The sequence below is a fragment of the Ciconia boyciana genome, chromosome 2 (genome assembly GCF_034638445.1).
Source record: "Ciconia boyciana chromosome 2, ASM3463844v1, whole genome shotgun sequence".
Taxonomy (NCBI): Eukaryota; Metazoa; Chordata; class Aves; order Ciconiiformes; family Ciconiidae; genus Ciconia; species Ciconia boyciana.
Genome location: NC_132935.1, coordinates 46,213,387 through 46,285,475, shown reverse-complemented (window position 1 = coordinate 46,285,475; position 72,089 = coordinate 46,213,387). Strand labels below are relative to the sequence as shown.

Sequence of the window (72,089 nt, the reverse complement as noted above, 5' to 3'; positions counted from 1 at the left end):
GATTTTGTCCAAATTTCTTCGTGTTAACTTTTTTCATTAAAGCATCCTGCAAGGGATCTCTCTCTCTACAGTGCAATTGACAACAAATTGACCACACTGTTTGAAAAGCAATATGCAGGATCACTGATAAAAACTGATGTTTCTCAGGCCTCATATGTCCCTGCCCAACTGAATGGCATGGACTGGAGTTTTCCATGCTCCCAGAGCAAGGGGACAGTTCTCAGAGCTGAGGTGCCTCTGCTTGGTTGAATTTAAACTTTTACATGTGGAGAATAAATGGGTACATGAAGCAATATTTTTTATTGTCTCATTCACCTTCCAATTATCTTCTTTCAGAGTTTAAGAGACTGGCAGAAACATTCCTCTTCCCCTCCTTTTCAAAGGGTTTGCATTTGCCAGAAAAAACAAAATTTGACATTTTACCAATGTAACTGAGGGAGAAAATGGCAAAATTAAAACAAGGCTAGGTTCACTCAGAGGCTACACTGATACTTGAGGGCAAAGAAAAAAGTTATTCAACAGGAACTTGAAGTACATAAAACAATAAGCCTGAGGTCCCTAGCAAAGGCTTCTGGCACTGACAGTGTAAATAGTAAAGATTAATAAATGTGATTAATTAAAATGGACCAGATTTTGCTATAGGACACTCTAAAGTGTTCAGAAACTTTCCACTGTCCCCTTTTACAAACTTTAATTGTAGAAACAGAAACAGCTGCATTATTTCAGTAACCGGAATATGAATATAGTCAAGAAGGATAGTCCACTAATTAAGGCATCTTTTGAGAAACTGGGAGACTGGACATTTAGAGCTCATAGTCCAACTGTTAATGAGAAGAAAGTGATAAAAATGTAGGAGTGATTTAGATCACTAAATCATAGTTTTCTTATAAAAATTGTTGCCTATAGAGACTGTTGCTCACAGTCCTCAGAGAAGATCTGAGGGACTTTTTTTCCTTGTTATGCTTGGTATTATTATTCATAAAAGGATTAAAAGTGGTATACCTACATCTTATTTGTTGAAAGCATAATCTGAAACACCTTCATGTAATATCTCTGTTCCTTTTTTCCTCACCAATAAGGAACAGGTAACTGAACAAGCAAAGCAGCCACTGTAACATTACTGAGTATCTTTTGGGTATACTAAGAGATAACTGATGCCCTGGAGGAGCAGAGGAGAAAGAAATATCGTGTCTGTCTTTAAGCAGAGAGAGAAAGAAGACTTGAAAAATTAAGTCCAGCTGGCCTCATATCAATACTGGGAAAGATACTGAAACAATTTACTAAGCAGTCAATTTATAAGTACTTAGGGATGATAAGAAAAAGCCAATAAGGATTTATCAAGGAAAAAGAATGTCAAGTCATTCTAATTACTTTCCTTGACAAGGTAACTGTCCTTGTGAATAAAAGGATGCAGTAGATATGATGTATATTAATTTTGCATTTTGACCCATCCTCATACAACTTACTTTCTCACAAGCAAATTAAAGAAAAATGACCTAAATGAAAGTACTACAAAGTGGCTGAAAACCAGTGTTTGGGAACAGGTGTGAGTAGTTCACTATTAAAATGGTAGTTGGTAAATCCATTCTGGTCAGTGTTTTGGATGACTGTATAGACTGTCATTGCAAAATTTTGTATGTCCTGAGAGTGAGGGAGATTGTAAGTGCTTTCTAATGCATAGCTGAATTTAAAAATTCTTGTGAAAAATTGGAAGAATGATCTGAAACCACTGAAATGAGATTCAATAAAGATTAGTGGGAAGCGCTGTTTCCAGGGAGGGACAATCACACACACAGATACAATGCAGGGAGTAACTGGCCAGACAGCAGTGCTGCAGAGAAGGAGTCGAGGGTGATAGGGGAGTACAGACCAAGTATGACTCAAGAACATAATGTCTTTTTTGGAACAGCAACATTATTCTGTGGTGAATTAAAAGAAATGCCGTGTGTCAGGTGGAGGTAGGAATTCCGTCCTACTTGGCACTTTGAGCTCTCAACTGGGGAACTCGACCCAGCTTTGGGCACCACTTTTTCAGAGAGATGTAGACAAATTGGCGAGTGTCCAGAAGAGAGCAACAGGAATGATAAGCGGTTTAGAAAACATGACCTATGAGGAAAGATTGAAGGAATTGGGTTTGTTTAGTCTACAACAGAAGAGCCTGAGAGGGACATGATAACAGTCTTCAAGTATGTAGAAGGTTGTTGTAAAGAAGACAGTGATCAATTATACTCCAAGTCTGACAAAGCACAGAAAAAATGATTGCTTTAATTTGAAATAAAGAAGGTTTAGGTTAAATATTGAAAAAAACCCCACAAAAATAAAAATCCCTTTACCATTCTGAGGATAACTAAGCACTTGAAGAAGGTACCTAGGAAGTTTCAAGAGTTTTTAAAGAATTGATGAATAAAATAAATATGGGCCAGAGAAAATGCAGGTATTTTCAAAGTGCAGGGATGAACTAGGTAAAGTACTGGGGCTCCTTTTAAGTCCTATATTCTCTGATTTCTATGAAATATGAAATAATCCGTTCTGCAAAAGAGTTACCTGACCCTGAGCTTCAGCAATGTCAGAATTAATGAGTTTCCTAATTTATGCTAGGGTCATTTACTTTATTTGCATGTCTGAATTCGTCTTCTGGGTTTTTTTTCTGAAACAGAGGGTACAGTGGTTTAAAAGAATTGCAAGTACTTATTTAAAAAAACCAGCTGTATGTGTAGTAAGCCATTACTACCATTGTTATCAAAAGTTTTTATAAAGCTAAGTAAATGAGACATTTAAAGTCTTAAGTTTATCTCTTAAAGCACAGAGGGCATCAGAGACGTAGTGGGTGTATTTATTTCCCAGAGAGCATTAACTTATTTTTCAGTTTCTGATATACTTGTAACTATGGAACTGTCTCTGTAGAACAGCAAATGCAAAAAAATCATTATCACCATCTGATCTTCCCAGCACCTTAGCAAGGAAGATACCAGTGAAGGTGAACTAAACCTAGACTGTGTATTGAGGAGACTGATAGGCAGATATTCCCTTCTGCTGAATCTGCTTTGAGAGTGCTAAGTTCCAGCAAAGAGACGGCAGGACAGGTGAGAAAAGATAGCATCTGAAACCACCACAGGAAGATCTGCCAGGGCTAAACTGCCAAAAGCTTATGGCTGAGTTCTTGCCATAGGCTCAGGCAGTATAAAAACAAGGTGTCTAATTCTCTTCTGTTGCTAGTTTTACACCATTCAGTTATTTGTGATTATAATACTGAGATTAATTTCAACTCAGGTTAGCTAAGGGAAAGGAGATACTTAATTTGTTACAGGGTAATACCAACAGATGGGACTGAAAGGGACGTCCTGGGTCACAGAATCCAGCCCCCTGTTACTGCAAATTATCAGGTCTTATAGTCCATCTATTTAATGAGAGCTGTCTTAAAACTCACAATGAACAGCAGTAAGAAGCTGAGCCAAGTGCATGTCTAGTATCTCCCAACTGGGACTGCTGGTCAAAAGCGGGGAAGGAAGTGATAGACACTTAAATGAATGTTTCTCATTTCTAGGTTGTTGCATTAAACTGATTAAATTATTGGAGGGAGACAAGTTAAAGGGGTCAGGAAAGCATCTCAATACATGACAAATAAGGGGCATGAGAAGGAAAGTTTTGTTTATAGCTAAGAGGTGGCTAACATCATTTGGTATCAGCAATCCATTTATATTTGTGATTGCATGTATGTGCATGAAATTACAATTAGAGTGGGTACAATTTTGGTTAAAAATGCTTTTCACATTTTTCACGTTTGCATAAACTTTCCATCTGATCTGTATAGAGTCCTCTATTATTTACCTTCTCTCATGTTTTACCTGCTTAAAATGCTGTATCACCACTTCCTCTCCCTGCAAGGATTATTAAATCCCCAGTAGATATAGTGTCTATATAGGTTATCACTGACAAAAGAGTCAGTAATGAAAAGTGGTCTCCAGATCAATAAGGCCTCCCTCCTTTCAAGGCCCTCCTAAAGATCTACTTTTTAGCCTACCTGTGAGAAATCAGCCATTTACAAATGATTAGCTGGGCAGAGTCACAATTTGTCCATAACAATAGAGCACAATAATATTGCATCCTCAATTCAGAGCCACGGCCTTAAACTTTGCCAATTTTAACCTGCAAACTCCACAGAAACTGTATTCTTTTAGCTAGTGTATTACAAGAGTATTGCAAAACTGCTAGATATGACATTGCTGGAAGAGCTAGCTTTTCAGTGTTATGTAAATCACTGCACTTACCCACCATGATCCTGAAAGCATCCCTCAGATATCTCACTGGACTAGGTGTCCCAGCTACCTTTCAGCTCTCACCTTTCTGACCCTGCTTGAAACCCCTCACTAACTCGCATATTTTCACTCCTTTCATTGTCTGTTCCTTGGTCGCTACCCTAGGACCACCTTTCTCTATATGTCTTTATCAAGATTCTTCCTTGATGGCCTCCCTTGAGTGTACTTTCTTCTCCCTCCCAGTTTAGCTGGCTAGCCCTTCCCTTCACATGGACTGCAAAACACCTCTCCCTTGTAAAGAGACAGCACCATATCCCATAGCCAGATCTGCTAGACCTCACCAAATGACATGGTAAAGGTATAGGCATCAGTATTACTCATGACATTTTCCTTTTACATGCTGTTTGGCATAATCTCGTTCTCTCCAAGAAGTCATACCCAGAAGGTCTTCAAGTATCCGAGATATTATAGCTATCTTTACACTGATAAATACGTCATGAACAGGGACCGTTCTCTTGTCTCTGTCACATAGGATGTGGTGCTACGTCTCCTCTGAGCATATGGTTTCCCAGTGGATCTAAAATATAACTGTTACTTTAAGTGTATTCTTCTCAGGTATGTTCAGTAAGGTGAGGGCTATGTTTCTGCCCATCAGAAGCAGGGTTTCATAGCGTGAAAGTTGTGTGCTTGTGTTGCATGTCTTGGTGCAAAGATGTGTAGAGATCTTTGAATGCACAAAGCCTGTGCAGATAGTATTAGAGGACAATACAGACTCTAATCTGTTGTGTTCTCACCCTCATTACCTGCTGGGAGTGCTCCCTGCCGCATATACTCTCCCATCAGTCATGCCTGGGCGTTGTTGTTGAAAACTGGTAGTGGGCACAGGCCAAAACTGTGCCAGAAGAGGTACTAATAAATAAGCAAAATGAATGATCATAGTCCAGTAACCAAGTTCACTCCCTGGCCTTGGTTTATTTAGTGGTACAGATATAGTCTATGTTTTGGACATGCTGTACAAAGTATTATCTGTTTTATTTTTGCTGTAATGTACTAAGGCAATGTGTAACATATCAGACACTAACTTTTTAAGATATTTTCAGCCACCAGATTTTTTTTTATGACAATAATAACAATAATTAAGAAATGAGTGCCAAAATGTAGCTCATGTTTTACATGTAATAGCTATTCTCCAAATCGGGCAAATGTCCTGTGCTAGGGAATAAGAACCAAAGGGTGGCAGAGTTCATGGACAGTAACTCTTGTTTTGAGCTGGAGACCTCTCTAGACATGTTTATTATCATTTTGTACTGATTCAACTGCAGGTTTAGCAGCAAAATAAAAAGCTGTCTTGTTTAAAGGAAGAAGTAACTCATTTTATGAACAAGAACCACAAACAGCTGCTTCCATATGTTGCTACTATCAGGACAAATTCTTTGTTAAATGGCATCTTTAAGATTAAACTGTGTGCTGAAAATAAACACAACAAAAGTGTGAGATAATTGAGGAGAACAGTGACCCACTCCAGGCAAAAATACACTTTGTTTCAGCTGGTGATGAATCTGCATGACCCAGACAGAGCGTTCTAACATTGACTATCGCTGCATTCTGCACTATTTTGACATAGAATACAAATGTCTGTGATAAGGGGTAAAAGGCACATTGGCCCATCTGTGCTAGTTTTAAACCTGTTTGTCCAAATTTGGGGTGTTCTAGCCTCTTTTTTTTTTTTTTTAAGTGAATTTTTAACATAGTTTGGACCTACTTCTGCTTTCTGTAGTATCTCTATTAGAAAATGTTTTAAGTGCAACCCTCTGTTAGCCAGATTGAAACACCGTTTGCGAAGGTGTCGTCATGCTCTCTTTGAAGTTGAAGGGAGACACATCTGCCTCGAATGAGAGCAGGATCGAATCACCTAAGCAAATGGTTGACTATTCAGATAGACCCAAGGAAGCTAATTATGGTTTGAGACCTTCTGTAAGGGAGACAAAGCTCTGGCTTCAGTTTTAATGATGAAGCATTTTCCCTTCATAACAGCTAGAGTGCGAATCTCCTGCTGTCATTCTTATGCCCCCAGATTTACTCTTAATCTTATGGATCTTTCTTCTCTAACAAATCCATAGAGAAAAGTGAGATTTGCAGGCCCAGTTAGGGCTGTCTAGTTCTCTCAGTCGGCTCCTAGTAACCTCTGATCACCTGCTCCTTGCTATACTTTCATACTATTGTCTCTTTAGGAGTTTCTATGCCTTGCTTCAAAGGGTTTTGTAACACAGCCTAAGGAGTCATATATGTTTGGCATGTAATGTGCTATCACTTATTGATTGTTAAATGTCTTTTATATGCACATCTTTTACACAGGGAAAAATTTGTTTCAAAATTGCTGCTTAAAAATTAATTGAAGAAAGTGTGGGAAGGCCAGTGGATGATTATGGATACTTGTCCAAAAACATACACATGCCAGTTAAGTAAGTACCACAATTTTTTTTCCAGACCTTTTCAAAAGAGAATTAAATTTGCTTTTGCATTATTGGTTTGCAATATTTTCATGATATACAGAACTTTTTCTTTACTTTAGCAGGCATATATTTACTTTTTGTTATGGATGGATGGGAAATCTTGAAAAGATGAGCCACCTACTGACAGTGCAGAGAGCCTGAAATAATAGCTCTCATGGGTTTGAGTTCCCATTTCAGTATCACACTGATTCCTACTGCGGTGCCCATCTCAGCACAGCGCACTGGACGGTTTCTTCAAGTCCCTCCCAGCCCTGCATTTCTACAGAACCGGGATTTCAGAAACGACTACAGTCACAATATGTCTCTGGGTTATAGGAACCCCCTCCTTGGGTGTGTTAAGGGCACTACCCTGCAGTCATTTAGCCTTAGCCACAGTATTAAATCGTTTTTAAGATGATCACAAGTGGCACATTTATTACTGTGGGTTATATCATCTGCCGTCTTCTGTTTTGCCAGATTTTTGTTCGTAATTGTGTAGGTCTTTCTGTGCGTCGTATCTGTGCAATCACATGCATGTCATTTATACTCTTCCTGTCTGAGTTGAGAACATAGATTTCAGGCTTGTACGTATCCAAGCAAAGTGAGCAAAAGAGAAACCAAATGTTAGTAACTACTGCTTTCTGTGTCTCATACGGAAGATTTATCTTGATATACAGTTTTGTGCTGGTTTAAACAGGGAAGTGACATTTTTAAAAAATCCACTTTGGGGGATGTTATTGAAAGAACTTAAATGCATGTTATGATTAACTTGCCAAAGCTACTAGGAGTAAACACATCCTTAATGTAGACTAGAATGTCTTCACATAAAACTCTTTCCCACATCCCCCTCCCTCCCCTTCACCTCCCAAGTTTCATCCTAGCCTAAGGCAGTAAAATCCACAGGGTGGGGGTTTCCTTAAACACATTGTATATGAGAGTATGTGACTTATCATCTCTGTGCCTCATTTACAGTGAGACTTAGCAGCTGCTTCGCAACCATGTGATACATTGAGCTTTGTATAATAGTTCACTTGAAGGTCTTTGCACAGTTCAGGCATGTCAGCTGAGTACCTTCAAGCAGTGCAGGGACTTGTAATTAGAGTGGCCCGAGGCTGCTCGCCTTTCTGAGGGGCTTTGTCTTCCCTTCGGATCCCAGTGGCATCCTGTTTCCAGAGGCTCGCCATCCAAGCGCTCCAGCACGGGCTCGGCGGGCGGCGGGGGGATCCGAAGTATGTCAGGAACTGAAAACAGGTATGAGAGTTCAAGCCTAGACAAAGGTCTTGTTAGTCATTCGAACACAAAGCATGCAGCACCTTGCCTCTCTGTGGATCCCGCAGCAGGTAAAGAAAGAACCGCCCTGTGCGTTACCTCAGAGGAGTTATGCCCCAGTCCCTTTCCAAAATAAACAATCCACTGTGTTTATCTGTAATGACTTTTGTCACTTTAAGCAAGTTGGCTGATGCAGCCATTCTTGGGAGGATGTCAAAGGAAGAAACATATTGTTTTCTAAGTCTGCCTTTTAAATGACTGTATCACTTCTGCAGCACTCTGAGCGCTTTATACCCTGCCTGCAAGTTCCCATCCATTCTTCCCTGCACAGGTAGAGCAATTTGGAAGGGATAGGCCTGAACTTCCTATTTCTGCCTTTCTATTTCTGTCATGCCCTAAGACAGAGGAAAAAAAATAAAGAAAAAGAACGAACCTCAGATTTTTATACAGAAGAGCACACTTTTGGCCACTCAAATTTGCAAAGGCACATTGAAGCCCAGAGGATTTTAAAGAGCAAATCAACAAGGCATTGCTAAAATAGCTGCTCTGCAAAACAGAGAATTTGGTTTTGCCTCATAAAAGGGTTACTTTTGATGGTTGGGATAGGAGGAAATGTTCCTCACAAGTATAAGCTGGCACATTGTTTTTGTCTGTTACTATCCTGCACTGGCTCTGTAGTAAGTATAAATCAATGTATAAGAAATGACAGGTCTGACTGTAAGGAAGCACGTTTACCTGCTCTTGTACCTCTTGCTCATGGCTCACTGAGGAAGAAATATGTCTAGTGTCCACACTCACTGCTACATGAGGAAATGGGATTTTTTCTGCAGGGGTGCAGAGACTCACCATCGTGTTGCGCTGGCACTCACGAGGCACAACAGTCCCCTTTTCACCACCTCCTACACCCACTGCCTGCTTCTCCTGGCTGTGCTGTCCCATCCCCTTCAGAGGGGTGGGAGTGTGGTGAATGCTTACCAAAGCAACTGAGGGTGGCACACAGGTGACTCCCTTTTCAAACAAATCTGAAGAGCTGTCATTTTTTATGAATGAAGAAAAAGGTGCCCTGTCAGTGCTGTCAGGAGGCACACGGCTCTCCTTCTTCTGCCTCCCTGGAAGAGCAGGACTGAGGACACTACATGCTCATGTCTGCCACAGCATGTAGCCCTTGTGGCTATATTTATCCCTCTAAAAAAAAAGAGGGCCATGGACCACCCTCTGGCCCCAAGCCTGCTGAGGATCAGCTCTCCTTAGAGCAGGAGGCTCTGGTGGGCTATAGCCCTACTAGTAAATGAGATGGTTGCATTAAAGAGAAGTGGATTGGCTGCACCACTGCACTGTGAGGCTGGTCCTTGGCTCTGAGCAGTGCCCGCCAGCAATGTCAGACAATTGCCAGAGATGGTTCAGAGGTCACCATGGCCCCGAGACTGTTCCCAGTAGGCTAGCTGGGCGCAGCCCCCTTCTTCTGGTGGGAGTGTGATGGGGGTGCTCGTCCTTGCCAGTTGGCCTCAGAGCCAGAGACTGGTCCCAGGCACGCTTAATTACCAGTATGCGTAGCTGGAGTTTGCACCCCTGCAACTCAGAGAGCAACCTTGGGTTTCCTCTTGGCCGTGGGGTGTCCCTGTGACCCTAAGACATAATTATCATGTCACTCTTGGTTATTCAGTTCAGAGTATCTGAAATAGTTGAGGGCTATGTCGCAAGCAAAAAGCAGTGTTTTTATAGCACGGATTGAATGGATGTGCTGCATACCCAGAGGTGTGCCACGAGGGCACAGGGAGCACTTCAGGATGCAGTGTCTGCTGGGATAGTGTTGGAGGCATGGGGAAAGTGGAGGGAGCCAAATGTGGTCCCATCTTAGCCACACTGCTCTTTGGAAGTGGTCCCTGCGGGGCGCTATCCCCTTACTTCCTCCATCACATGCGCTATCATCTGCTCCTGCCTTTGGTGCACCAGCTTGCTGCTCTCGTTGCCTCTCCTGACGTTGCCTCTGCCACTGCTGCCCTGGCTCTGCCGCAGCCTCCAGCGAGCCAGGCAGCAGCAGACACACCGACACACTGCAGACACACAGGGCTCCCTTCGGTTTTCCTTGCAGTTGTGCAAGCTCAGCCCACGAGCTAGGCTTGCTGAGCAATACAAACCTGACATCAGGTTTATGTTGCTGGCACTCTGAATAACAGCTGGGTTTGCTTCCAGCCCCAAGCTCCTTGCCGCTGTGGGTGAATTGCTTGCTAGAGTAAAGCTGGCTAATTTAGTACTAATTTTGTCATGGCAGTCTAAACAGACATGAGAAACATTCAGCAAGCTTGCTTGGGCTTTTCTTCTGCCTCTAGAAACAGCACAGTAGAAACAGCCCAAACCACTGGGACTGTTTAGCTAGATCTGGGGTTTGGATACTGTAATTCACTCATGCTAATATTGTTATTTATATCTACCAATAATACCCAGTAATACTGAATAGATTTTGGCCCGGTAGATCCTTTGTGTATTCAAAAATAGGGAAGCCTGATGAAAAGATTTCCCCGCCTGTCCCTCTGGGTTTGTAACTAAAAGTTTTGACTTCAGGCTTTGCATTCTCTCTAGTATTTTGAAATCAGCATCTCCTTTTATTAACCTGACCGTTCTGGAGCTTACCTAATTACCTATGACATAAGAATATTGTCACTTGGCCAGTTTTCCTCTTAGAGATAATATATTATGAAGTTCTACATATGCATCACTGAATTGCTTCATGTTTTTCAGTGCTCTCGGAAATGAGCATTGTATCAAACCCATCACAGAATTAAACTTGCAGGTTCCCAGGCACAGGGCTCATCCAGCAAGCTTGCATCCAGCTCATGTTATTTTAACACTAAACATATCTGTGATTGTGCTCTGGCTGGTGTCAGTGACAAAATCCTATTGATTTAAAGGAAGGTAGGATGGGGCCCAAAATGCTAATTCTGTTGACTTTCTTAATGGGCTTCAGTTTAACCCTACCGCACTGAAGACTGCTTCATTTCCTATGCCCCAACTTTATCTCTTCATCTCAATACTCCAAGTTTACATGACTCCCTTTTTCATCCCATCAACAAAGAATTATGCTGAATTACGGCTTTGTTACTAAAGGGGAATTGTGTGTTTGAGGTATATTTTTCACGAGGCATTTTGGCCAAGTGGATGAGGTATTAATATGAGAAACTATAAACAAGTCTTGGTTTTCTAAACTGCGGATAGAGTGATTGGCTTAATTTGTTTCTATACACTGCCATCTTGAAAACTAAACTGAAGCATCCAAATTAAACAGGAGATGTAAATATTAGCCAGATGTTCCCTGGTGTCAGAACTCTTTTTTGTTTCTTTTTTTCTATTAAATGGGTACACTTTTTTACATCTAACATAATGACCTATGTTTTAGATTTTGGTCCTGGCCTAATGGCTTTTTATCATATGATTATGATATCATCCAATCATGTAAGCGTCATGAGATGCTGTTCAGCTTTGCTGAAGCACATGAGTGTCAAACTGCTTAGTTTAGGCTGAACCATTTGTCTGACTGTCTTAATGTGGGGAGTGAATGTGCTGTTAATTTAGGAAATGCCAGCTGAGGCTGAGGGTTTAGCGAGCCAAGCAAAACAGAGCACTGACCACAGATTGAAACATTACAGAGTTCCTTAATGGTTCTGTCAAAAAGAAATATAACACTTTTTTCCCCCTACAGAAGTTGCAATAGTCTTCTAGTGCAAGTAGCAACCAGTAGGGTTTTAGCATTGATAAACATGGATGGAAAAGACAGGCACTTGACTTAGCTTTTGGTTACTGCTTTTTCCTGAAGATATTTGTTTGAGTTTGATGATAGTGAAGCTTTTGCTTCTATTCCTCATATTTAATATTACTGGGCAAATGACTGCAGCTACTAGTAAATCAGGATTTAGTGGATACAGACGGAAGATTTTCAATATAATTAAAATTGTAACACTGACTTTATGGGTCTAATGCAAATGAGCAAAGCAAAATGACACCTCTTTATTTTTTTCTGTTATCTCAATAGCCTTCCTCAGAAATATGGTCTTTTTAAATTTCCCTCAGTGTAGGTCTGGATTTGTGAGATACTGAGAACGTTTGAAGAGCCTTGAATCTCCTGCTAAGCACTGACAATTAAACTTCCCTGAATTTGGTCCTAGAGCTTGAACAGTTGTGGGTTCTGCTGAGAGGGTTTGCTGCAACAATCCTTACTGTAAGAGCCTTTTGTTCCAGAGCTGCACATCTGTTAGGGCCTTTGTCCTCCCCTGTCTTTGTTTTAGTGTTGTTTTTTGTTTACTGATCTCTTCAAAACATTGCTGAGCTTGGTTGGGACAAGAAACTGTTTTATGATGTCTGCTTAGCACCCTAAGGACTTTGGTGGGTGAAAGAGAGAAAGCTTAATAAATAAAATTATTATTATTATTCTTTATCTATCCAAAGCTTTGTTAGAGGAAAGAGGCTTGCCTGTGAACTCTCCTCTGCAGAAATTCTCATCACTTAGGCCATTTAAAAATAGACTGGACAAAGCACTAGGGAACACACTGCAGAGGGCAAGTCTGCACTGTTAGCGAGAGGGACTAGATGACTTTCCCATATCTATGTTTTTATTGTAGCAAGGTAATATGCTACCACTCTAAGGCAACAAGACAGAATAACTTAATCTCAAATGCACATCTGCACTGAGATTTCCACCACAGTCAAGCAAATAAATACACTGAAAATTTCATCTGGAAATGACCAACCAAGAATCATGCTATTAGTGAATTGCAAGATATCCTTCACAGTAAGGAACACCAGTGTTTGAAAGCAAGGCTTTGAAGGTCCTTCCAACTTATGGGAAAGTGCTTTCCAAATCATCCTTGTGAAAATAATGTAAATGGTCTCTTTTCCCCCTCTCTGACAAAAGGTGTGAATTGCCTCCAGTGACATTGTCTTCCTCCGTCTTGCTGCTATATGAAGCACCCAGCCCTGTAAGACAAAGGAGGTGGAGGCCACTTCCACTCCCAGAAGGCTCTCATCACATTGCAGTATCAGGCTTTATTTTGGTTTATTACTTTATTGTCTGGAGAATGTGAGAAAGATCAGGCTGTGTTTCTCATTGAGGGAAGGATGTATCTGTTGAAACAAGTGCACCAGAATGAATGGATCAAAATCTAGAGAAGCCCTTCATTTCAGTTACTGGAGCCACTTTATATTCTGTAAAGTACGTTTTATAGCAGTTAAAATAAGCAGAGTGAGCCTTTAAAATCTTCATGTTTGTTTGGCCTTATACATTAGGTAAAAGGCCATCAGTGGGTTTGCATTTTGAGACACCCCTAGTACAGCTGACTGAAAATACAGGACTTCACTTCATACCAACAAATTAACCATTCTGAACAATCCCAAATGTGCAAAACACTAGCTGAATTAGTGAGATGTGCAGGTGCTAGAGATGAGTAACTGGTCAGACTTCTCACCACCTCTGTCTCTCCTTTCTCATAATCTCTCTTTATTTCATGTCTAAGATGATGTTTCAAGATCTTAATGTCTGGGCCCACCTCTTTATACACCCAGCAAGATTTGTACTCCTTTACTGGGGACTATTAAGTAGTAGCTCCCAGATCCTCAGTAGCCTTAAGGAAAAGCACCGTCATTCATTGGCTGAGCAGAGGTGTGCTTAATTCATATTTAATCTTTGTTTATGGTATCTCCAGAATGTTTTCTGAGATACCATGTTGCATCTTCTAGACCTGGAGTCCCCAACAACCCAAAATATAGCCTCCAGTCAAAATATGTTTTGTCCTGGTCTTGTTAAAAAATTACACAGGGAAGGAAATACTTTATTTCACCCTGTGTATAGAAACAGAATATTTGTTTTCCATTTCATGTTTTGCAATGTCTATGCAATATAATTCTTTTTGTTAAATATTTTATGGTTCTTTAGTCATTCAGAAACACTTCAAGAATTTCCTTGTGATTAAAGTGTGATGAGACTGTCCCTTTAACAGACTCTCTATTGTATCATTAATTCTACAATGGTAATTTTTAAAATGATAGCACTTCTATTATCCCAGATTTGCAATCACAGCAGCTGTATATCAGTGTTTCACTTAAGTGTTATTAGTCAAGAATTGCTGCTATCACCAAAACCCTGTGATAACAGAAGCTCTGTTACAGTATCACTACTTCCACATTAAAGCATTTACAAGTCAAAGATAAATCACTGGGTGGGGAAAAAAAACCAACCAACCAAACAAAAAACCCCAACACAACAAAAAAAGCAAACCAAAAACCAAACACATGAGGAATGAAGGTCCTGTGAGAAAAATTGCATCGATATCAGACAGACATAACACTGACCCTCATAACAATGACATAACACTTGTGCATATCACCTTGGGTGGCTTCACAGCTGCCCAGAGTGGAAGATGTAAAGCAGTCTCACTTACGTATCTCCCAAGAGCACACTGAAACTGAACTGAGTAATGTCTGGACTATTTTCTGAACCTATCCAAGATAGGAGTTGAAATTCATCCAGGTCCAAAAGGCTGTAACCACTTCAGTCAAGGTTTTTGTGTTCCCCTGGCAGCACCTTTCCCATGCACTCAGAGCAGTTCTGGGGATGAATGCTGCACAGGAGCCAAAGGCCACGGGGAGGACTGCGAGCTCTTAACTCACCTACATCTTCTAGTTTCAACATGCTGGACAAAGGGTATGAATTATCTACAGGCTTTACTCTAGCCATAAGCTGTGTTGCTGCCCGATGCCACAGCCATAACTTGGAGACTGGATTTCAGAGGTTTCTAAGTATTTTGGGGGCAATATCCTGGAATGGCCTTCCAATATCCTGGAATGGCCTTATTCACCAAAAGTGGTGAATAATAGAAAAGACTACAACATTACTAAGAGAAGAGTTTTTCATGTTTAGAGGAAAGACAATTCAGGATTTAAAACTGAAAGCTTGTAAGTAGGTGATTTATTGGTATTCCCAAGGGGATGTGTGATTTCTGTTTGTTGATCATTTGTTTATACCATATTTATACTGGCCAGGAAGGAATTTCCACTTCCTTTTCTCCCTTGATGTATACCTTGGCCTCTAGGTTGTTTATTTGTTTGCATTCCTTTGAAGCATTTAGAAACTGGCCATGGCTAGAGACAGGTGAATGGGTGTGCTAATAGCAGCTTCCAGGTGCTTGCATGGCTTGTGGTCCTCACACAGCATCAAACCCATTTGCCGATTTGGCACCAAAATCCAGTGCCCTCTTCCTCCAGGTTGCACTGGCAGGGAATTTTCCATGCTTATATTTTGCTTTCCTCTGTAGTGGATTTGACCCCACAAATACCCTGCTGTGACAAGGACTATGGACAATGGCAATGCCTTTAGTTGGTCTCCTCATTCTCTTGTCACATTAATCATCATGACTTTTAGTCCCTTTCTGTTGGTCTTAAGTTTGCTATAGAGTTATAAGAACTATTCAGAGTCGATCAAAATATAGAAAGGCCTTTTGTTTGGCTGCAGTTTCTGAAACCACTTTATGATTTAATATGACCATTAAATCTGTACAAGAAATCCCTATCATTTGACAACTTCTCTCTCTTAGAATCTGCATCGTGGTATCCCCAAAGAAAGTATAAACCTCTTCCATTTTTAATAAAGGAGACTTAACCGTGTTTGAAAAAAAATTCTCTGAGAATCTTGACTAGTCAAATAAGGCAGAATTAATGTATTTGTTATTACTACTGCTTTGGCTGTCTTACAAAAATATAACAAACACCACTGACCTTAACAAAGCCAACAGGAGTTCAGTGTGAGATACAGAAAATGATGAAAAATGGAAAATGTTTTGTTACATTTTGCAAAGTAAAATATCATTAGAAGCTTGTCCCCACCATATGATATTGATCATGATGTCCTAATATCCTCTACCTGGAACTGCAATAAACTCTGCCTATCTTCGTGACTGGAGGCTGCAAATTGCTCTTTAGGAAAGGTGGGAGGAGTATAAATACTATCATCATCTCACAGAAAGGGATACATAGGCTCAGAAAGTTTACATTCACATTTGCCAAGTGCACAAAGACCCCTGTAGCAAGGCCACAAAAAGATCTTCAGAGCTCCCAGATGCCGTTTGCCTGCTACAGACACAAAACTACGCTTCCTATGACTTAAGCCAATAATTACATCAAGGATGTATTTATCAGCAAGAGTTAGTCAAGGCTTTTGTGAGTTTATGTCTCTGTAGCTACTCACTAACATTTAGAGAATTTCTGTGGTCAGTTGCCATTAGGATTTCACTGAAAAACACAACAAAGACTTGAGAAATCATCTACATAAGCACATGTAGGCACATTAAAGTAAAACAAAAAAATCCTGTTTCAAGAGAGAAATGGGGAATTTTAATTTACGATAACTGAAGGAATTTGAGATTACTACTGACAGGATTTCCTTCTTTAATAAGATCACAGTAGTATAAATAGATGTGACATATTGCTTCACTGAGAACTATAAAGTCCAGGTCTGTCTTATGCAGTCATTTGCAGCAGTTGTTTGCAGATGGGAAAATGTAGGAGTACAGCGAGGAGCTGCAGACAAATCTTAATGTCTGCACAAGGTTCGAGGCCTTAAGGTTTAGGAAGTCTATTTTTAAACTTAGTTTCTTTGAAAAACTGAGACCTGAGACTAATGCTTGTCATTATGGTATAATGATCTATCTTCTTGCCAGAGTATTTGAGGATTATGTTTCACAGAGAAGTAGAGTTATCTGCCAGAGATTATTCTTCATGTTTGTGATCTGTTTTCTCTCTCTTCCTAGTAAAGCCTACAGCCTTCCATATTTCCTAAGGCATTAAAACCAACTGTGCAAATGTCTTCTCTCCCAGATTTCAACAAACCTGCCTCTGTCCAAGCTGACTGCTCCTGACAGCCTGCTTGGGAAGCTCTGTGTGGCAGGAGCCAGTGTCCTTCTGCTGTTGCTGCTCAAGCATCTCCTTGCTGGGCAGCTTGCTTAAGACTGACCGAATGGTCTTGGGATCAGCAAAGCTCACTGAAAGACTGAAGTATTACAACTAACTTCAAGAGAAAATTACAGGAAAAAAGGAAAAATGCCCCCTATTCAAGGATACTTAACTGGCTACCACTCCCTCAACAGCAACACCACCAAAGGCCTCTTAGTAAAGGAAATGGATCTTCTCTGCTCTTGTTTCATGATCAGCTTCCAGTTTCACCCAGGGCTGGGTAGGGAGGAGGTGTTAGTGCATTTGCATGCATTATATTTACATATGCAATCGTATGCTATGCTATCAGAAGGATGTGTGCCTTCTGGGATAGGTGACAGTCTTTCAAACCCTCTAGAGCAGAGAGCTAAAGAAGCTCTGTGAACGAGAAAAGACCTGTGTGCGTAGCATATGATCTACATATTGGGTGTATGTTACGGCAAAGTGCATGATCTGCCTACTGGCTATGAAAATATTTGGAAAATTTCTCACATAGGGGGGCTTAGGCTGATAGATTGCACCATAATGTGGTAAGTTACAGATGCCTGGGCACTGAACAATTTTGGTTGTGATACTCAGGTGGATACTAGCCCTGAGGTCCCATATCCTTTCCAAGAGGCGATGTATCTCTCAAACCCCAAGGAGTCCTCCACTGTGAATCAAATGCCTCACAGTGATGAAGACCAGTTTTCTGTGGGTTTATTTATAACAAGGAATTCTTGTATCCTATGATTTATCTATCTATTATACAGGCTGACTGAGAAGGATACTTCCTGTATAAGACAAGGAGATCCACCAGTCAATGCTTGTCATTCCCTTACAGCAGAGATGTAGAGAAATGTGCTTTATAGCTGTGACTATAAACCACTTGAGAGGAGGATCTGGAACAGCCAGGAGAAGTAATGTAGCAAAATATAAATGAGAGAAGCAGATTGGTAAAAAGCACAGCTGTTATGTCCTTCCCATCTTGATAGCATTATGGTACCAAATACAAGTTTTCTGTTCTTATTCTATCTCTTGCTTGACAGACAAAGGCTTGCGGCAGTGAAAGGCGAGCTAGGGAGACAGAGGCTATATGTAGATAAGGAGAAGACTTGCGTATGATAGAATCGTTGGAGGTTTGATCTACCCCTTATCTGCTGGGAAATAAAATGAACAGAAGGATGCATGCTAAATTTGAAACAGGGGTCAGACTCCTAATTTACAAGAACTGTTCCAGATTATATGGTCTGTTCAGGCTGAGAGATTACTTTGGATGGAAAGAACCAGATAAACACTCTTGCTATTTCTTTAAATACTCTTACTGCGTTGGTTTCAAAACTCAGAAACAAAACTGAAAATGTGTGTAAAATATCCCTCAAAATACCTTGACAAGCTAAGTGAAGTGGATCTAGCAGTGATATAAAGTAATCACTCATAACAACTAAAAAAAATGCAGGGAAAAAAAAGTATTAGTTTTCCTTGGCTTTTCAAACCTTGTTTTAACAATGTGCTTAATAGTCTGCCTACATTTAAGCACGTGATTTAAGTGAATTGGGTCTAAATGAAATAGCTGGCAACAAACAGCAAACTGTGTTTTCAGAAATACATCAACAGTTGTTTAAAATGGTTATTGTTAGTCACGGCAAGGCAGCTCACTGTACTTCTCAGTCTCGTCAATTTATTCTTTATTGTGATTTCATTCTGCAAAAGTCATTGGGCTCCTCTACCGGCTTTCGCAAAAAACAATTTACGTACATCTACATCCTCCAAGTTTTGCACTTGTTCAAATGAAGGCTAAAAACTCAAAACAACTGCAATTTCACACAGTGTTAGTACAAAACTTTATGGGACTGGGACTAAATCTGCACTTCTGTGCAGTCAATTGTGGCCACATTAGGGCCATTATCAGCTCAAGCAGTTACTGAAAACACTAAAATAAAGTTTCACACTACTTGTCCTGCTGATGTGTTTACCAGGCTGTATTATCTCCTCTGCATGAATCCAGATATTGGGGGTGCTGTTATCTGGTCATAAAGAAAGAAAGAAAACCAAGAGAACAAGAACTACCTCCTTCCCCTCTACCCTGCCCTCCCCCTAGCTCCCCCCCTCTGATCTTTAGTGAGCTTCTTTTAGAGGGGGGGGGGAAGACAAATTTAGTCCTTGGTTACATGGGTGTGTATCTGAATAAACCCACTGCCATCATGGGAGATATTCTGGTTTTACACTGTTATAGGAGATAGTAAGTTTTGGCAATGACCTTTATATAGCCATGTCCCGTAGTGTAAACAGCTTGCTTTTATGCAAACAAATTACAAAACTGTGTATAGAGTAAGAGAATCCCTGCTTTTAAGCTGTCTTGCTCAGGAAAAGGAATTAAGTCATCCAACTTGGATATGTGTAATCCTCTCGAATTCTTTAAATTTATAACTTTCTGTTACTGTGTAAACCTGAGTTTCCTTGTAAAGATGCTGTTCTCTCTAATTGTTTGCTTCTTGAGGATATAATTTTAAAAGATCATACTCTATCTAGTCATCCGAACCATCTGATGCAATTTAAGAAAAAGAAAAAAAAGACTACTAAATATAGTTAACACAGCTTGGTTCTGTCTTCTTGTAACTCCCCTACAGGCAATGGAAAAGGAGCCCAGAAAACAATTTGTTTATTATAAGCAGGTCAGTCCTCCGGGGGATTCATGGAATCACACAGTGGGAGAGGACAATCACGGCACTGAAATGGTGGGTAATTTTATTTGTTCCACTTGATGGTCACAGTGGCATCATGCTGGCCAATTACTTTGAGTCAGCAGGTTTCAGAGGTTAAGACCCCCTTGTGGGTTGCAGCACTGCAGGCAAAGTATTCAGGCCAGATTGAAACCGTTTCAACAGCAGAGACGCCAGCCTTCTTCTCCCTTGGAGATCTCCTTTTTCAACTGTGTACGAGACATACATGTGATAAAATAGGCATGTCTCTAACATCGAGACAGCTTAATTATTGAGAGTGGAAAAAATGCCAGCTTCAGATAAAGAAAGGAAGAAAATCAGCCAGAGAGACAGGCTACTCCAAGGAGGCATGAAGCGAACAAATATTGCAAACTTTGACTGCAGGTTCCAAAGGAAAGATCATGTTGGGGAATAATCCTCATGCCAATAGCCTACTAGTGTTTCAAGGCTGCTGAACCTTTAACAATTTCATCACATTTTTCTCCAGTGGAAATGTTTTAAGCTACTTCTTCAGTGATCTGTAATTCTAAGGGGAAAAACAGCAGCAAAGCATTTGTTTTACCACTAGAGCCTGCCACAAGCGATTGGGCAGAGGCGGATATGAAATCCAAGCTAGCAGAAATAACGGGTGAGGGTGTGTGTGTGAGGGAATTGGGCAGGAGGGTTGTCCAGGACAGGCTGAAATTGTTCCATTAGGCTTTGCCATAGATGAAATTCATGAATTGACTCACATTTCATTTGGAGAGAGGTATGGGAAGCAAGGAAGTGGCATTTTATCCTCTTAATTATAATAGTCGTGTTATGATCTCGGAAACAGGGGAGGCTATTCTCAGGCTTAAGCTCCGTTGTGTATGTGACATTTCAGGCTTAAAACATCTCAAGTGTATATTTCCTGTCAGAAATATTATGCTGTGAGAGTTATTCAGTTTCTGAAGGATTCACTGGAGAGTTAAGGTCTATGCTTTAATGTTTTTTTGGCTAGTATCATGCCAGTTTGCAGTTTCTGGAAAACATCTCAGGAATCTCAGAACCAAGACATAGATGTATTATTATGATTAATAGCAGTGCTAATTCATCCAGAGCCTGTTCTTGAGAGACAGAAATGATCAGTGGGACTCTAAACTCTGATGCCTTGCTCTGCAGAACTGGATCCAATGACCTCTTAAGTTTAATATAAATGTCAGACTATTTGAATTTGCAAAACACATTGGGATGAATTGGAATGAAAGAAAATGTATATATCAGGGGTTTTGAAATAATTTTATTATTAGGAGTCATTTTTCTTTCTTTGAATATGACAAATCATGCAACTGACTTTTTCAGATCAAAAAGCATTTTGATCTGAAAAATACTGGAGCATTGCTTTTTTGGAAGTGATATCCCAGGGAAAAGAGGAATCCAAGGGGGGAAGTTTTCCTCATCCTCCTTATTCCTCTAGCACCACTTTATGTGGCATGAACACTGGAAAAGTCTTCCATAGGAAAGTCCTCACTATGGTCAGCATTGACTGTTGACATTATGGCTGTATCTAGTCCTGCGTCTGGGCATCAAAAGTGGAGCAAAGCCCAACGCACAGCCTATTTTAAATCAGGTACATTTTACATTGCACTGATCTGAACATCAGCAGAAAGTTGAGCACACACTTGCTTAACCAGCTTTGCTAAGCTGTGGCCGCTGTGAATGTGCACTCATTGTTACAGATGTCTAATGAATAAAGGGCATGCAACACTTCATTTAAAAAAAAAAATAATAATTTTAAGAGCATCTTTTTAAGACCCTGGAAATCTTTTTATTTGGAAGATCAGAATATGAAACAGAGCTTAGGAGAAAGATGAGAACCAGTCTTTGTCAGTTAGGTTTAACTGCTTGCACTAAACACTTAGTTCCCCTGCACAAACAGTTGACCATTAACCCCCGCATGACATATGCAGAGGCAGTAAGTATATACTGCCCAGAGGTAGCCCTACACTGAGCTGCATCTAAAACACTACTTCATCTTCCAGGTTTTGCTGCAGTCTGTTTGCCAGCTTTGGAGTTCATACCAGGAGAGATGGTAGACAAAAACAAACTGGGCTGCGGAAAGAGCTCCAGGAGGAGGGAAAGATATGAGGAAACATATAGTTTCTCTTCCCACTGCCATCAATAAAATACCAAGTAGGAATATGTACTTTTAATTCATAGTGGAATAAGTGATATTGATAAGAACAATGTAATTTAATTGGTTTAACTGAATAAGCTGTTTAATTAAATACGTATGGTTGGCATCTTGTGTTTCAGAGATGATCGGCAATGACAGTACAGAGCTCGCTGTGCTTTGGATGCCCTGGGAAAAATAAGGTATAATTAATTGTAAATACTCAAATTCATTTTGATGGCCAATAATTTCCACTTTTGTTGATGAAGCTGTATTTATGAGATAAAAGACCTGATGCAACAAATGATATATGCGGCAAATTTGTAAATCAATAAATGAAGGAACTTGGATTTCTTGCTGTTTGGAAACATACATGCTGCTCCACTGCAACAGGTTTAAATCCATTGTGTACCAAATTAAAAGAGAAAATGAATGGTGAAGTTGCCTAATTTATCCAAATCAGGATAAGAAACTTCATTCACCTCTTTTAAAGGTTGTTGCCATAAATAAATCAGAATCCTAAATAAATAAGACATGGGAATATATTTTTAATGATAGGAGCCTGTATTTCAACATCCAACTTGCTGTCTATTCCCAATGGTTATTTAGTCATTTTACCTAATATTATGATTTTTCCAGGATCTGGAAGATCTGGCATTAAGAAACATGGCAATGATCAATAGAAAGGAGAAAACGTAATAGTTTGTGGGTTTTCCCATTTTCTCATAGATACTTCTCATGAAAAATTCTCTAAGATTTTATCATTTGCTTCACCAAAATAAAATAGCATCTGTTGTAATTAAATACACCAAGAAGAACACTTCAGGGAACCATGAAAGTCTGTTTCAGAAACGTCTGTCCAAAAGTTGTTCCTTTTTTTGAATGACAGACTGTACAAATTATTAGAGCAAAATCTGTCATGAAGAAAAGATATTTCAGCCCTTAGGTGTACTCATGAATATGCAGAAACAACCTCAGATGTGGAGACTCTCAGCAATTCGTTGTAAACATGTGTCCTTGCGTATGGATCTTCATGTATGTACAGGTATAGGTTGATAATGATCTACTGAACTAAATGCTTCAAGGGAAAACTATTCAGGACTTAAAGAAACTTCGATAAATCTCAGTTGGAAGACTTTTATTTCTGAGATTTCTTGAAGCCAGGTTGATAATACATGGAATTAGTCCATCTCCTACACATCTCAGCCAAATCTGTACCTAGTTCTCTCAATAAATGTCAGTTATTAGGGACTTCACCATGATGACAATAAAAGGAAAAAGAAATCGTGCCTTGCAAATGAAAACCTCTGTGAATAGCTGCCAAAGGAGAAAATACATGATTAATCATTGCTGAAATGCCTCTTCATGTGAGGGGAAAGCACATGATTTCACATCCCGGTCACATTGGTGCCACACACATCCATCAATGCTGTTGTACCTCAGCAGAGTGAAAACAAGGCCAGAATTTAGGAGGGTTCAGGAACTGGAATTAAGACCATAACTGAATTTGCAGTTCTGTGGCTAAAACAGTAAATACATTTCATCAATCTGATCCAAAATAATTTCATTTTTCTCTAGGGCTTTTTGCTCACATGAAAATATAAAAAAACTTACTTCCCTTTTTTTTCCTTTTTTCTTCTTTTCTTTTTTTTTTTTTTTTTTTTTTTACCATAGAATCGCAGAATTCTTGTGGTTGGAAAGCATATCTGGAGATTGTCTCATTCAACCCCCCTGCTCAAGCATGGTGAGCTAGAGTAAGTTGCCCGGGACTGTATCCAGTCAGGTTTTGAGTATCTCCAAGGATGGAGACTCCACAGCCTCTCTGAGCAACCTGTTCCAGTGCCAGTGTTTGACCACTCTCACAGTTTTATGTTTAATATATATGTACAATATAATCTCATCTGTTTAATGCATTTGAAGTATATCTTTGGAGCTGCCTGCAATAAAAGGTAAGAAGGTATAAGACAACATTCATAGGACTTTAGAAAAAAGGCATCCTCTTGTACCGATTCATGCACTGCTGCGAGAGTACGCGTGTGGTTAGCCCCGGGAAGTTCCTGGTTTAGGCATCACCCCACCTGGTAGGATTTGAACCAGTTTTCCACCTCCAAGTGGTCTAACCACTAGTCTGCAAGGTATCCAGGTGCAAAAAGGAAAGAGAGGAGGATGGACTATGACTCATAGCACAGCAGTCCAGGCGCAGTCCAGGAAGATGGATTTAAGCCTGTATTCTACCTGTTAGGGGTTTAAACCTGAATTTATAGCATGACCTCCTTGATGGCATTTTCCAAACTTGCTACTCAAGTCAGCGTGCGCAAGGCCAGATTTTAAATAGGGCAGCATCTAAGTGTGATTTTTTCCTGAAAGCTTCTGAAACCCTGTCCCTTTTCAAAATAGCTGTACAGGGGTGGAAAGCTTTTGCTGTTGAGCCACCAGCTGCGATTCTGTTCAGCTCTGCTGTCCTGTGAGTTTTCCACATAAGCTTTGCAGCACGACAGCTACCTGTGGAATGGAGTGGCCTGAAGGGCAAGCCACAAGGACACATGCGGATATCCTGCAGTCTTTTCCTTTCTCTGACACACATGCGACATGCTGCAAACTGCACTGTTTCCACACTGCCTTTGGAAAGACCTTTCTTGACAAAAACGTTTTTGACTTTTGGCCTATGGAAAGGATATGTAATGTTAACAAAATTTGGGATATAATGGCTTCGACCAGACTCTGGAGCACATTCACACATTACAGCATTGGTTGTCCCCTACTGCAGGGTAGGAGACCTACTGAGATGTACCTTGCCTGTATGCCCGAGCTTCCCTCCTGTCCTGGTTTCAGCTGGGATAGAGTTAATTTTATTTCTAATAGCTGGTATAGTGCTGCGTTTTGGATTTAGGATGAGAATAATGTTGATAACGCATTGATGTTTTAGTTATTGCTGAGCAGTGCTTACACAGAGTCAAGGCCTTTTCTGCTCCTCACCCCACCCCACCAGCGAGTAGGCTGGGGGTGCACAAGAAGTTGGGAGGGGACACGGCTGGGACAGCTGACCCCAACTGACCAAAGGGATATTCCACACCATATGATGACGTGCTCAGCATATAAGCTAGAGGAAAAGCTGGCCAGGGGTCCACTGCTCGGGAACTGGCTGGACATCGGTCAGCGGGTGGTGAGCAATTGCATTGTGCATCACTTGTTTTATATATACTTTTATCATTATTATTATTTTACTTTTCTTTTCTGTCCTATTAAGTTGTCTTTAGCTCAACCCACAAGTTTTACTTTTTTTTTTTTATTCTCTCCCCCATCCCACTGTGGAGGAGTGAGCGAATGGCTGTGTGGTGTTTAGCTGCCTGCTGGGTTAAACCACAACACCTCCATAGGAAAGTGAAGTTGCTCACCGATGTTTCGCCCTGACATGCAGTGAGAATGTAACCAGATGTGCACCCAGAGACCAGGGCTGTGGGACACACTGGGAAATGCATCCACCTTATCCTGTGGATAGAGCCATGAGAACCAGCTTTCCTGTTAGCCCTTGCCCCCTGACCTTTCCAGCATTTGTCTGACATATTCTGCAGGCATTACTTAGTAGGGAGCCAAAAAAGAGAAGACTGTGTCTATTCACTGGAACCAGGTGCTTTGAAAACTCCAGCATAAAACTAGCTCCGCACTTGGGAGCTGAACACTGGTTGTGTGCCGTATGGGGTGAAAGGTTATAATCCGCAGCTCCTGCGCTGGGGCATGGATGAAGGAGGATTGGATTTGTGCTCTATATCCTTTGCTTATGTAGGCAGAGTCTTATCTCTCACCCTCATCTCTCTTAAAAGGTGACGTTCTCCACTGCCCTGTCTGGCACAAAGAGATTCCCCTTTTTCAGAGCATCCATGTAGGAGTAGGATTGTTATACTCTCCTTGATATTCCAGAAGGTTTCTGAATGTATAGAAAATGTGAAACTTTGGAGATGCATGTGACTCCTCACTTAGGCGCAGATCAAGAGTTTGCATTTATGCAATAGGTCCGATGTGAGGCTGTGAGTGCTCTGCACAGCTGTATTGCTCACACCTGGTAAGACCAGTGTTTCCTGAATGCATCAGATTTCCTGAATACACGTAAGTGATATATTCACGTGCACAGGAAGATACCTAGCTCTTTATTTTGCTCCGATGAGATTGCTGAATGTACAGGAGAAATCCAAACCCAAACCCTCAGTTGTGTCCCAGCATAATTTCTGCTGGAGAAAAAGGATAACACAGGAGCATGGTAAACCTACACAGGAACATTATACTCAAGTGCTGCCATTAAAGAGTCAGGGAAAAGTCTGAGTAAAGAACACAAACTGCCTGTATTCCATGAGCATAAAGATTTCTTAACTAGTATGTGAACTATGTGCTTGAGTCTCCTTTACAGATGTTGACAACTGTAAGAAAACTTGTCTGAGTAAATTAATACAGTGCATTCCCTTTAGGTCTGTCAGCCAGCCTGCAGCATATTGGCTACTCGGCTCTGAAAGCCAGTCCATGGACTGGTTCATTGTGCCATGCATTTTATGTGGCTCAAAAGCAGGAACTGAATGGAAAGGGGGGGTAGAAACAATATTTTTGCAGTGTTGAGAATCTCAGAAATCTTCCTAGGAGATGCCACTCCCAGTGGAATTTTTCTATATTTTTAGAAATGGAATCCAGTAGGATCCAAGAGGCTCCATGTATTCATGGGTTTCAGGTGTACGTGTTAGCTTTGAAAGGCCCCTGGCACTCTTATTTTTACCTGCTAAGCAGTTTGTTTTGTCTTCTTTTTGCTTTGACTTCTGCTGCTTGCAATACCAAAGTAAAATGCCACTCAATAAATAGTGAAGATCTTCACTATGGTGTTCTCCCACGCTTTCCTTCCGTGCTTTGGTCAGCCAGAGAACTGGTTCCTCTGCTAACATTTATCATCTCCTTGAGGACTGTCCCCACTGAAACCTTTCTGAGTGAAGCGGTGCCAATATACTGCCTTGAGCTGCATATCTCTTTGAGACTTGTCTGCCTTTGCAGTATGTTGTTTGGCTGCTTGAAGGTGACTACAAATGTATTGGTTACACTTGATCACTGTCTCTGTTTTTTCTGGGTAACTATAGGAACAAGAGACTCACTGTAGTTTTTTTTAATGAAAATTGAGATTTTGGAATAGAGAAGAGGATGGGAATGTGCCACATATTAATAGTATTGCTCAAAAAAAAAAAAAAGTATTAGAGTGTCATTTTACTCTAATTCTATCTCTCCCTAAGTGCAGAAAATGTTTCCATGTCTACTTTTGTATATACATACCCACATTTGTATGTATACATACATATATATGTTTAGAAGGACTTGTTTTAATTAAGAAAATGGGAAATGTAACATAGCTGGAACAGATTAAAACAGAAGAGTTTTAGTGGACCAGAAAACATATTGCACTGATAAGGATTTTTTGTTTTAAATTCAATCCTACCATAAAGTCATTTATTACCCATTGTTTGTTTTTCTAGAAAGGCCAGTGCAGCACCATTTGCTGGCTGATTGACAATGCAACTCTCTTTTTACAACTTGGAATTTAAAACAGGAAGGCTGCCATTCACATCAGTTAAGAAGTCTACATTTTAGATCACCTGGAAAGGTTCATCTTTGCCATAAGCAGATGGGAGGTTCAAATGGCTAAAACCAAAATGCAACATTCCCAGCTCAGCATAGTCCATGCATGTGTAGTTATCTGCAAAAACTAAATCAGAAGGAATAATTAAAGAAATGCATTTCACTTCAACTCTTCTTTTCCACCACCTTGCTAGTTTCCCCTGCAAAGAACAACAGAAATGATCATTTTACATTCCTCAACAGAAACTGCAACAGTACAGATTCTGCAAGCCTGGCTTGTCAGCTGAGTTTCATACATTGAAATCTGCAGCTAATCACTCCTGGTCTAACCAGGAAAGGTCACAGCAATCCTGCTGAACTATTACCGAGGTGTTACAAGACATGGACATTATTCATCCTCACTAAAAACAGGCAAGGAGAAAATAAAATGAAAGCAAAAGGATTAACTCTAGCATATTTGCTGTAGTCCCACCGTGAGAAGGACTGTTTCCGGCTCCTCTTCTGCCACCAAGCATACATTTTCCCACCCCCAACTCGCATCACAAGTCACCTCAAAATCCTGTCATTTAAGCATTAACGTCTGGGCTATACTTTAGGGACAATCCTGGGAGCAAGGAGGTATGTAAGCTGCACTGTCCTGAGACTTAGCTCAGGTCTGTGTCAGGAACTTTTGCCAAGAGTGTAGGGCTGTTGGTTTTTTTTAATTTTTTTTAATCTTTTTTTTCCTTGCAGCACTTCTGTACTGACAAAAGCTAAAGTCTAATTGTAGTTATATTGGCTTGCAAGTTGCTCTTGTGCTTGGGCAACCAGGAGAAGCACTGCTGGCAAAGCACATTTTGTTGATATGAATTGCGTGTATGCTAGGAGAGTTTGCTGAACAGTTACATCAGCAAAATCTCCTGGAGGGAAGGCTCATCCTTGGATACCTGAGTGAAATACTGGCCTGCTTTCTTCCCAGTTGCACCAGGTCAGAGCGTGGTGACTCCTGGCAGCTTGTTAGGCAGGGCATTAAAGAACATGAGAATAAGTCTAAAGGACAATCTTGTCCAACGTAGTGAGCCTTAACATTCACAAGAGCGTCTCTGTTTCAAGGGAGAAGACAGTCCTGCTCCGAGACAGTTTGACTTGGTCATAATCTATCAGTGAAGGAGCAATACAAATGCATGGTTTGACTTCACATGACACCTCTTCAAAATATTACTTCCTCCTTTCAAAATGAGGGATTGCATGGGTACTGAGCTATAGTGTTCATCTGTGTAGGTTATATATGTTGCAATTTTAGTTATGGGCCCCTAAAAATATGCCAGATTCTAAAATCTTTCTCAGAAAACAACTTCCTTTATGTTTAGGATCAAAGTAATGTGAGTAAGAGAAGATTATCTGGAGTAAAAAACCTAAAAGCTATTTCCCATTTAAAGTGGGGGACCAAAATCACACACGTGATGGCAACATATTTTTGTTTTTGAACATGCCACAGAACAGATCCTTCCTCTCCATTAGTGACCTAAGATGCAAACAGACATTTATTTTCTTTTAAGAAGTGTGACACTTCTTCTTCTCACAGTGTCAACATGCAGCAGCAAACATTGTACGTGCAGCATTTCCCCTCTCGAGCACATCATCTAAAAGTGCAAAGAGAAGATCCATAATTTCAGGTTGTGTTCAAGAGACCTATTGTGAAATTTTTACTTTTTGTTTTAAACAGGGAGATATAAACAAGATGGAAAGGCATTTACCGCAGATGAATAGGAAAATGCTTCTCAAATATAGGGGAGCTCAGATTTAATATCATGTCTGCAGTTATCAGAAAATCTGTGAGAAATTACATTTTCAAAAATCACTTGAACTTGGCCTAAGTAATAAGTCAATATTGTGCATTCTTTCCACCAGTAAATAACAAAAAGCATGGAGAAAGATGTTAAAAAACCTATAAGCTTACCACAGAAACTCAGAATTACAACCTCATCATTGTTAGCCCAGCAATCTGACATACAAACTATAGCAATGCAGGAAAAGGCAAGAGCGCATCACAGATAGTTCTGATTCCTCTCCAGCCTGCGTGATTATACAGCAGGAAAAAAAGGTTTACTAGAAGAAAGGACCCATATTGCTCCAAATAGGTCAGTGTTTTAGACAGAACAAGAAGTCTAGGCTTACAGACTTCTGGCTCTACTTCCTTCTTAACACTACAAACCTAAACATATAACACGTGATGTAGTACATGGGATTGTACTGCAGCAAAGGATTATTGAAAATTGCCATTTCTATTAGGAAATGTCCATATAGATCTGAAATATTGCTTCTGATAGTGGCAAATGCAAAGTTCACTGGGAGAAAATCACTGTATGGGACAATCCCAGGACAGCCTGTACATAGGTGAATTTTCACCACCAGAATGCCAGACATAGACATAAAAACAGTAGGAGTGTATTATTGTGATTTTCAAAATAACTCAGTTCCCTTACAGTGCCTTCTGGGATCTAAGTAAGTTTGATAGAAAGGAAGAATACTCTTTTTTTTTTTTTTTTTTTTTTTTTTTCCAAAACTGGAAAAGAATGCTTTATCTGAGAGAAAAAATGAATATTCTTGTTTTAAAAAGCTGAAAAACAATGGAAACAATTTTTAGTTAAAAGTTTTAGATTTAAAAACCCCCCAGATTGTAGCAGAACAGTTTCGTAAAATATTTTCCCAATTTTAATTCTGTACATTTAATTTTACATGTTTTTTATATTAAAAAATATATATAATTTATCATGATTTTGGATGTTCCTGTTATTCATAGTTTACATTTGTGTAATTAAAAAAAAATCTACTATATCCTTAGTTCTTACTATATTTTGTGGCAATTAGAACAGTAATCAGACCCCTCTGATTTATCAGCTGCAGCCTTAGCTGGAGTCAAAATTTCTTCTCAAAGCTAAGCAGTGCTGAACTTCTGACCTAGCAAGTAATTTGTAATCGATATTTACTGCTTGTAAATACATATTAAATAGAATGCGCCCCCTATGAAGGCTGGCATTTTAATAGTCCTTAAGACCGCTCTTTTTCTTCTCTTTGTTCCCAGGACCACGTTGTCCTGCCAGTGTGACATACTGAAGCCTCTCAGGACAGACAGAGCATTTGGGTTCAAATATTTGGAAGCAGCCCTCAGTCACGGCTCTCTGCTGTGACCACCAAACCAGAACCTACAGTGGGGATTTTGTAACCTGTGAGGAGAGGTTGCTGGAAAATAAAAATATCAGTAAGAGCAACTATTTTTTCTGCCAACAGTGGGAAAAGTAGGGACAGAGAAAAGGAGTGGAGCAATTTCTTGAAACTGCAGAGAAGCTGAAAGCCATTTTCCAGAAAAAGCCATTTTCTGTCAGTAACTCAGGGCTGTCAAAAAATCCTGACTGTTTTTGAATGTGGGCCTTGTCCAGTCAGAACTAGTTAGGATCTGGACGGAGAAGCCAAGTTGTTTCACAAACACCACCAAAATGTCCATCACGAGTCACAAGATTCTTTTTTTAATTTCCCTGGGACATAGCAACCTGGCCCGGTTTCATGTATTACGGATGAAGAGTGAATGCTTTGCTATAAATCTTGGTGAACTGTCTTCCAAAATATCTTTTTATCACATTTAAAGATGTAAAAAAATTAATGATTTAATGCTAAATATGATGTAGTTTACAGAGATGGGGAGAATTTTATTAGTCTTTTATACATAATATTGTTACTTTAAGTTGTTGATTGTTATTCATTCAATTTTTGCTGGAGTTACTTCATAGCTGTCAGTTTTCATTCTTCTAACTCTTTATTCGTTGTCAGCTGTGGATGATCTGCCAGCCCACATGAGAGGGCAGGTTACATTCAAAGGAATTTACTTTGGTTTAGGGACACGTGCAAAATCTGAGCTAATTGCAGTGCAACTTTATACTTTAACTGCTTCTTATTAGCGACTTAGCAGATGTCTGTGACTTCGTACTCTGACGTTCAGTGCTTGTACTGGGAACCCACAGGACTCAGCGAGGCATAGGCACTTCTCTCTGAGGGATTTGTTAGACCCAGCTCCTGTGTTCCCGGGTCATGCCTTTGAAGAAGATATGAAATGGTGATGGTCGGGAGCTGCTGCCATTTGATGGCCCAGCATGTAACATGTATTTGCTGTTCAGACCCATGTCTAGGGCTGGTTAGAGGATGTGGCAATGCCCACATCTATCTAGTATTAAAAGATCCATGATCCCCTGTCTCTGATCCCCTGTCAGCCACACCTGGGAAGGAGGCGATTCCTATGTAAAGCAGAGAAAGCACTAACAGGAGGGGCTAAAACATGAGAAGTAAGGAGAATGTAGAGGCTTAGAAAGGTGAGGAATGGCTTTCTGTAGTCGTCTTTGGCTAGGCAAAAAGCTCTGTTTTATACTATAAGTAATATAAAGCTAAACTTCTAGGAAAGGATTCTGATCCAGAATGTGTAGAGTTCTAAGTCTTTCCTATGCTGAGTGGATGGGCAAACAACTTGAAGAACATCCTCCTGTGACTTTGTCCTGCTAGAAAGCACCTCTGTGCTTGCATTTAAACCCACCTTTTTTAATTGAGGGACGGCTCTAGCAACAAAACGAGGGATCTCTCTGTGGGTTTTTTTCTGACGCAGATCCCCCAAATTAGGGTTGTGGTGAAAGGATTTGCATGTTTGAATGTGCAGGCTGGTCAGCTGCATGTCCACCTGTGTGAAGAGACTGTGTGAATGTCTGCATGTACCTCAGTTGCTCTTCCAGGCTTACAGAGTGAAGGCTACTAAAAATGTTGGAGGTCATGTGAATTTGAGCTGGCATTCATGCGATTGCTGTTTTCTGTGTCTTCTCTCGACAAAATTATGTAAAAATATGTTTGCATAAATGACAGATATAAAAGGGCATTTATTCCCTCTTGGCAAGGGCTGCCAAACTATGATCTTCATCCACCTCGCAGCTACTTAGCGTATGCACTGGACAAACTTCTGGTGGTGCATATAAAGCAGAGAGGAACAAAGACAAGAGATGGGTATATTCAATACCCAGGTAAAAGGGAAAGAGAAGAGAGATGTAACAGAAAGCAGCTGTTACATTTTGCAATAACTTTTATCTTACGGAGATGTGGGGAAAACAAAAGAAGGAAGGCCATGAAGGAGCACTTACTTATGTTTTTGTACCCAAAATGGTGAGTAAACCAGAAGAAGAAACAGCACAAAAAAGTGTTGGTTTGGATGGCATTCCTGAAGTATTGAAAAGGTAAGTGAAGAGGAACAGGGTGACCAAACTGCCAAACAAGTAAAAAAACCACCACTGTGCATTTTTAATTTTTTTTTTAATCTCTAGCCTGGTTTGGCTATGTGGCCCTCAGAAAAGACAGCAATGCAAGTATGCAATTAGGCTGCACCACGGCCTCAAAGACTTTGCTAAGCCATGTTTCATACAGTGTCTCTAAAAGGATATGCCTCTGCAGTAAGATATGCACCCCTTTAAGAAACCCACGTCATGTACTCACATGAGGCACCCTGAAGCTGCACTCTGCAACAGGACAGGAAACTCTCCAGGAAAGCACAGTCCTGTGCTCCATACCCTTCAAAGTTCCTGATGATTTTGTATAGATTTGGAATGAATTAAAATTTTTAAGAAGGGACATGTGAGCATCCTTGTTGTTTGTTCTCTACTGTTATGGCTCATATGGTTTCCACAACCTTTATGCATCCTATCAGCATCCCATCAGAAACTGAGTGGTATTTCCACCTCTACTCAGCAATGGCGAAGCCCATCTGCAGTGCTGGGTGCAGTTCTGGGCTCACCAGTACAAGGTGGACATGAGAATACTGGAGTTCAAGGAAAGACCACAAAGGTAATTAAGAGATTGTAGCATCTCTCATATGGGAGGGACTGAGACAGCTCGAGAAGAAAAAACTCAAGGGAGATCTTATCAATGTGTATAAATACTTGATGAGAGGGAGTAAAGAAGAGAGCCAGATTCTTAGTGTTGCCCAGTGACAACTGGCACAAGACATCAGAATTAAATTACCAGGTTACTCATTGTCCTTCCTTTTTTAATTGAAATTACGGGATCCTTAGGGTGCTTCTTTTTTATATGATTTTATGGAGCTTAGAGTAATAGACCCTGAGCTTGCTTAATGATAACAGGAACTATAATAATCCAAATAATACAGTAAAATACAGAAGACAGATTTCATGGTGCCTTAATCTGAGAGGCACTTATTTTAACCCTTTGGTGAGTGCATAAGATGCTTCTCTAAACTCCACATTAGATGGTAGGATAATTGCAGTGCTTTGCGCATAAATGTGTACTTTGTTCTGTTTTCATTTTGTGCACATCTTACTTCATTCTGCAGCCTCTGAGGTGAAAAGCACGCCCAAACGGAAGCAAGGGAAGAGAAAAGAGGAAACCGAAGTGAATCAATTATTGCCTTCAGCCTTGAGAAACTCATACATTCGACTTTTAACCACACATGTGCTGTGCTGGTTCAGCTCTTCTCTGCACACTGGAAGTACACTCAGGAGGTGAAAGTAAATTGCCAGAACATACTAAAGGAAGGATCTAGCTCTTATTCCCTATAAAGGGCAAACATATAACCAAGAAGGTATATATTTAGAGTATTTGGAGTAACTCCTGGGCAAAAGTCCCTTCCCCAGATCTACTGATTTTAAACAACTCATTAGTGAAGAGGTAAAAAAAAGCTATGAAATATGTTGTATATAGGTTGCTATCATGCAGGTGCCTTTAGAGGAGAGGCTGGCCTTTTGTCAGCTTAACTTTTCATTTAAAAAAATTACATTGAGCGCTGGTGTCAAAAATTAAAAGTAAAAAAGTGATTGATTTCAGAAAGAGTAATGAAGATATTTGGAGTGCAGGGAGCATGTTTTCCTAAGAAAGATTTTTAAAGTCGATTATTTGGATATAGAATCAGAAATGTCTTGTGAGAAATGTAGCAATGGCCAAAGAGATTCAATGGGTAGATTCACCACGGAGGAAGGTTTTCCTTCACATTTTGAGAAAGTCACAGGAGTCATCCACCAGCAGCTCAGAACAGAATTCAATTTACATTAATAAATAGCTTGTGCAGGTACAGAAGGGCATTTCTAGAGTACTGAGGTAAAACTATTAATGGAAAATGTTTTGGAGAAATGTCCTGACAGCAAATAGAAAGCAGTCTCACAGGAAAAGCAAGAGAAATTCAGCTGCCTGGGAAGTTTATGCTGCAACTGGACAGAGAGCCAGGAATCTGTGATAGAGCACTCTGTTTCAATTAAAGAGATGAGCCAGAAGAGCTTCTAGCCTTTCCCATCTTTGTGTTTTATGAGTACAGGTGTTACAGGCATGCAAAGCAGCATATCTTAATTGTCATCTCCAAATCAGACCAGTTCCACTTGTGTTTGGTTTAGCATACTGTATTTTGATGAAGTTTTCATCTGATCTCCCTTAATGACAACAGTAGCATTTCCACTCATTCAAGAAGTCAAGCTCTTATGCTATTTCATTTACTATGGGCGTAGAGAATTTAAAGTGTGAATTAAAACAATGGAAAAGCCTTTGTGACAGGACACAGGAGAGCAAACCTAGAACTTTGACAGTACAAATAGCTATTGACTGCCAGAGCTTTACTCATACACCAGTAAACTTTGCTCTGGGAAGAGAAAGCTGCACAAATAGCTCCTGGAGCCTAAGAACTTCAAAGTGAATGACATGGAAGTGCAAATCAATAGAGTAACCACTTGAAACTTTTCAAGGGTATTTGATGCCTTCATGTGTTCATTTCGAAATGTTACCTCACTAATTCCCACTAACCCTATCTTTCTTGAACTCTCTAGCTATTTCCTGAAAAAAATGTAACAGGTCCTAGGGAACGGTTGTTATATCTTGAGATTTTGTCAGAAGATGCTTGGAGAATATGAAAAGCTTCATTTGAGCTGATCTTTTTTTAGTACAGTGCTTTCCCATGGGGAAAAGGTACAAAGCTTCCGTCATGCGCCTGTTGCCTAAGTTACTCCAGTGCAGTCCTGCTGAAGCACTCCTCTGCAGGACTCAGCTGGAGGAGACACAAGGCATTCATGGTCTGTTGCATTATTTTACTGAAACGTACTCTTTTTCTAGAAATTTGCACCTTTTGTTTATCCAACTGTAATCTTCTCATTAAATTGTTGGAATTTTGGTTTTGCTGCTACTTGCTCCTGCTGGTACCCTAATGTAGACATAGTCTTCTTTAGATTGGACACCAGCTAGCGCTTATCTGGTTTTGAGATTTGTGCTTTGTTAAAAGTTGAAAGTAGTGTTGTTTTGCTCTGGTCAGTAATGATGAGACATGATTTGTTGATGTTGTAATGCTTTTATATAGTTCAGATCTTGGAGTCCTTAGTCAAAACATCTGAAGAAAAATAATTCTATTTTTTATTACTGGATAATTCTTTCCTGTGATATATTAGCTGATATACAGTCATAATACATTCACTTGACAGTTCTGATATGTAATAAAAATATCTTAAATCTTTCTGAAATGACCATATAAAGTATATCGTACTGTGACTTGACCACTACTTTAAAAGAGCATCATGCAAACATTACTGAACTCCTGTAAGGCTCCACTGACTTTAATGAACTTTGGATCAGGCCCAGATTTCCTAATGTCAGAGTCTCACGAAAAGTACTATAATAAGGCTGTTCTAATAGCATCCTTTCAACTGTTAAAATGCAAGAAAGAAGTTTCTTTTAAATGTTTTTGATGAAATATATTTCACAATGTTGTCATACTGGTGTAAGTAGCAAAAAAGCAACAGTGTTTTAAAGCAGTGACTCTAGAAAAATGCTCTGTATGGGTTTAGATGTCTTAAAATGCAAGGGGTATATTCCTTTCTAATGTTCAGTACTTGTGAACTAAGGATTCGCATCTGAAATTCACTTTTATCTTCCTTTGGTCATGTAGAGACACTTGTATTTTTCTATGTTCCAAAGCCTTGATAAACCAGACACAGTTGTTTTCTTTAATTAGAACAAACAACAGAAATCTTACTTAAAAATGTTTATTGTAAAAAAGTGGCTAGAAAACAACATAAATTTCACTTCACACTTTCTTCAAGTTATCTATAGATGCTGCTATAGGCAACAATTCACTTTCATTCATAACACATTCAATCATATAAAAATAAAAATATTTACATTATGTCCACATACTTTACAAAATCATCAATAAAAAAGGCACTTGGAGGGGGAATGCTGAAAATATTGCATTTCCTTTGTGCATTTAAAAAAAATAATTGTCAGACTCCCATGAACCCCCTCTCTTGCACTTATTCCCGTTTTTAAAAAAAAGATTAAAGTTTAGAGGAACTATTCCATATTAAAAGATAGTCAAGCATGCACCAGGAATGTTTGAAGCTACAGTCTTTTTTTTTTTTTTTTAAAAAGGCACATGCGGTTAATTTGTGGCTTTCGATTCTTCGTACATTCTCTTACATATTTTTTTTCCTCTCTTAATTATGCAGTTTTAAAGCATTTCAGATCATTAATGAAGGCCTTGGCTTCTAATAAAATAAAATAGAAAACACAGCAATGAATAATATTAAACATTTACTAAGGTAAACTTGGAATACTTTTTAAGGCACCTGAGATAAATGGTGTCTAGCAAAATTCACTTGGGTAGTATCTTTATTAAAAGTTCCACTTAAAATACTGTTTCTTTGGTTGAAATGGCTTGGCAGGAATGTATTGTTAACTTTGCAGCCTTTTCTAAGCAAGAAAAGACGACCTACATTTGGCTTCATCTATAAAGAAAGCTGATAATGCTTCTTCCTTTAGATCTACTTGAAATGTCATGCATGGTGTCTTTCCCCATATTTCAGAATTCACACTTAAGAGTGCGAATGTATGACTGAACAGAAACTGCTTAAAGCTCATTTCTACTGACATTCTAAGTTCTTCCACTGTTTTGTTTGTTTGCTTGTTTGGTTGTGTTTTGGGTTTTTTGGCTGAAAAGTAGACGAGAAAACGCCTTTGGATTTCCACTTATCATTTGGAACAGGAGTGGAGAAATGCATCGAGTCCAGGTAAACATTGACTGCATGACTCAGTGTGCTACACAGCAGCCAGATTCCTCATGTTTGTGCAGAAGAGACATTCTGGAGAAAGTTTTGGAGCAATTTTTGCACTGGTATTTCTTCACATCCGAGTGGGTCTGCAGATGAGCCCTCAGATTGGATCTGTCTGCAAAAGCCCTGTTGCAGTGAGGACAGGAAAACGGCTTCTCTCCTAAAAAGGAAACATCAAGGAAAAAATAGGATAAAGCTTTGGAAAAGAAGCACATGTTTAGGACAGTAGAACCCACTTTTATCCTGAGAAAGAAACAGACAAACAGAAAGGATTTGTATAATAAAGAATCTGTAATAGAAAGTTGATCAGGCCACAGATACAACAGCTTTCAGCACTGCTGACTGTACTTGCAGAACTCAGTCTTTTCAGACTATGCTGCTAAGTGCAGTCTCTGAAGACAAGCTGCTGACACTTTCTGCATCTACAGGTGCAGGCAGTACTTTTAGGTTGGGCTCCTCCCAACGTTTTCAAATATTTTCATAGAACTTTTCCTGCTTAGCGCTGTGTGAATTACTGGGGACAAGGGCTTGACTGAAAAGCAGCAAACAGCAGTACGATTACATTGTACCCAGCGTTACACTCAAAATCAAGTCTTTGCCTCAACAGAAAAAAGACCCTTTTGGTGATGATGTGTTTCTAATTCTTAAGGACTTGAAACAGCGCATGCAAAACTTGCCAATTTCTTAAGGAGTGAGAAAGCAGCCCCTCATGCATTGCCTTTCTGTTTTGCTGCTTGATTTCAGAGTCAGCTGGAGCCTTCTCAAAGTTAGCAAATCCAAAGCCTGAAAGTTAACATAAAATCCTTAAAGCAAAACCTTCAGCTAGTGGAAATGGGCTAAACCACCCTAAAATTATCAAGGGAGCAATGCTGATTTATGCCAGTATCTGGCCCACAGTTATGAGACCACGCTACACTCCACTCCCACCTGCCCCGCAAGAGGGAGGATTTAGCCTTTTGATGATACATTTGAAATTCTGCATATGCATTTCAAGGTTAGTAAAGAAACACTGCTGTTTTTTCCACCTGTGGAGAAAAATAGCAAACGGGCATCCTGATGTTATAGCAACAAGAAACTGCAATTGTAATGGTGGTTCTTACCAGTGTGAGTTCTAATGTGTCCTTGAAGTAGCCAGGGTCTAGAGAAAGCCTTGCCGCAGATCTTGCAGACACAAGGTAGTGTGTGGGTCCTGATGTGCATCTTAAGCGCTCCCAGGCTGACATACTCCTTGTCACAGTACTTGCAGCTGAACGATTTCCTAGACTGGGCATCACAGTGCAGCTGCTTATGTTTGGCCAACCCAGAGAAAGTTGAATAGGTCTTGTTGCATAAACTGCACTGAAACTTTTCGGCTTCGATTGCATGGGGGTCTGAAAGCTTGGACTGGATTCTCTCTTCTTCATCGCTAATGGGACTTTCTGAACCGCTGTGATCTTTGGAGGAGGTGTCAGAAGGTGGAGGTGGGCTGACTCTTCCCAAAGAAGAGGGGTATCCAGAAAGCGGAGAGAGGTCGTTGGGTAATGGAGACGGTAGCAGCCCGGTTGTAGTCCACACAGTAATGGGATTGTAAGCTACTGAGCTCAGGATCTCTGGCTGTGGTATGATAGGGACTGGATAGCTTTCATACAGGTATGGGGATATAATCACTGGAGAAAGAAGAAAATTTTAAGGTAAGAGAACCAAAAAGTATTTCAAAAGGCAGCAAAATTAACATTTTGGGGATTAAAAGGTACAAAAATTAAACACTCAGTATGGTCATCTGAATATAAGGAGGATTAAAGAAATACTATTTCACACATATATTCTGATGGGTAGAAACAGTGCCCTTGAACAGACAAATTACAGTTGGAGAGTCTCTTCAAGGCAGCACGCTGTTTCTAAATCTGTGCAGCCTGACACAATGAAGCAGTGAAACTTCCTGAAGGATTTGTATAAAAGTTTCAATTCCGCCACCAGCAGATACAGAACAGGAAAACTCCAAATCCTCTCTATGTAACTGAGTTGAAGTGGATGAGCAAACTTTATGATTCATTCTGGGCAGCACTGACATATTTCTCAAAACTCCTTCCTCATAAGCAAAAGAAAAAAAGAGCTAGCAATGAACTAACTCGTTTCCTCGAGCCTGAAAAGCAATCCCACCCCTCCTCATTACTGCCACGCAATGACCGGACCTCAGAAGCAACGCGGTGGCGTTGATTTCGTGTCGTTACCTGTGTGAGTGTCCAGTTCGCTGTAATTCGGCTTCTTGGATGAATTGAAATGTTTCTTGACCAGGAAGGAGCGTGGCATTTTGGATGCAGGGTTTCTCCTTCTTCCAGGCTCTGCTCGTGGGTGGGTGTAGCGGTCCCCGGCTGGTGTGCAGCACACACGCACACGCTATCACTGCCAGCGCATCGGTGCCTATCGCGTTGCCCGCCCCGCGCAGTCCATCCACTCGGGTCGTGTAGTGGCAGTGCAGAGGCGCCTTGAAAAGTGCTGTAAATACCCACTAGTCAGGTGCAGGGGGGAAGGGTTTTCCGCTCCTCCAATCACTTCGGGATGTTCTCAAGCACTTTTCCAAAGAGGCTGTTTTTCTGGGAGGGCTCTCTGGCTGCTGGCAGGAGGGATCCAATCCCTGCTCGGAGGGTTTGGTTCAGGTTTCAGCTCCTCCCGCTGGAGACAGCTGTGAACGGAGGAGCAAGCTGTGGTCAGAGCGCGTTATCCTGCTGCAAAGTGGGTGGATGTTGCTCTGTAGAATTTCGGTCTAAAAAAATGTGTTGGTCAAAGCGCTTTAAAAAAAAGGTCAGTTTACTGATTCAGCTGAATTCTTTTTTCTTTCTGACAGAGGCCTGGGTAAGTCATAGGCACTGAAACAACTTTTTTTTCTTTTTTAAAACGAGTCTGGTTTCCAGATGTTTGATATAAGAATTACCATGGAACAAACTGTTCATTAAGGGCAGAAGGGGGGACATTACAAGATAACGAGTTAGCCAGCAGAGCTAATGGAAGCCTTTGAACTGACTGTGTGCCTCCTCCGTTGGGGAACTAACTGCCTTTGAATAGCTGCGTTTAGGAAAGGCTGGAGACAAGCAGCCTGCCTCCCGAACCTGCGCCCTTCCAGGCAGAAGGGCCAGCGAGATACTGCAAGTGAGTTCAAGGAGAGAGAGAAGCCCCAGAAAAGATGACATTTCAGAGCAGGGTGATAGGTTTTATATCATATGCATACTGCTTCAGACTGCTCAAATGAAGAATACTTTCTTTTTTACTTTAAAAATCTGCAGAATGCAAAACCTTGACCTGTCCTTCCTTGGGAGTAGTTATGTCACTCTTTTGCCTGTTCTCTTAGAGCACTGCCAAGGAAATTTTCCTAATTGTCCAACGCAGTCAAAAGAAGCACAGATAAGCACCCCCCCCAAAATTATAGACTGGGTAATTTAAATGTCTCTTAAACATCCTTCTCCATTAGTATATTTAGGACCTCTTGATTTCCTATGAAGCTATAACCTGTCTTATGTATTTCATTTAGGATGAAAGTCTCCTAAATGTGCCACAGAATTTTCTGGTTATCTAGATTGATTTAGAGGAGATGTTTAGTCACAGATAGGTTTTTTAATTTTAAAATATTTGCATTTTGAAAATATGGACAGCTGAACGCTGGTAAATTTCTAACACAAATTACACCCTGATTGACTCTTGGTCTGCCCTCCCCACCCCTTCCCCCCGGCCTTGTGTATTAACTACACCTGCCTGGGCACATACCGGTATGCTGTGCCGGCGTGCTGCTAGGGCTCTGTCCTGTCAGGAGGCAGCATGGAGGGGTGTTTTACAGAGACCACCCCAGCCCTTTTTTGCAGCAGGTGTTGGAATAGATGTGGAAAAAAAAAAAAAATCCCTCTGGTTTTGTTAAGACACGTAAGAGTAAAGTGCTTTGTCAAGCTGTGTGACTTCTTAATCTTGGGGATGCCAAAACAAGTGCAGAGAAAGTTAGGTATTTTCATGAACTGATTAAAAATGCTCAGCTGTTCAGCATCTAACTCTGGTGTCTGTCAGTGAAAGGTGTCACATGGATTTCCAAGCTGCAGGGAACACACCTAGGCTATGGCAAGAAAGGGAAAGTGGCAAGGAAAGTGACTTCCCAGGTACCTGCTTCGCAGCTGGGGTGGAGGAACAGATGCAGCTCTTCCCAGAAGGGAGAGCGATGCTTGCAGAGACACAAGCCATTGCTTTCGTCAACTCCACAGAAATGAAGAAATCCACAAAGCGTTTTTAAAAGGTTGCATTTGTGGTCCTGCTCCCCTCTCAGCTCTGTTCCATCTGAGAAGTCCCCATCCCCTGCCAGCTCTGGGAAAGCATTGCATTTCAGGATGAGAGGCATTAGTCTGTATCTAAATAGTCTGTTACATGAGCTGTGATTCAGACCTTGAGCTGGTTTAAGTTTGTGTGTTGAAATGAATGGAGCCATGCAGATTTTCACTGGCTCGGGATCTGTTCTTTTGTATGTTTGTTAAAAGTAAAGGGTCTGATTCACCAGTGAGGTACTCCCTCTCGGGGCATTTTCACCAGCATAACACCGGAGTGATGCAGTTTAAATTAATTACACTTATATAAATCACAGGAGCGTAAGCAGTTAGCCCACTGGCTGAGCTGATTGAAGGATGTTAGGAATTGGATAGAAGGCATGTTATTACATGGTCCTGAAAGGATATTAGCAGCACATACTACCTGAGTGAGGTCTGCTGTCAAAAAAAGGGAGAGTCTGCATGAGGAGTGGGTGAGTCAGAGTAAACAGGTGTTCTGGGTGTTTACGGCAAATGTGGATGAGAGGGCACTCGGAGACGTGCAGCATCCATCCCCGTGCAAGAAAGGCAAGACAAAGGTCGAGTGCAGAAGGCAGGAGGCTTCCCCTCCTTGGGGGAGCCAGGGAGGCGCGGGGATTGCGGAGGGTGCTGGGGTGGGTGGCTCTGACGGTCACGCTGCCTGCGGGCAAAGCCTTGCACCCACCTCCGAAAAATCAGGCCTAGAGCTTCCCTCTCACATTTTACAAGTAGTTGGTCTTTTAGGGATTCTTTATGTTTTTACTTTGAAAGCTTGTGTAAAGCTGTCTTGTTAATGCCACTGTGCTGCTAATTGCCGCTCTGCAAAGCGGGTAGGAAATGATCCGAGCAATTCTGTTGCCTGAAACCTTGGCATGTGCTTTGCGCCAACTAAATGATTAGGACCAAAGTTTCAACCATGCAGCAGAAATGGCTTTTTTTTTTTTTTTACATCAGGCCACTTGTTCGTTTGCCTAAATAACAACCTGTGAGCCTCACTTTAGTCTCCCCATTTCTGACAGCTCCACCAAATCACTTTCCTTGTCAGGCTTTCTGAGAAGGGCAGCAACTTTTGTTACTCAGCTTTCTGGAAATGGAAGGGTGCCAGAACTATGTTTGTTATCAAAGAGGGAAGAAGGACCCAAGCTAAGCCATCACCAGCTTAGTTCTTCTCGTGACAGCATTTATGTCCTTACCAAGCACCAATTACTGGCAAGATCATGGATCAGAAAATGTTAAATATCTGGATAAACTGCAGCAGAATCAAGAAAAACAGTTTCAGAATATTAAATGAGTTATGCTGGATCACTGTTCCCAGAGCACTGTGAATATTTCTCAGGCAGCACTGTTAAGCACATTTTGCCTGGACCTGCCATGGAACCCACGAAAGGCAGCACAGCAAGGTTCAGAGGAACCCCCAGGAGGCATTGAGCCCGTCGGAGCATACCAAAAATAGCTCTGGAAGTTTATTGATGCAGGTGACAACTTCACCCTGGAAGGGGTAAAAGCCCAAGTAACTCACACTTACAGTGTAGCTCTTGCAATTCATAAGCCTCCTACATTTCAAAGGAAAGTGTGAAATGGTTAATATGAGAAAAAAAAAAATTGATCAGTTTTCAATAGCCAGTTGAATGTAGAACATATCAGCTCAGCCTCAGTGTTACCCTGTGCTTTCGTACTTCCTGCTTAGTGCCAGCTGGTATACCCTGGGAAAGGAAAGAAGTGGTGTAACTTTCGGAAGCAGGAAAGGTTTAGTAGAGCTAGAAGGTGAGGAGTGATTAGGTTGGATATCAGAGAGGAATAAGCCCAAAATTAACAGAGTAGAGGGAAACAATTAGGGAATGGTATTCCTTCCTATTGCCCCAACATATATGCCTTAAGAAATTTTTTGAAACACATTTTTAGGATATCTTTTCTTTCAAGTTTTGCTCATCCTTCCAAATGCTGACCTGAACTATCAGCAGAAATGGCAGCAAATTTAAAGAAGGATCGTTATGAAATCATGTCAAGCTCCAGTCTTGTAGGCTTAAAGTTCAATAAGTCAGAATAAATCTGTGCATCTTGGAAAGTTTTTTCAATTCAAGTAAAAGATTTCCACATTTTGAAGGTTTTGCACCAATAAATACAGCTTTTCTAAAATCAGTAACTTTAAGTCAGAGTTATCAAGTACAGTTCTGTAATAGGATCTAAACTTCTGAGATTCAGAAGGATTATAAAATGGGTATGCTTTTAGGACATGTTATAGAACTGTGTTCATTCATGTTTTGGTTAATTCAGGTTTGTAATTCCAGTTTAAGCCTATTAAAGAGATGATGATTGAACCACAAAAGTCTGATTCAGTCTGAACTTCCCACTAAGTCAAGGAGCTTTGAAGTGGGTCTCTTAGGGGTCTAAGCCCACCTCTAATTTTGATACATATACATATATATAAATAATGTTCATTGCAAATTAACTTGCATTTATTAATAAGATACAAAATGGTTTCTTTTGGATCAAGTAGTTCAAATAAGGCTGGCTTCTGTGTGCTCAGCCCTTCACACCTGTGTAACTTCACTGACTTAAGAGGGTTCAATTTAGAGTCAATTTAGCCCATAATGAAGGAACCTGGTCATAGTTCAATTTTCCTACATAGTTTCTACATGGAGATATTTTAACAATGGGCCAAATTCCCCTACCGTTCCCATCTGTAGTATCTCCATTGGCTACAGCTGAGCTATTTCAGATTTACTCCCGCAGAACTGAAATGTGATTCTAGTCCAATAAATATAACTTTATGTGTGTAGTACTGTGACAAGTATTCATTAAACAGAAGTGTGTTACACCCCAGCTAAAGCTATTACACTCTGGAAAGCAATGCTTTCTGCATCGCATTACGTTTTCCTGCTCTTCCAGTACGCCACTGGCGTTGTTCAGAAGAGGAACAAAAGATTTGAAAATGCTGACCTTGGGAGGCAGGGAGCGAAGCGAGGGCTTGCACAAGCGTTAGGCGGGTGGAAGGAGCCATCTGCTGGGCACAGCCACAGCCGGGAGGCTGCCGTTCTCCGGAGCAAGACCTGTGCCAGCCGCCCCACCCTGTGGCCAGCCAGGGAACTGGGCATGCTGACACCTCCAGGATGCCCCTGACACCTCTAGGATGCCCCTGACAGACACCTCTAAGATGCCCCTGAGACCTCCAGGATGCCCCTGACAGACACCTCCAGGATGCCCCTGGCACCTCTAGGATGCCCCTGACAGACACCTCCAGGATGCCACTGACAGACACCTCTAGGGTGCCCCTGACAGACACCTCCAGGATGCCCCTGAGACCTCCAGGATGCCCCTGACAGACACCTCCAGGATGCCCCTGACACCTCCAGGACGCTCCTGACAGACACCTCTAGGATGCCCCTGACAGACACCTCCAGGATGCCCTGACAGACACCTCTAGGATGCCCCTGACAGACACCTCCAGGATGCCCCTGGCACCTCCAGGATGCCCCTGACAGACACCTCCAGGATGCCACTGACAGACACCTCTAGGGTGCCCCTGACAGACACCTCCAGGATGCCCCGAGACTCCAGGATGCTGACAGACACCTCCAGGATGCCCCTGACAGACACCTCTAGGATGCCCCTGACAGACACCTCCAGAATGCCCTGACAGACACCTCTAGGATGCCCCTGACAGACACCTCCAGAATGCCCTGACAGACACCTCTAGGATGCCCCTGACAGACACCTCCAGGATGCCCCTGACAGACACCTCTAGGATGCCCCTGACAGACACCTCCAGAATGCCCTGACAGACACCTCTAGGATGCCCCTGACAGACACCTCCAGGATACCCCTGAGACCTCCAGGATGCCTACGGGCAGGCAGCTGCCACCGCCGCGCTGATGGGGGGGACTTTGGGGAAGAGAAGCGGCAGGGTGATGGAAACGGTCAAGAAATGGCTAAATCACTTCCTGAGTTTTGTAATACGGCTGAGATCTATGACTTTTTTTTTTTTTTGATATTTTTGTTTGTTGCCTACAGCAAAGTGAGACATGAAGGCATCATCCGAAATTTCCTGCTCTGGAGATTGCATGTCTTTGGGTGGGTGTGTGTCTTTATATGACAGAGGTGTACACTTATTTGTCATGTATTGTACATATATATATTTACAACGTACTTACATACCTGTATATACTTATGATTGTACATATTCTGACATATAGTTGTGACTATATTTTAGACACTGATACTTCAATTACCTGAGAAGTATTTGTGGGAAAGAAAGTGTCATTATCCTTATTTTACAAATTAGCAATCGAAGCATGAAGAGATTAAGACTTAAATTTTCAAAACCTTAGTTCTTGAGTGTATTTTGAATTAAGCCCTGTAGTACCCTTCTCTCCAACAGCCTATGTTCCTGTCTCCAAATGTTGCATAAGTATTGCCTATGTAGCAATTGTTATTGTATTTATTTACAATAAAGGATTATACAGAGTGTAAAGGATTATACAGAGTGTAATTTGTATTATTAAATTATCATTTATACTGACGTGAACTTTATCCACAGCCTGCTGTAGCTTCGTAGATTTTCACTTTTCATAGGTTTTTAAATACAATAAAAAATATTTTGATACCTTTTTCAAATTTATGTGCTTGTCCCTTTACTCTAGTTGGTGGACTAGAGTACTTGGATTTGGCCATCTATGTTTTGCTGAGTTTTCGCTTCTGATATTCTCATACCAAACACTTCATGCAATGGTTGAAGTGTTTTTTCCATTCTGCAGAAGCCCATGGTCCACTCTCGAGCATGCCTTACCTCGCCAAATGTACCTTCAGGTTCCCTACCACCTTGATTTTTGACTGAGTGTCTTTGAGGTATGAGTCTGCCCTGCCAGAAACTGCACGTGTAAACCCCATCATCATACACTCTGATATTAGATTGAACTGGTTGATATCAACAACTTCCTACCTTTGGACTAGGTTTATGTATCTATATGACACCTTCTCTTCTTGGCCACTTTTCCTACACACCTACATTACCAGCTACATTACACTTTTTCTGATTTCTTCCTTTAAAAGCGCAGACAGTGGCCCAGTAGGCAGACCTTGTTCGCTCCCCTCGCTTCAAGTATGTTGGGTGCAGGAAGTGGCAGTAGGCTGTGGCATTCAATGTTCACACCATGGCCAGTCCTGGAGTGTTGCTGCCTGGCAGCCACGGCTGGGTCAGGGGCACTATCGAGCAGCGATGTGTGTGGGCAGCGTGCTGGGGGACAGCAGAGACCTTCCCCTCTGCTGCTGAACTCAGTACTCAGAAATATATGTGCTGTATCTGCCACAAAATGTAACTTTCTTGGGCAGTTATCTTAGATTAGTTGGCCAGTGAGTGTCTTTGTTTATTTATCAGTTGCATATTTATTTGTTCAAAGGATTCAAACTCATGAGTTCTTTTCTACATCTATCCAACTCTTGGCATCTCAGTGGCATGCACTGTAGTTGCACTGCTAACAGCTGGGACACTTATCTTTGTGCTCCAAAACAAACAGATGATGTCACTCCATAGAGTTAGTATCTCTATTTCAGTATAAAGTTATCATTTTGCTGTGGTAACAGAAGGTGAGACGTGCTGGGTTTGCTTCAGTGTTACTCTTCTGTTTCATCCTGAGGCCTTAGGACCTTCTGTAATCCCTTGCTGCTCAAAAAGACAGTAGTGCTACAAGGCTGGTTCACCACTTGTATTGCCTATTCTTCATTCCTTCATTTAACATTATGTATTACTTGCACAGTGGATCCCAGGCAAACTCTGTGCTTGGCTATTCTTGTAATTTCTTGCATTGATTTCAAGAACTTGGTCTTTCCATTTCTCGAGGCCTGTTTGGAAGTTCCCAGGACCCCAGAGATTTCTGATAGTGAAGATCTCTCTTCTTCTGAGCTCCAGCTCCTTTGCATTCAGACTAGTACTCTGCTTCTGGCTCTGTTAGGCTTGATGAAGACATCCTACACTATCTTCTCCTATCGCCTTAGACAATAACTGTTGCCAGCTGCAGGCCTGATGTCTGAAAGTCCTGTTCTGTCTTTATCTGTTATCACTGGAATAGCTTTGAGGGCAGGTTGATGTCTGGAGACATTTTTTTCTTCCGTGATACCTGGCAAAAGGCGTAGCACAGATTGTCAGGGGCTGGGTGATTCAGCATGCCAGAACCTATTTTCGATATTGCAAACAGAGACCTTTTTAGTCCCAGACAAATCAAGCAGTATATCTTCAGGATTACCGCACAGTGACTCCTTTGCAGGGCTCTGTTCCCTGACGGGAGGTTTCCCAAACATCCAAGACATTCTTGAGGGCTTTTCACCACGGTAAAAATGCTAAAGGCTGCAAAAATGAAAAGGCACAGCTGCCAACTCTGGTTTCCATGAGTGTGAGGGTGTCTGGGCTTTCTGCTCTCCCCAGTTCGTTCCTCAGCAGCTCCACCAGGCCTGAGGGATGTCTGCACTTCAGGTTTCTCACTTGCTCCTCTGAGACCCTTCAGCTGACTACAGCATGTCCTGGAGGAGTCGATCTCCTTACAGTATGTCTCTGTTAGGTGCTAGAGAGGGCACAGAGTGGCTATTATCTTTTCCTTTCATGGTGGGAACAGTCAGATATCATATTTCAACCAAACTGGTGGGTTGCTTTAGTAATGTTCTCTGGCAACAGTGCCACCTTTGATCAACTACTGTATATTTCAAGTGATAGTAGATTTGGCTGTGGTGGTTTTTTTTTAATTTCTGTGTTAACAGCCCATGTCCGCCTGCTGGCTTCAAAACTATTTTACTGCATATTGCCAGCACTTGGCCACACTTCTTCATCCTCATGTTGCACTGCCTCTCGCTACCGATGGGAGTGAGCTGCAGCTGTCTCTGCACATTGGCTAGAACTGGATCTGTCATTGATCCCAAACTCCAATTATAGCTATGGCAGTATGGTTGATTTTTGAATCAGCTGAATTTTTGCTGAACTGTCTCTCTAACTTTCTTTTCCATGGTCCTGAATGTTTCCTCTGCAATAGTGGCTGTCATTGCTCATGTACTTTTCCTGTTGTTCCTGTTTAGAGACACCTATACAGGATTAGTGTTTCCTTCAGTAATCGTCTCTGCAAGGTGGGATGAAGTGCCACATGAATGACTGTCTCTAGGAAGGTAATTTTTATGCCTCCAATGCTACATGAAGATGCCAGCAATCTCAATTTTGTGGTACAAGTATCTCATTCTGCTTCCTTTTTGGCAATATGAAAGCAGTGTTTCCCTACAGTCTTGTTCTGTTTAATACTGCCTGGTTCTGCCACAGAGCTGCGACCTTGTAGTGTGGTCTCACCAGCATTTCACCAGCCCTCCCCACAGAGGCTGCTGAGGATTTACCCTCATTCCCGCACCTCTGCTCAGATTGTGTTTTGGGTCCCTGTGTGTCTGTGGTTGTGAGTAGTGTGTATCAAGAAGCCTGGCTTCATGCTGTACTGTTTTTTCCTCTAGTTCTTGCTTGTGCTTTAGTTCTTAGTGAATCACATCTTTTAGCTTCACTGTTATAAGAGGCAGAGAGAGAGACCTTTCCTGGACTGATCACTGCCACCAGAGTTTATCGGTAATTTGCTGGATAATAACACTGAGAAGACTGCATCACCACAGATAAATTGTATATGTACAGATATAGATATATATGTTACTACATGGAAGAGGTTAGAGACTGCCTTGAGGCTCAGCATCACAGCTGACTCATGTCTTCATGTGTAAACTGATCTTTTTTCCCTAAAACAGCGTGACTACAGCTAAACTGCCTATTAGAAACAGTCTTGTAAAATGCTGAATGATGCCCAGGCTTTAGCTGGGAGGATGCTAATGCTTGCAGTCCAAAGCCATGCTAGGAAAACACTAAAAATGAAGCAGTGTAGACATTTGTAATCCTGTGCCTTGGCTCTGTCTCATTTGCTAATCCAGGCATAGCTCATATCAGGCTGATTCTTCATTGCAGGAAATATTTGCCAAGATGTTGAATGCTTATATTAAAACAGGACAAATCTTCTCTCTAGTGCCTCATCTACACCCTTCTTTATAACAGTTCCTTTCCTCCTAACAAGTTATATGCATTGTACTGTGTATTATAACCTGACATGTATCCGTCCAGGGGAAAACAAGAAGAAAAATTTGATGTATTTTACTTAAATTATGCTGTAATTTCATGTGTAATTTCAAAACTTCTAAATTAGTCAGTGAATGTCTAAAATTCAGGTCATAGATTTTTCCACTGCTATCCCTGCTCTTTAAAACTTTGTGTCAGCTTCATTTACTCATTATGAAGCATCTATCTCAGTTTATTTTGTATCAGTTTGGTCCTAGACTCTTATCCATTGCTATCCTCCTATCCTTTTATCCACACAGCTATTGAAAAAGCTCTAGGTACTTAGTAAATGACTTCAAGAAGATTTAGATATTCATGACATCTGGGAAACAACTACCGTTGGTCCCAAATATCTCAGTGTTCCTCATGGCAGACGTGATAGAGGCAGGTGATAAGATGAAAATGCTGAGTCCCATATTATAAGCATCACCAGGAAGAAGAATGAGTAACCAGTATGACTAGCTGACATCTTTTGAAGTGGAAGTAATAAAGACTTGCAAGAGAAGGTGGCCTGTTGCAAAATCACAACTAACAAGCATTCTGTGGCTGGTCCTATTTCAGTAAAGAAAACAAAAATTTTGTGGGGACAAAAAATATCACAATATATGTGATAACCTATATTGCAAGTGGAGAGATGTTTGAACCTTGGAAGAGTCACATCCTTAAAACTCTAAAGATTACCTTACATCCTTTCCACTCAAGATAGAGGAGGAGTCCAAACAGCAGGCTTTCAAGATGAAAGGTAACTTTATGGTTAAGGCTTGATTCACTTCATCCTGAGAAACCTGTTTCACGTTTCTTCATCCTGAGAAACAAGTCCCAGTTCTGCAGCAGATTACTACCATTTGTTTCAGCTGCTGTTTCTCATTTCTAAAATGGGGTTTATGGCATTTCCCTATCTTCTAAGAAGGTCTCAGAACTACTGCTTTAAAGCACAGACAATATTAATGAGGAGATGAGTAGTGCCTTGGAGTGGATTGAAGTCTGGAAGAAAATTCAGAGCCCGAAGAGGCCGATGACAAGGGAATGGAGGGAGGAGGAGGAGGCAGATGCAGCTGGAATGTGCGCCCTGAAATTCCTTCAAGGCTGCGTCATTTCCCACCCCAGAAGCAAAAGGAGGTGCCACGTTGCTGTGCACTTGTCCTTCCTCCTCAGTTCAGCCATTCTGCTCCTGTACCTTCTGTGCACGTGCCCTTATCATTTCGCAGAGTAAATCTCTGAGGTACCATTTTGAGAGATTGTGTGCTGGACAAAAAAAATCTCAAGCTGGAGCTGAGGCTTTTGGTTTCTCTGCCTCCTGGTGAAGTGGAGATATGAATGAATTGCTCCTGTCATGTGTTACTGCATAATTCATGAGTTGAAATAACTATGAAATGCTTTGCTGAAATTTTAAAGATCAGCAGAGAAAATGTGCATTGCAAAATCCAGTTTAGAGCATTGACTAACACAGAATATAGAAAAGAGAGGCCCTCAGGGCCTTTAAGAAGATTGCTTTTCACTTTTTTTTCCTTTGTTGCAGTTTTGTTTCCTCATTAATCACTCTTAATAAATGAGTCAATATTTATGTGGGTGATAACACTGGTTGTACTAGCTGCTAGAAATTGCTCATTTCAGACAATTACCTATTTTGAAATTGCCTAATCCCCAGTATATTTATTCCCACACAGAGTAGATTGCTTTGACGTGAAGTTCAAGCTTTTCCAGTGACTTGAGCAGGCTGCAGAAGCTGCTTCTCGAGGAGGGGAAAGGTAACTTTGCCTTAAGTTTAACTTGATCTGTGCCCCCGTCAGCAGTGACTGCCAAATTACCTACGTTCCATGTCGTGATTTTTCTCACTTGATCACTTTTTCCTTATGGAATGAAAGAAGTAGCCAAAAATAACCTTGAGGTCTAAGGCAGTTTAAAAAAAACCTAATAAAATGAGCTAATACTGAAACAGCTTTAAAGCCTACTGAAAGTCAGACTAAGTGCTATAGCATGTAAAGCAAATATTTGCTGTTCTATGCAGCTCCCAGCTACCACATGGGTTTGATGTATAGATCAGATATTGCTTTACAGTTTATTGTTTGTGGACTGGTTAGTTGCTCATGGAGCATTTTTGTTGAGGATTCTTTGTGAAATGTATAATAATAAGAAAGTTTCATGTAGGAGAGTCAGATAAAAAGAGAGAAGCATACCCATGAGAAGAAAGAATGAACGTCAAACCAAATAAATGTCAGGTATTGATCTCTCAGATCATGCAAAGCCTTTGAAAATTATGGAGTCTCTTTCCCATGGCAGAGAAGTCCTTTCAATTCTGCTTTACTGACCTCTAAGTGCCAGCATAGTGCTGTGGTAGCCGACAGGACTATTTGCCTCCTGAATTGCTTTAGGAGCACTGTTTCAATTCCTTCAGATTCTCCCTGAACATCACACTTCTTCAAAAATTCCTTTTTACTCAAGCGTTTTTGCTAAGCATTTTCCATAGCTTCTCTATCCTAAACTGTCACACAATTTTTTAATGCATTTCCTTGGTTCTTTACATTTTTTTCCTCCAGGAACAGTTACAAATTTTCACGTATGAAAAAGATGACAAATGAATGTGCAGCACTGTGCAAATTACTAAAACCTGTCTTAACAACTTAGGTGACCTTCCTTTGCCAGAGTAGACAGATATATCTGCAATGTGATGGGAGAAGGATGCAGCAGGACAGCTTAGGGCTATTTTGCATATGCCTGGCAATAATGTTGAACATGTGCAGTAAATGACTAAATCTGGCATTTCTGAGAAGTATGGTGCATTACCGTGCCAGCACAGCCCAGCTGATCTGCACGTGCACTGCAGAAATGTCCAGGACTGGCAGATGTATTGTGCAATTTGTCCTTCACCAGCCTGGAGGTCACCGATAAATGTAGAGTCCTCACATTTCATCCAGACAGAGCTTCCTTTTGAGGAAAGAGGCTGTATCTGAGAGGAGCCCGTGACATCTGGTAGGCAGGGCTGGGAAGTCAGCTACCTCCATTTTAGTATGGAGTACTGAGGGAGCACAAGGGAACTAAAGAAACACACTCAAAGCCATCAAAAAACCCTGTGTAGGAGTGGAGCAGGTCTACTGAGAACAAGACTAATTATGGACTAATCTTGCCTTTTCTCAGCATTAGTTTTAAGCCGTCGCTGACAGAAGGTGATTCCATCAGCAGGCCTTTGGTCTGTGAGCAAGGCGAAAGTCCCCAAGTACAAAGACGGCTGAGACAGGCAGTGACTGAAGAGCACATTTTGCTGTGAACCACATAATCAAGTTATTTCTCCAGTTACATGCAGTGTCAACTGATGTTATACCTCATGTCTCATTAAAATCTAAAGTAAGCTACCTGGAGAATTTGAGTAACATTTGAGAAGACGTAATAACGCAAAAGATCAAGGGGATTCACTGTTAAGTACTGTCAGGGATGTTAACAAAATTACCAGTGAAGAAGAAAAAATGAATCAATGATGAATAATCATGTACTATATCAGGTAAGTCAAGCCATTGTCTCTGCAGTAATTAACTGTTCCAATGGTATGGGCTGGCAATGTAATGAGGAAGCAGCAGTGAACACACACTAATTACATTTGCTTTCAAATTCAACAGAAGCTGAACAGCTGTTTGGTGCAGTAGGTAAATTAAGTGCACTAGTCAGATCCAATTTCGAAGTGAATCCTCGATGTCACTCTGATTAATGTGTAGGCTGAATGTTTAAGGGCATGATTCAGCTAAAAAATACTGTCACTTGGTGTCTTATTACCTCTTGCTGCCTGGATCACACCTTCCCTCTACAAAAACCCATTTAGAGGGGGTATGTGTGGAGTGGGTAAGGAACAAGCAGCTGAGGAAAGTGGCTTCTGTTGTTCTCCTTGCAGAATTTTCTTGTCAGATACTCATTTGTGGGGAGCAGAAGGAAAGAACAGGATTTGTCCTCTCCTCCTGAGAAAACAGCTGCGGGGACAGTTTGTAAGGCTTGCAGTTATAGTCTGTACCTGGAGCCTACTGGATTGGAGGCAAACTAGGACACTCATCAGAGGAAAGAGCTGTCCCAGTTTATCAGATCACCTTAAAAGGCATTTTAAGCAGGAAAGGAAAATTTTAACTGTATTACATTAACACATGAACTCCTCAGGGACTGGCTGAGTGGCTCCATGGCCTACACCATTGCATCTTTCTAGTTTTTCTATTATCTAGCCAACCCCTACACTAAGGACTGGGACCCTGGGCTGGAGTAATAAAATCGTAATAATACAAACTTTTCTTGCTGTGTTCCTGCTATGTCTGACAAATACTTTCTGTATTCTGGCATTGCATGCTCTTCCTCCCCAGCTTGTAATGAGACTGATGGTGTTTCATTTCTGCTGATATATTCCATGCTCCACAAAAAATCCTGATCTCAGGGTGTGATGTGGAAGGGGTTGGCACTGGTCAGTAAGAGCTGAAGAATCATCACAGCTGCTTCTTCTCCATGTAAAGGTTGACATGACAGTCAGAGACCAAGAGAAAACACATTTACTTTCAGCCAAGTGCCTTGTTAGAGAGAAACAACTAGGATTTATTTAGTTACTTAAGGCCTTTACTTATTTAAATTCACCTTCTCATAATGTATGAGGGCTGTTTTGGTGCTTCTGTTTTTTGAAACCCAAAGTAAACCTGTAGAAAAACACTAAGTGTAATGAATGGGATAATCTATTATCATTGTCTTATCAAAGGGACTTTCCTGGTGAGTGACACGTGACAAATTATTGCCTTTTGTAATCTGAAGCTTAGGTATTGGTCTTTCTCCATGCCTTGAGCAGCACATGCATTTCCTTTATCAGTTTATTTCAGCCAGTGCCCTGTTCTGTCTGACACAGTGATAGACACCCTTTGATCACTTAAAATATTACGTTTAAAAGGAAAGAAGAATCTGACTGTTTGGTCAATGCTGTTTTTGAAAATTAATTAGTCATGTACAGAGATTCTTGTCTCAGGCCACCACAGGGAATATGTAAGAAGTCATGTTCAACATTCTTGTCTGGATGTCACTTCCCTCAGAGCTCATCAGCAGTCCTGCTCTGAAGCATGACTTTGATTTAGGTGCGTTTGTTAGCTGCATATAGATGAGAATTAGTTTTAGGATTATTAATAAGTCTACAAAGACAGAATCATGGCAGTGAAAGACAGAAACCAGCTTGTCATCCTCCTTTCAATGAAAGATTGTATTGTTTCCAGAAATGAAGTAACTTGGGTGAGTCATATAATCAGGACTCACAGGGTCAGATGCAAATTTATGGTTCCTAAGCCCTCTCTAAATGCAAATACTGGGGCTAGAATCAGTACTTTGCTAAAGAATCAGGTATTGGCAATTTTAGCATGGACTGAAATAGGCTTAGTTAAAACTCTTTTAGTGGAATCAAGCTACATCTTTAAAACTGATCTCCTTGTCATAAAATTATAGTTTCTCTATGTAATGTCATCGAAGCACAGAAAGCCAGGAATAAAGAAGTTGCTGTACTCAAAACTTCATAGATCTCCCTCTTCTGGAAGCACAACATGAGTACAGAAGAAAAGGCTATACAGACTTGCTCAATAAACCCCATGTTGTAGTCAAGATGTGAAAACGTGGTCTGCTAGACAACACTGAACCAAATCACATCCATCTCAGAAAATAACTTACAGTTGCTTTGCAGAGCTTCTCAAAAGTTAAACTGAAGGTCTACAGAACTGATCACCAAGCATAATCAAACACAGCAAAAGCCAGAAATCACCCCCTCCGGTGCTAAAATACTGTCATGGATGGAGTGAGAGGGCACTTGACTCATAAGAGAGAAGCAAAACCATACTTTATTGATATAGAAGAGGGAGTTAACAAAGTTAATGCAACAGTGGTGTAACAAGATTCGATGGCAAGGTACACTAGATTATTTATTGCATAGAGGACAGGGTCAGACAAAACTGTCAGGGAGACCCTGCCATTGAGTCATGAGGTTCAGAAAGGATCCCCTTGCTTTCTAAACTCCTTCTCAGAGAGGAGTCTAGGTGTGGCTAGATCCCGTCCTAGTCCCAGACTTGGTCAATGGTTTATGTCTAAAGGATTATATGTGCGCAATCAATCCTTTATATCACTTAGCTAAGATTTCAAAGTTTGGCATGCTATTAGTCACTTACCGAGGATCTGGTGTGGCAAGGAATCTCTGAGCCTCAAGGAGTAACCTTGAGAGGTGTCCCTGCTCAAGGGGAGGTCCTGGCGTGCAGCCCGCTGCCATGCAGGAGAGCCCAACGGGCCCTGGGCTGTCCACTATTTAAGGAGTAAGATGACTGACTTATGGTCATATTTGCATATCAGCAAGATGTTTAGATCACTGTTTCAGGCAGCCCTTCGCTCCTCTGTTGCCATCTGTCCCCAAGGTCCAGCATAAGCTGGATGCAGCTATCAGGACGACTCCCACTGGTGGTTACTGCTTACACTGGGAGGGTGTAAGCCACAAATACAAATATATTGTGGTGAATTGCCTCTTAGAGGCGTTCATGTATAGATACATGTTTGGGTAGTCACGATCCTCATGTTGGATTTCCACCTGAAAGTCAATCCTTCACTGAAGAAGAGGAAGAAAGTACCTCCAGCCACATCTGGGCCTGCCAAAGTACACTACTTCTATCACTCATAATCTGTGACAATAACACATTGGGAGGAATATTGGCAAGACAGCCAGGCTAAAGCTGAGAGGAGTGTGTGTGGAGGGAGTGGAGGGAGACCAGAAAGGAGAAGAATCTTCTTTTGCTTCCTTTACAGTTAGATAACTCACTCTATCATTTTTTATTAAATCATCTTTGGATCAGTTACCTTTCAAGTCTGCCTTAGAAATATTTGTGTTATGTGAGTTCTCATTTCTCATCTATTACTATGTCTCAAAGTGTTATGAAGAAGGTATTCACCTAAATTGGTATAAAGAGTATGTATGGTATCATACATTGCTTATCATTCAATAGTGAGAAAGAATAACCTCTCTATGCCAAAAGAAAAGGCTTTACTGACATCTCAAAAATCCTTCCTTTAATCTTGCAATATCAACATTAATCATTAAGAGGAAAAGATTTCATGGAGATAGGACATAACACCTACAGCTTTGCATTGATGCGCAGAGACAAAATGGAGACCAAGAAAAAACAAATGGAATTAGAGCAGAAACACATAGCTTCCCTAAGTCAGTAGAAATCCCTGTGCTTAACTTCCTTCTTAAAGGGTGGTCTTTACTTAAGGAAGCTAACACGGAGTTTGTGAGGGGAAATGGCTATATCATATTGTCAAAAGAACAGAACTATGCAGTAAGCTCTATTTGCATATATATACATATACTATCCTACTCTCTTCTGTTAAAAACTACTGACATATTTTCACCCTTTTGTATAATGTTTACTTGTTGAAGTCTACTACTAAAACTACTACTGAATCCAGCAATTTCTAAATTACACTGTAGATTTTCCTTAGATTTGAAATTTACATGAAAGTCTTGATATTTTGTCTTAAAATCCAAGGTAAAGATTAGCTAAATGGCAAAAAAAGCTTTTTAAAATGGCTAAAATATCCTCACATATAAAGGTATCCCCTTCTCCCTCCTCACAAAAAATGCTTTGAGAATGAAACTGAAAAAATGAGAATCTGAAAGGAACTGAAAATAGACTCTGTAAAAGATTGGGTGAAACAGAACATAACAATACAAATGAATGAGGTGGGCAAAATCACATTGGAGGGAATGCAAATGAAATTAAAGGAAAATAGAACTTAACAAGATAAGGGACACGACATCAAATGAAAAATATAGACAGAAAGATAAAGGAGACAGGCTGGAATAATAAGACAATGACTGAAAATGCAGCAATGTAGAAGGCTGTGAAAGGGAGCAATGACAAGGTGTAAATGAAAGGGAAGGAGCGGGCAAAGAAACATAAAAAGGCTGTTGTCTCATGGCACTGAAATGAATAATTTCAATTGTAATGTAAAAAAAACAATACATGTACACTACTGGAGGAAAATATGAAATGGACATTGCAATAAAATAACTATGTTCGGAAAGGTGACCTTCCAATTTGTGTCTTCAGAAAGAGATAGAAAGAGAGATGTAAACAAACTAAACAGACCTGTAAGTTTCTCTTCCATGAGTATAGTTAAATTTATGATATAAATATATGATAAATTTATGTTTGTATATGATTTTGGCAATATGACCTTTCTTAGCAGCCATTATACATGAAATTTTAAAAGAAAAAAATGTATAGCATATCACATTGTTAATCATTTGACTTCATATTAATTGTGCCTCTCAGCTTTTAAGTTATGTGAAATGAACTTTGCAGTCCCAGGGTACTCAGGCATGGATGAATTCGAAATCATGTAATGTCTGTGTGACTGTGACAACTCATCACACTTGGGAAATCCAGCCTTTATCAGACCTAAAAGTGTAATAAAAGAAGGGAAAGAGACTAGATCTAAGCTGCTGTAGATCTAAGCTGCTGTAGCAGAGTGGTGTACTGGACAAATCTCGTAAAATGTAGCCAAACTCTGTCTAGGAGTGGCAGTTCTTTTGTGACTTCTTCAGTCTAAGCTCTGAGAATCATCAAAATTACTCCCAAAAAATTCCAGCAAAGACCCACATGTGTCTATCTTGTATGAGTAAGAATTAAAAAAAGGAAGGAAAATACTTTTTGCTGAAAATGGAGTCTCATTAGCAAAAATACCATGAAACAAAGAGTATGCTGTTGTAACTGATCTTTTTTCTGTTGAAGGGTTGGAATATTGCATTTAGTGTTATGAAAGTGAGATATGACTGTATCTGCCAGCGTATGACTATCTTGTGATTCTGATATCCAGCAACTTCTGCCTAAACTTTGGAAAATCACTTAATCTTTAGTATGGTTTTATATGTCTGAAGAGACTTATGACTCATAAAATATTTCATCCATTACCATCGATATACAGAACTGATGCGCTTTGCTTTTTCATTCACATTGCCATACTTTCCATGTATTCACTATAGAAAAGTAATTTTCTGTTTGGAAGCCTAGACTTGCTCATACTAGAGCAAAGCATCAGAGATCCAAAACAAATGTGCAATTTTTAAGAGAGAATATAGTATTTACATAACTGTCTGTAACATCAGCCACCTTGAATTCCTTAGACTTTTTCCTTTCAAGAGACAGTGAGATCAATTCTTGACTTTTTAAGCTGCATTCAAAAAAGAGAGACAAATCAATCACATAGACCAGTCACATATTTATATATAAAACTGAAGACAAGTGTTCTGCTATAAAACTAGTAAAAGAATGATGAAGAAATAAGCTTTCTAAGCTACTCAACAACGTTTATATGATTAAAATCCATAATCTGTCAAATTTCCTTATAAAGTTTTGCCATAGTTTACAATGTAGAGAGATGACTAAAACTTACATTTGCTCACTGTCTGCCTATATGACTTTCTGCTTTGAGAAAAAACAGGTGTATCTTCTGCTAATATAAAAAACCCCCAGATATAAAATAGAGGTATGCATCAGTTCATATTATCACTGCAACATTATCCAAAATTCAGAAGGAAAAAAAGGTTGTATAATGTATGCAGGTATACTATAACTATAGTGTGGTATAGTATAGTATAGTATAGTATAGTATAGTATAGTATAGTATAGTATAGTATAACTTCTCGTAAGTTGCCCAAAACAGTAATTTAAAGCTCAATATTTCGCTTAACTACTTTTTGTACTCTTTCAAAAATTTCTCTTATTTCATATGAGAGAAGGATGTAGGTAGCACAGGAAGGGGCCTTGCCAATCTGTGCCTTTGAGCATAGATGCAATTTATTTTTGAGATTCCAATTTTATTGGTAGTGGTGGCAAGTAAAGTGGCACTTACTGTCTGTTCCCACTCATGCTTGCTGCCAGGGGCTCTAAAAGGGGTGTTATCAAGGGGCAAGTTAGACTTGGTTAAGGTACATATGGTGGTCACATACGTGGAGCCTAAGACTTTCCTTCCATGTTCGTAAGAGTATTCTATCAATTCTGTAATATTTTACACAGCTTTTTCAATTAAGGGAGGGACCGGTCTTCAGGTTGTGTGTAGTGGCACCAGAGCCATACACTACTATGTCAGCATAGCAGTGTACTCACTTAACTCAGAAGACTGTGTTGACCCTTGGGCTTTGTTTCTTCAGGATTTCTCACATTCCAATTTAATGTATTTCCTTCTGGCTGCCTTGCCTTTCCAAAAAACCTATATTTTACTGGACTTCTAGCCCAGAGATCAGAACTGCATATTTCTGAAATTTTCTTGTCTGAAATGCTAAAGAGCCTCTTACAGCTATTTCATATTGATACCAGTGTTAAGATGTTCCTGCCTTTCATAAAGTGCTCTTTGAAAGCTGTCCCACCAATTTTGGTTTTAACAATGAACCAGAAGAACACCAAAGAGTAAAACCAAGAGGAATTGCAAAGTCTGCAAAAATGTGGTTGCCTTTTTAAAGCCAACTAGATCAAAAAGAAACTTAAACAGGCCCTCTGCAAGGCTACTGGCAAAAAGATGATTCACTGCATTAAACCTCACAGTTGTTTCAGCATGTGACAGAAGCAGCTGCTGACCCACACCAAAATGCTATGCAACACAACACTATCAAAATCTTGAGTTTAAATGTTAGCAGTATAGTCTTTTCTGTGGCTCGACTAATGTAATACTGACATTTCAATATGCTTATACAGTAAAATCAGTTTTTTGTAAGGGTTCTCTTAAAAATCAGTCTTACTCTCAATTAATTCACTGCTCTGTTCCAAAAAAGTAGTGTATGAATGGTCACAGATATGGCAAAACCAAACACATATTCATGCAAATTAAAGATATGTAATGACAGTTATATGCCAAAATAAAATGAAGAGAATTTGACACTTGAAAAGCATCTTTCATCCTGAAGTTTACATATGAAGCCTAAAGGCATAGTGATACTGGAATGCTACTAGTATATATCAAATGACCACATACTTTTTGTTTGTTTGTTTTTCAACAGTTTTTCTGTTTGGAGATGGTAGGATAACACATACATCATTTTAATTTTATGTATAATTTAAAATGTATTTAAAATTTAAACAAAATCAAAATAAAGGAAACTGCAAGGTAACAGAGGCATTTCAATATCATCAGTAGTTTACCACTGTAATGTCTTCATGTAAAAACAAACAGCACCATGGAAAGCAGAAGTGGTGAAGGCTGGTTTTTAGACTTGCTTCCTCTGCTTCATTTGCTGGTGTCAAATAAGCAGTGAATTCTGACTACAGCATTTCCCTAGCTGGAAATTTCATAACATCCCTCTTGGCAATGGATTTCTGGATGTTTTTTGAGAGCTGAGATCAGACTACTTTCTCTCATTGAAGGTACTAAGAAAGCCATCCTCCTCCAACTGGCTGCCTTTTTTTTCTTTAATTTTTAGAAACTCCGCACATTAGAACTTGTACTATCTGTCAAATTTAATAGTGTACACTATAAGCAAAAATTACAGGCCATGTAGAAACTCACATATGCTATGTATGCAGAAAAGATGATTGCATAAGCCTTGTTTCTTTGGGATAAAAAGGAATTATGTCTTGCCAGAAGCATGAAGAATAATTTAAGGGGATTAAGAGAAAAAAAAAATTTTAACTGCTTCATCTATCCACTTGCTGGTATTTATGTGCATAGTACCATATACAGAGCTAAGGATTAGGTCTTCAAATTTCAGCACATTCAAAGATGTCTAAAGTGAACTGGTACATGTGAGCATATTTAGCATGTAACATAACAGGAAATATTTTTAATGATGCTATAAAATTCTAACCAGTAAATCATTAAAGAAAATATTTTTATGTTCTTCACTTAACACTCTGTAGCATCTTTTTTACTTATGCAAGCTGATAGAAGGTTGCAGTGTCTTTGAAATAAGTATATCTGCTCTTTAAAAGCAGAAGTTTGGTACTCCAAAGAGATAATAATCTCAAAGAAGAATTTTAAGTCTCATCCTCTGGTTTATATTTAGTAACTTGACTAGTGTCTGCAAAAATGAAAATCTTCTTACAGGTTACTTTTCTTTTTCTTTATTTTCCAAGGCAATTATTCACCAAATGTCCAACAATGATGCTAAAATTACCTATGCAGTAAGACAGAGGAAGAATATCAAGGTTATTTATGAACTCTGAAATATTTGAAGGGCAATCCTAATTGCCCTGAAATTTTCTCTTTGAAAACTCTATATGAAGCAGGCTTAAATATTACACGTCATATATTACATCTTGTGTTTCCTTTGAGCAGCTATTTTATACACTACTAATAAAATCAATGAAATAAAATTGCATATTTTTTGTAAAGCAAAATGCCCAAATCAGTGAGAGATACTAATTAATAATAACTAGGTTTTCTTTTCAATTTTTCCTGCCTCTTGATTCTGGGTTTCCTTCATTCCTTCCTTCCTTCCTTATATTGTTTCTAATTTCTTATGGATGAGATTAGATCTGGTAAATACAAAAATGTTCTAGCCTAATTGAGAGATTTTTCTTAAATTATGCCTTTGCAGTTGAAAGTTTTTATTGATCAAAAGAATATTTGAAAATCACCAACAATATTTTGTTTCCTCCCATGAATGCCTGTGAATCAACGAATTTGGAAGATTGTGAGAACTTGAGGCATCCTTGCTATTATTATGTAAATGTGGGAGATTTTATGATGTATGTTTAATTAGATGGAAGTGAAGACTTCTGGTGAGATACCACTCTCCTGCAGACTTAGGCCTTTTCCTCCTGAACCTACTGCCCCAATGCAGAGGAATAGAGAAGGTATTTCCCGCCAATTAATTTGATGCTAGTATATTTTGAGCTTATTGGCAGTTTTTTTGCCCACCTTTCTCTGTATCTGAGATTAACTAGACAGTTAATTGGGTAGCTCCCACTTGGGAGACTTGGGAGAGAGGGGAACGGTGGGAAGGGCTGGATGGGGCTGTGGAGGGGATGAGGGCAGGCTCTGCTGCAGGATGGACCCCAACCCTGCTGTGCCCCATCATGAGGACATGAGTGTCACTAGAGTGTGTCTCTGTGGTACAGGCCTGCCTACAGCCCTGACATGGCTGCCTTGTGTGCACTCTCATATCCCACCTGACAGCACGAGGAAATGTGGGTCTATAAACCTTGCTCGGTGCCCATTCGAAATGGAGGGGCAACGAGGTGGAGTTGGGCTGAGCGCACACACTGGGAGGATGAAGCATTTTCCTCAGTTCTTGATGCCTTTGTTTTTTAACATTGAACCCACATTTAACATTTAACATCTTCCCAAGGAGACTTGGTGATATATCTGAAAACCTATGAATGATAGACATAAAATCCATGCTAGAAATTAACAGTGATTAAAAAAAAAAGGTCATATTAAATTACTCTTTCAATGACAGGAGCAAACATTTTTTTCACACAGTTTTCAAGCAGTTAAGTATTTGGAAAGTGTTTTTGATAAATGGATGACTTAGGTAACTTTTCTAATTAAAAAACAAAAAGAGAACACACATCTCTAAAACCATCTGTTTTGGCAGATTTTGACATCTGCAGCATTTTGTGGCAATCTGAAAATGACCGTAGTGGCCAAAAAGACTAAAGATATTCTTAGGGTAGCAGAATATTATTGTATTGTAGATGCCTGATCAGGCCACAAGAGAGCATTGTAAATCCAAAGAAGGCCAGTTTCAGCAAACGAAGTTTATGAGACCTAAATGTGTTGCTTTTTCCCCACTGCTGTCAGAAAGCTCAGAAATGATGACTATGTTCATTGACGTTAGTACCAGACAGATAATTAATTATTTAGGGTTTTTCCTGAGAAGTGAAAAGGTCACCTTCATTACACATAACTTTGAAAAATTCTGTAAGTGATATTGCAGATCATGAAACATTAAAATGCAAGCAGTGATTGAGAATTTCAGAGCCCATATATTTGTTTTACTTGTCCTTTCAGGTTTGAAATGCTTGCATTTCCACATTACTGAATGGTGTGTTTTAAGAAAAATATCATTAACAAACCCTACCTTGAAAAAGTAAAGGCTGAGGTCTTTTCTATTGTGACTGCAAGGAAGATGAGAAATGCTGAAAAGAACGTCTGAGAGAGATTACACAGTATTTTTTTCAACATCAAAAAAGAATAGAAACCTAGTAAACAAAGGGTCAAGACCAGAGAAGTGTGAAAACGGAAATTAGGAAGGAAAAAGGAGAAATTAAGATCTAGGGAAGAAATATTAAAAGGGTCAGCTAGAAGGCAACATAAGCAACCTGATTTCCAGTTGTGCACCCTGACAGCCTCTGGACATGCACACGTCTGCCCACCACACGTCTCTTTCTTTCCAAGCTTCTCCAGCAAGCAATTACTGTATTCCACCCCTGTGGACAGGAGGCTGCCAGATCAGCTCTAACAGCTCTCCCCTGGTTCAGCCCTGGGAAATCCCACACCCTGCTTCTCACGTTCTGCTGATGCTGCACGGTGAGGTTGCTGAGAGAGTCTCACCTTATTTTCTCCACTTCCTTGGGTGTCATTTCCAGATATGGAGTTATTTCTTGTGCGGGCTTGAAAAAAGAGCAATACCCTCTCTCCACATTGCCTTGCAATCCCCTTCTCTACTCCCATGGCATTGCACTGCCATAGAGACCTGCCACCATCTGCAGGATGGGGTTGTTCTCTGGGAGACAGTGTCCTGCCTGGCCTCGCTGCTGAGAAGCAAATGTGCAGCTGGGGAAATGGAAGCAGAGCATGGTGGGACAAGTGCTTCTGATCAGAGTTTGTGTCAGAGACGCATCAGCTGTTTGGGGTGGGATAAGGTGGCATAAGAAGTGGGTTGAAATAATAATGGAATGGATTTAAAAAAGGTAGGATCTTATGTATTATGTCTGCCAGGTTAATGAAGTCTATTTAGGAGGGTTAATAGAGAGAAATTTCAATAAGTGCCTGCCAAACATGCCAGCTGCAGGATCTTCCAGCAGTGAATCTAGTAACGTTTGAGTGTACAAGCAGTTTGATGCTTCTATCCAGGTACACACAACATAAACTTCTGAAACTCACTGAAAATAAACAATGAAAGATCAGTGTGAATAAAGGGACGGTTCTATGACATCAAACAATGATGTCAATTCTGTAGGGATTATATTTTAGCCATCAGAGAGACCAGATTAAAATAGCCTGTAATTTGCTTCATACTTTATGTCTCTTCTCTGCTGGCTGGCTCTAGGCCTTTGGAAGTACCCTGACAAGGAGAAATATAAGGTATAGGACTGTAGGACTGGAGCTGAGGCTGAGAGAAACGACTGTAATGATATGGCAAAGACAAGGTTACACATTATATTTCTTGATAGTCTTTGTACCTAACTATAGGGAACACAAAATGAAGCTAGTAATGAACTTGCCTTTCAGGGTTGTTTACAGTGAAGCTGAAGGATGCACAGTGGGTGCTGAAAAGAGAATTTCTGCTAATAAAGCTGCAACATTGCTGCTCACGTCAGTGTCTGATCCCACTCTGCATGCAAAGTCACATTTTTATGACCACAATTGCAAGATTTAGTGGTGTGATCCTGGCCCCAGTGGCAGGTTGGAAGAAGCCCTCAGTAGCACATGTGGTCTCTTGTTTAAAAGATTTTCCCCTTCCAGTCAGTTGACTGGATGTATTGTGTATTATGTTAACCAACTTCTTCCATAAAAAGAAAGTATAAACAAAGTTTCCATGTTATGGTTGCATCTAAAAACTAGTTGTGGAGGGAAAGGGTACATTTTGCAGCTAAAGATTGAGCAGTTGGGCACATGTGGTAGTTAAGATTGCTGGCACTTCTGTTTTAGATCTGGTATATTTTCCATTCTACATTAGGTTGGAAGGTGACTGGAATTAAGTGGCTTTGGGAGGGAGCTTCATAATGGAAGATGGAAGGACCATCATTCGTGTCTCAAGAAGGTGGTACCAGACAATAATGTATAATATTTTCAGTATTTACAGAAAAGAAGAAAATCAAATACAATGTGCATTTAAAAGTCATGGGAGGAGGACTTGCCTATTTTGTCTTCTGGTGGGATGAATGCTTCGAGGTGTTCTGATCCTGTGTTGAAAAGCAGGCTCTGTTGCCAAGTTCATTTGCCAGAGCATAGGGAAGCCTGTAGATTTGCAAAGCAAGATGTGAAAATAAAATTGTATTTATACCTCATCTATACCTCTTCTTTTAGATGCTTTCAAAATCTTGCTTGATAACCTGGTTGGTTATAAACTGGGCAAAATACGGAACAGCTATTCCACTTCCTTTGGTGTGTTATTTACAGGTGTGTTATTTACAAATCCTTTATCAAACAGTTGTCAGGTTTTTTTCCACAGAATTGTTTAAAATATTACTTGCTAACTGTCTTGTGAGGGAGAATAAAAAATTCAGTAGCTCTCTAGGCAAAGTGAAGAAGGCAGCGGGGAAAGAAGAGACCTTGAGGAGAAGCTCTAGGACAGCTGTGAATCTTTGGCTGTGTTTTATTGTTATTGTTCTTGAGTTGCCAAGAAAGCCAAGCCCCAAGGGAAGGTGTAAGACAGGTCTGTATGCCCTGCTGAGGACAGGGTGGGGACTCACTGTTCAGACATTGGTTTTGGCTTGGGCAGCAAGAACCTGGCATGGAACACCGGCACTAGCACTTCAATGACGGAAGCCTTAGGGCAGCTCTCAGTGTGCAAAACCAGGCCAAGGGATATATCAAAATCTGCTTTTGTAACAACAAAACCCACCAAATTCCTGGCTAGTTCCCTGGTTATAGCTGTGGTAAGTGAAACTGTTGGATAGTCATAGCTGCAACATTTTCTTGGATGAAAACAGGGAGCACATTTGGCTTCTTGCAGTTAATCCAGGACAGAAGCTCACGATTATTTGACTTTCATCTTTTTGCTATTAGATCCCAAATCTCGAACGGTGATTCAGCTCCCTGAACACTACACTAACTTGATACTAATCCATGAAAGGTCATTGCTAGCGTAACAATATCCCATAATAGTAGAACAAGAATATTCAGTGGCATTTTACATGTGCTTGGTGCTGTTAAGCTAGCATTTAGTGTCACTATAGATCCCATGCAGTGGTGAATGTTAAAACTAAGTCTTTTCTTTCCTTAATTCTACTGCCTGTTGCAAATACAAATACCAGCTAAGACAAATACAAACTGAAAACACTGAGAGGGCAATAGATGCACTGTGAATGTAACGCTAGTCTAAATTTGATCTTTGATGAGCTGCTATCTGATGAGGCAAAAACGAAGCTCTGGGTCTTGATAATTGAGCCAGGAGGGTCTATCACACATGAACGACTATGAAAGTTGGGATGTCCCCAGAGCCCTAAGAATCTGGAAGAACTACTCAAAGTAGAACTGACAAGGACATTGATTTCACTGAGGCATTGATTTTGCTACAGGCTCAAGAAGCTCCAGTTTTACGAGAAATGTCAAAAAATGTTGGGTTTAGCCTATTCAGACCTAGCACTTCTGGATTTTCATCTTCACCTTTTCACTAGATGACCAGGTGCTCCCTGACTAGCACATCTTCCAGTAGACACCAGCAGAAATTGCGGGCAGGACTGAAAACAATTGCTGTTCTCAAGTTCATTACATGCCCAGCATGAAATACTTTACATGAGACTTACTTTCATAATGCTTGGACCATTATTTGAATAAAAGAGTAAAGCCTTTCTTGTATTCATGTTGAGAGAGTGACAGTCATTAAAATGAACAAGTGCCTGTTACCCATGAAGTAAGCCTTGGAGCAAGTATCTCTCTGATACAAGCATCCGAGTGAAGGAAGAGATGAGAAGGGGAATGGTAATGAGAAACTGGATGGAAGTTAAAAAGCAGTTGCTTTTGGCATGTTTTAATTTTTATTTTTTTTTTTATATGGGGAAAAAGGTTAGTGTGTTTAGTGACGTTTCAGCGCTTCACAAAGTTATGATGAAAATAGAAGTTACAGTAAATAAGTGTTGAAATAAAAATTGCTCAGGCAATATTTATATGAAGAGTGAAAAATCAGGCAGCAAATATTTTTCAAAAGCAGCTGCTTTATGTAGTTATCCCAATCATAGTAACAATTAACATCCAAGTATTACAGAGCAGCATGTTTGAGAAAAATGTGTTTGCTGGCTGTTCAGGAAAGCCATTAAGAGAGAGGAAAAGCCAGTCACTTTAGTCGTTCCTTTCCTAACTTTGTGCTGTTGAACATGAGGAAAAGCCAGCCTTGCCCTCTGCAACAATCCTTGCCCCAGGCTGTGACTATATTTGTTTTAAACTTTCTTCCAATATGTGTTAAACCAAAAGACAACTTTTTGATATTGCAAATGTAGGGGAGGTGGTTTTTTTAAAGTAAACTTACTGTTTCTGAGCCTTCTTTCACTTTTGCCACTTATATTCACAGGTTACAGGTCTCTGCAGCAGGCTTCTGTTGTGGCATGGCAGGAAATCCATTTATTCTTTTTGCGCTAGGGACCTCCTTGGAAACATCCACTGAAAGTTTGATTTTGTACTTTCTGTTGCAATACCACAAGACTGGAGCTTCTTCAATTCTTTCAGTTTCTAAAACTCTCAGCAAGAATTTGAACAGCAGTAACCTGGTAGCCTGAGCGCAAACATACTTGTGCAGCTGGTCACCGAAGGCCTTTCCACAGCATTTTTTTCTTGTTCAGATAACCAATTCCTTTGAGCGAGAGCTCCTTTTTCTATCCTTTTTGTATAACTCGTATGTCTTTTGCTGGTGCTTGGAAACTTGTAAATGGGAGTTGCCCATTGCAATTCTGGCAACCTTTTTTCCAAATACCAGGCATTGCCTTGGTCTGTGTAGTTATATACTCTGACTCTGTCAATGCCTTTGTGGTTAAGGTATCCTTTTGGTAGTGTTGTAGATTCTCTGTTGTGTTCACAGGCAGACATCCACTGTCGGAGATGAATGATATGAAGAAAATGCAAAAGAAGAACAAAAACCCCATTGCATACTCAATAAGCCTGCAGATCATCCAATAGAATGAGTCACTTCTCTCAGGACTGTGGGATTTCATTAGAGCCATAAAGGCTTTTTTTTTTTTTTTGCTTATCTGAGGTTTGGATTTGTAATCTATATAAATCACATCTGTTGCAGAGATGAGATGGACACAAATTGCAGCAAGGAACTTTTCTTGCATTACAGGAGAAAAGGGAGTATACAGACTCCTAATTTAAATATGCATTGACATTGGATATTATGAATAGACTTGGTTCACATTTTGAGGATTTTAAAAAGGTAAATTTTACAAAGGAAAGGACCTCACAAAGAAAAATATGTTAGGGACTTCAAAATGAACACCAATTTTTTCAGGTGAAAAATAATGAGCAGCATAAAGAAATCATATATTACATATCACTTTAATCATGGAAACAGTCTGGTGATATTTGCCTTGCCCTCAATCTTTTTCCTGTAAATTTGGGTGTCTGAAGCTCAGTCTCCCTGTGTGAACATTTATGCGATGAGTAGCTGGGTTGAATCTACTAGGTATATTAGACTTCAGCTGAGCATCTTTGTAACATGAAAGTTCAGTATGGACATTATTGGCCAGTTGGATCTTTTGTGTAATTTCATAACTGCACACCAAAGATTCATTAACCTGTACTCATATTTAATTTAACTTAATTTAATTTTAATATTGTAGGGAGAGTTACTTGAGATTAGTATGTTGAAATCACTATAAATTTCCTATCAAGTGATTATCAGATTTGGTTTTGAATAACTTCAAATTCCTCAGGACAGGAGCTATTACATTTCTATACCTCAAAAATTTTGAATACGCTCAAGAAATAGTCCATGAAATAAGTGAATAATTATGATAAAATTATTATTTATTTTCTTTGAGATTTCCAGGAACATATGGCATTGTTTATGTTAATGAGGTTTTCAAAACCTTTCAGTCAAATGCACCAATATAGAATCATAGAATAATTTAGGTTGGAAAAGACCCTTAAGATTGAGTCCAACTGTAAACCTAACACTACCAAATCCACCACTAAACAATGTCCCTAAGCCCCATGTCTACACGTCTTTTAAATACCTCCAGGGATGGTGACTCAACCACTTGCCTGGGCAGCCTGTTCCAATGCTTGAAAACACTTTTGGTGAAGAAATTTTTCTTAATATCCAACCCCTGGTGCAACTGGAGGCTATTTCCTCTCCTCTTATCACTTGTTACTTGCGCAAAGAGGCTGACACCCAACTGGTTACAACCTCCTTTCAGGTAGTTGTAGAGAGCGATAAGGTCTCCCCTCAGCCTCCTTTTCTCCAGGCTAAACAACCCCAGCTCCCTCAGCCAATCCTCATAAGTCTTGTTCTCTATGTTTCAAATTCATAACAAAATAGCTGATTCTCAAATAAATATATTTATACTGTATGTGAGATAAATGTGGAATCATAGGACATCAAGTATATTGCATTCAGTAAAGGTGCAACAAAATAAATGAATGAACAGCTTCAAGTATGTTGAATGTTGTTGTAATTAAAAACATATATTTTAAAATTTCACTAAACAAGATACTATTCACTGTTCTAAAAGCAGATTTTGAATCCGTAATCATGACAGATACGAGTAAAGACTGAATAGTATTTCGCAAACTGATCTGCCAAGGTTTAAGGTGAGAAAGGACAGACTTCAAAAATTTTGATTCATTCCATTTTGGGATGAGTCCAGGAAAATTTGCATGCTAATTTCATAAAAAGTTTACAGAATGTACTGCTGTCCCTTATTATTTCTTTGACACTCTCCTGTCTTGCCTTCTCAAATTTCTATCTTTTATCAATGCTGACCTTTACTATACCCTGATAATTTGCTGTATCTAAAATTTTTACTATACCTATAATTTATACAAGATCATTCTTCTGATGAAGTATATAGCTTCTGCCAGCACACAGTGAAGCCCTTGAAGACTACAGGGGCTATGTCTACACTGGCAAGCAGAACGGACCAATAGCACTTAATCTGTAGGACAAAATAAAGAATCAGAGATCATTTAGATTTGAAGGGGCCTCTGGAGGTCATCTAGTCCAACATCTTGCCCAGAGCAGGATGCTAAGTAACTGCTATAGTGGTTTTAAGTATCTCTAAGGATGGAGATTCCCCACCACCTCTCTTAGTAAAATAAATAAATAAATGAATAAATAAATAAATAATCAAATAAGATAGCAATGCTATATACTTTTTGTATTTTGTAGTGCTTCTAATCTCATCCCATAGACTGAATACCCATAAATAGCAGAAAATTTTAGGTTTGCTTGCAGAGCAACTCTTCTGGCTTAGCTTTATCTAAAGAAATTGAGTTCTGTTAAAAACTCAATTTAAAAAAACCCTGTTAATTGAAAACTGTTCATTGAAACCTGTAAGCCAGTGAACAAATTATGCTCTTGGTTATGCTGGTATAGCCAAGCAGTCACTCAGGTGCTGTTATATTTCTCACAGCTGGAGAATACAGTATTTTTCAATCTAAACTCAATTTAAGGGAAAAAGCAAAACTGAGGACCAACTTGAAACTTCTGCGACAATATAACGTGAATTTTCTGTAACGTAGTATAAAATTCTGCTTCACAAATGGCCTTTGCCCCTGCACAAATGTATTTGTGAGGATTTCTAGGTATGGTACCAAAGCAATCATTACAAATATGTAGCTACATACACTGCAGTTACACTGTGGCAATTTAAACCTCACAGGCATGTTTGTACACTGTTCTTTTTTCCTGCAGTCTTGTAAGAAGGTTCAAAAGTTTTGGTGGCTTGGCAGCATGTTACTTTGATGCCGAGTTCTCTTTTTTCCCATTTAAATACACAGCCCATGAATAGTCTGATCTGGTGGCATGAGGCCAATCTTAATAGATAAAGCTATACTACCCTGAAAATAATACAAAACCCCTCAACACTTTCCTGTATTTTTTTTTCTCATTCTTTATTCCATGTCAAACATGTCCCAGGCCTCGTGATAATTTACAGTGAATATCATGGTAGTGCATCATGTCCACTACCCTTTCTTATCTGAAAACCAGCCCTAAATTCTGTTTAGATGATGAGGAAAATGCTATTGATGGTCCTGCTAGTTGCTGTGTGTGTGACAGGAGAAAT

The 72,089-nt window shown here is 40.1% G+C and overlaps 1 protein-coding gene and 1 long non-coding RNA gene across 2 annotated transcripts; one reads left to right on the top strand and one right to left on the bottom strand.

Moving 5' to 3' along the window:
- The first annotated feature begins 21,708 nt into the window (after window positions 1-21,708).
- LOC140647385 (uncharacterized) lies at window positions 21,709-23,605 on the top strand. The gene is made up of 3 exons (XR_012040748.1): window positions 21,709-21,846; window positions 21,970-22,029; window positions 23,501-23,605. It is a non-coding gene; the product is annotated as an uncharacterized lncRNA (long non-coding RNA).
- A 12,847-nt stretch (window positions 23,606-36,452) lies between these two features.
- SNAI2 (snail family transcriptional repressor 2) lies at window positions 36,453-40,066 on the bottom strand. Its single transcript, XM_072852513.1, has 3 exons — window positions 39,744-40,066; window positions 38,634-39,179; window positions 36,453-37,693 (listed from the first exon to the last, which is right to left on the bottom strand). The coding sequence occupies exons 1-3, from the start codon at window positions 39,820-39,822 to the stop codon at window positions 37,512-37,514; spliced, it is 807 nt and encodes a 268-aa protein (XP_072708614.1). The 5' UTR covers window positions 39,823-40,066; the 3' UTR covers window positions 36,453-37,511.
- Between the last annotated feature and the right edge of the window lie 32,023 nt (window positions 40,067-72,089).

Coding starts and splice junctions, on each gene's coding strand:
- SNAI2 (XM_072852513.1), bottom strand. CDS start 39,822: ATGCCACGCTCCTTCCTGGTCAAGAAACATTTCAATTCATCCAAGAAG. Junction 39,180..39,743: donor CGAACTGGACACTCACACAG/GTAACGACACGA, acceptor TTCTTTCTCCAG/TGATTATATCCCCATACCTG. Junction 37,694..38,633: donor ACACATTAGAACTCACACTG/GTAAGAACCACC, acceptor TTTCCTTTTTAG/GAGAGAAGCCGTTTTCCTGT.